The sequence below is a fragment of the Neovison vison genome, chromosome 4 (assembly GCF_020171115.1).
Source record: "Neovison vison isolate M4711 chromosome 4, ASM_NN_V1, whole genome shotgun sequence".
Classification (NCBI taxonomy): domain Eukaryota; kingdom Metazoa; phylum Chordata; class Mammalia; order Carnivora; family Mustelidae; genus Neogale; species Neogale vison.
The window spans coordinates 49428942-49501030 of record NC_058094.1 but is presented as its reverse complement, the minus strand read 5'-3'; the positions used below and the strand labels follow the sequence as shown (position 1 = coordinate 49501030).

The following is a 72089-nucleotide window of genomic DNA, read 5'->3' as shown; positions in this document are numbered from 1 at the left end:
ATGATGTGACAGCAAAATTCACACCAAGAAGGAGGTGTTGCCTTTGTGGTTAGGACTTATGGTCTTCTGTATGTAAAAATAGTTATGGGTTACTCCGAGGACTAATACAGTGTTTGTTGTTTAACTGGGTGCTAAGCTAATGATAAAAATAAGATTGATTACTTTTAGAGCAATGGGAGGTCCTAGAGCAGAGGGTTTTAAGTATTTGTTTGCCAAGGATTCTTTTGAGAATTTGAAGAAAGGAGACATGAATGATTCACAAAGAGGCTTGGGAAAAAACCTATACCCCTGAGATGTCAGGCTAGAAGATTCCAGAGCCTCCTTTCTCTCCTATGGTTTCATGATTTGTGTGTGCAATTAATTAATTCTGTGCTGTGCTTTTTCAAAATCAGGGCAGTCATTTGTGTGGTTCTCGAACAACTTCTTAAAATTCTGAACATTCAGGTAGGTCTCCAGAAGCATTTTGGTAGAAATATCAGTGGGCAAGAATCAAGCCAAACTTCCTGGAAGTTTTAGCAAAACTTTTTTTTTTTTTGCATAAGTAAACAAAATATCTTGAATAACATAGTTTATAAGTTCCAAAATATACATTTTCCTAATAAAATGAAGAATGCACAAATAAGGTTTTAATATATACTACAATTGCCAACTCTTCCCGTGTTAACCCTGGGCCCTTTTAAGTCACAAGTTTTCAATAAAACAATCACATAGATTTCTAATTATATGGCCAATATTGAAAGCTCATGGGGCTATTCCGATATATTTGAATCAGTATGTATTATTTGCTTTACTAAACCTAGACCACCAGAAAGAGTTATATGAATGATTCCATGTTATATTAAATTCTTCTATGCAATCATGTATTCACTTATTACTATATTTTCCTAAAAAAGGAAAGAAAACCCAGGCCACAAAATCAGCAAAAGGGTTAAGTTCTAAGAATTCAGCCGAGAGTAATATAAATAAGGAGGGAATAATTTTCAAAACTTGATCTTTGACCTCAAAAATAGACTGATAGATCTATAAAATCTAAAGCTTAGGTAAGGTTCTGATCATTCTTTTTTTCCTAGAGTAGACATTTTAAGTTATTAACTTTTAAATCATCCACTCCACTTTTTAAAAACTCAGTTTAGCATGTCCTTACAAAGCAAAGGAAATATTTCAGAATATTTCAGCCTGTCTCAACAAGATCTGATTTAGACAGCTACTCTAAGATATATAACTGACTTCTCCTAAAATTTAAAATACGGGGAAAATTGAACATCTTGTCCAATTTTCTGTTTTCATGTCTCTTCTGTGCTGCACCAAAAGCTTTATAAACACAAGGCTGGAGTGTGGTCAGCCAAGGTCTCAAAGGGCAGGGCATTTCTGATTCTGTTTTTTGTTGGGACTTTGAGCTTATCTCCTCTGCCTATCCCAAATCAAACTCATGTTGCCCCAACAGCTACTCCAGTTTGGGAACTGAGGAAAGCAGTAACAGTGTTTTGACCAGAGAGAGATCAGGCTTTGAGCAGGGGGACTGGAGAGAGGTTAAAATGCAGAAAGTAAGCCAAATGACAGTGGATGGGGGAGGCCACAGACATCCTGTCCCAGAGAACTTTGGGGACAGCCCTATGAACTCAGGGTTCAGTGGGAAACTGTATATTTAGCTACTGTTCCCAAGTAAGGATGTAAAAATTGAATGATAATGGCTAATATTTAATAAACCTATTTTATTAAAATGTCTTACATAGTAATGCCTCCTTAATCATTTAAATTGCCCAGAACTGGGGCGCCTGGGTGGCTGAGTGGGTTAAAGCCTCTGCCTTCAGCTCAGGTCATGATCCCAGGGTCCTGGGATTGAGCCCTGCATCAGGCTTTCTGCTCAGCAGGGAGCCTGCTTCCCTCTCTGCCTACTTGTGATCTCCATCAAATAAATAAATAAAATCTTCAAATAATAAAGTGCCCAGAACTAGAGGCGCAGACACACAGGTTTAGGAAACTTAACTCTAGCTACTGGATGGAAATAAGAAGATATATCTGGCTGGCTGTAATTCACAGGGGAAAACGATCCAAAGACAAACCTGTCTACACAGCTTGACCAAATCTAAGAAGTAAGCCTGTGATGCTTAGCTAGTCATGGCCCAACATTTCATGATTACGCAGTGAATACGGTGATGTGCCCTTATGGTAATGTTAACTCTCTCTCCCTCAATCTCCACATGCACTTGGTCACCAAGGTTTGCCCAGCTGGAATGACTCGTGAGTAATGCTCCCCTTCATCTTTCAAGTCACAGCTTTAGCTCTTCCAGGTGATCTACACAAGGCTACCCAGGCCACCATTCCAACAAGGACGTGGCAAATCCACTCTCTTTTGCACACAGGAGGAAGCCCAGCTCCTTGGCACTGTCTACAGGGCCCTGATTAGTCTGGCACCACTTTATCATCTCCTGACTTCATTGTCGCCAAGCCGGCTCTCTAACCTATGCACAGTGGATTCCTTGTGCTTTTTCCCATCCCTCTCAGGCTTCTAGCTTTTACATGGACTATTTCCTCTCCCCAGAAAGACATTTCTTTGGTCTTCCCCTGGTGAGCTCCTCTTAATCTTTCAACACCAATTCAAATGTCATCTTCTCTGTAAAACGTTGTTCGACCGACCCGCCCCAAACTAACTCCCACAGGGGAAGTAAGTGTGCTCCCTCACTGCGGAGGGTTTCCCGCAGCATTTTGCGCCTACCCCTATTAGGGCATTTATCACAGTCTCCTGTCATGGTAGTGCTCAAAGACCAACTTCAAAGTTGGCTCTGTCACAAATTGCTGTGTGACCTCAGTGAGACCACTGTACTTCCTTGTACTTCATTTCTTCATCTGTAAAATGGGAATAAACACAGCTACCAAACAGAGCTGTTGTAACAACTCAAGAATGCCTTAAAGCATCAACACAATTTTTGGCTGTGGTAAAAATTTAATAAATAGAGCTAAAATAACTATTATTAATAAGCTATTACTGCATTAATTATATATGTAAATATCTAAGGTTTATTAAAATTCTATGAGGGTAAGAACTGTGTCTTTTTTTACAATCTTCATCACACATCTACATAAATTCAGTTATTTCGTTTATCTCCTACATATCTGAATGGGTTTTCCTCTTTTCTGATGTGACCCCTGTTGTAAGACTCCCACTAGGTTCTTGTCTCTGGAAAAACCTGCCCAATCTGAAAGTGATACACCAAAGTCTTGCTAAACCATAAGACACAGGCCCTGGTGGGGAATATAGTTTTCAGTAACTACAGTGATTCAGTGATTATGTGCTGAGAATACCTACTCTAAATATTTATAGTTCCTTTCTAAAACAAAACAACAAAAAACCCTAAAGTATTTTTGAAGGAGATAGCAATAGGGAGGGGGAAGAGGAGGCTGAATGTTTGAATGTGTACGTGTACAGAATATATATTATCATGGAATAACCCAAATGCTTAAACAATGTTTGTATTGCTCCTTCCCAACACTTCCAGATGTCCTAAACCTTCCCTAATTTCCCTAAAGGGATTAAATTAGTACAGCTATGTTGCAGACTTGGCATGAACAGAATTTTCATCATAAACAATGCTTTTGTGTTGTATATTTTAGATCACATTCAGTACCCAGAAGAAATATGCCATTTCAGGAATTTTATTTCTAACCTCCTAACATGTCTCCAAATAGTGATTTGTATTTTATAAACAGATGAGTTCAGGTTAAAAATCACACTGATGAAAGCAGAACACAGGGTGTCTTACAGCTTTTTATTGATTTCTCTACTGGGGTAGGATTTATTGACATGAAAAGGTCCACTTCCTGCATCATCCAGAATTCTCCAGAAACTTTTAAATTATATATTTTTAATTATATTTAATTGTATCTACATTATATTACATGTTTAATTATATATACTTAAATAATATGTTCTATTTATATAATATGTGTATTTAAATTCTCCATATGTGTGTGTATACATGCACATATATATGCCAGTTAATACATATTTATATTATTATATATATTAATATATATGTATTAGCTATTATCACACATCCACTCTCCCTTCTTTCTGATCATACTTCGCTCATTCTTCCCAAGAACATCCTACCTACCAATCCTCATGTGGTCACTCTGTAGTTACAGTCTAGGCTATAACTAATGCTCTTAACAGTCTAATCCTGTTAGGTCAGATGTGCAGTATATCATTAATTCTAGGATGCACACTTTTTCCAAATTTTAACATCTCTCCAATCAGGATGCATTCAATCAATGACATACTGCCAATATGACTTGACTTGACTTTTCTTTTTTAGTGGTCCAGACAAGTAATAGTGTATATAATAATCTATAACATCTTACATTCAATGAAATTTAATCTTGCTGATATTTGAAATGCCATCATATTCAATGGCCGTATCCTGTCTGTATATTTTACTAACCCAACTTGTATATGGAGTATGTTTTTATATTATTGTACCCCTAACCACTAGAATGTTATTATGTTTTAGGAATTCATCAAGAATTTGATTAGCAATTAATGATGCAACGTGATCCAAGGAACCAAAAATAGTCCAGATTTCTGAGGAAACATTCAATTTTATTTAATTTACAATAGCATAATATACTTATTGAGGTGAACATATGGATATATTTTAAAATCATTTAATATATTTTAAAAGGTTTTCAGCAAGGATTAAGTTAAAACAATTCATTTTTTTAATCACTAAGATACAACCAGATGTTTTTCTTTTTCTTATACCTTCTCTGACATTCCCTGTATCTTAAAAATGATGGTAATCTCAAAGAGGGCTTTAACCATTCCATATTTTTGTGCAGGACTTTACCTAGACTGCTAAGGGAAAATAAGATAAACTTTTAAAAATGAGTCTTCTGTCTTCTCTGTAGTTCACATTTTAGTGTTTCTACTCATAGTGAGAATTCATTCCAAAGTAGAGGTATTGATGTTCACTGAGTTTACAGAACTGCCTAAACTACCTGACCCTTCACCAAATAAAGTCCACAATTAACCTACAAGACAGAGATAACATTAGACAGTCCTATTCCAAAGGTCTGAGCAATAGTGGCTCACCTTTTAAAAACCTCCACTTTATTGTGTGTCAAATAAATTATGGAACCAAGAATGAATTTTCAAAACTGCCCTGAGCTGTATTTCTCTTGTGCTCTCTCACGGCTGCCTCTCACCTGCCATCATAGGACACAGTGGGGGTCACCTCTCTTCTTGGCCAGATAAGGATTCATTGTATAAACAAGTGTTAACCACTGGCTACATGTGGATACTCTGCCAGGTCAGGGAAGATGCAAAAATAAATTACTTTCAAAGGACCTACAGGTTGATATAGATATATAAGACACGAGACCCACCTTGAGAAAACCTCTTGAGAACATCACACTGTTGGGGAGCAATCACACTGGAAGCTTTCCTCCTTATCCTGAAGCTGTGATGAAGCAGACATGGCAGAAAACAGTATTTCATCCCCCTTACCTTACCTGGATGTCAGAGCCTAGAAATAGCATAGGTATCTTTAAAGAAACTAGTACCAGAGAAAATAAACTTATTTTTAAAAAATCAATATCCAGTTGGCATAGAGAGAACAAGTTTCTACAGTTCAGAAATATGCATTTTCTGAACTCAGAAAAATGATGTTCCAGGAATTGAGATTCCAAGAAGAGCCCATTTTGGAACTCTGAGAAACGTGTTAGGAGAGGTTGCATAGGAGAGGTTGCACCTGCTCTCCCCATCGAGCCATCCGGGGCGGGGGGAGGGTGGGGGTGGCGGGAGGACACTCTGGGTTCTTTGGCCACAAGCGATACAAGGCCACATCACAGCCTCACCCTGGCTGGGCCGGCTCTAACTGCTCTCTCCGTGCAGATGTGAGACGGCCCAGACCCGTGACAACACAGACACCTTCTAGACAGCTGGGAGTGACAATGATACAAAGAGTCTGTGAAGACATCCGCACTGTGTGTGTGCGTGTGTGAGTGTAAATGTTTAGTTACAGTACAGTACTTTTTTTTTAACACAAAAAGGAAATACATGTTGGTGGTCATAAATCATTTTAGAATGAGAACTAATTATTCAAATAATCTTATTTTGCTTTGAAATGTACCTATGGAGGGATCAGGTCAAAAGAACATTAGCTACAAAATGTGCAGTCAAATAAATTTATCACAGAATTTGGAAAAATGGGTCCTGCAAAATTTGGACTGCCAAGATGTCCTTTTTTTTTTTTTTTTAAAGATTTTATTTATTTATTTGACAGACAGAGATCACAAGTAGGCAGAGAGGCAGGCAGAGAGAGAGGAAGGGAAGCAGGCTCCCTGATGAGCAGAGAGCCCGATTTGGGGCTCGATCCCAGAACCCTGGGATCATGACCTGAGCCGAAGGCAGAGACTTTAACCCACTGAGCCACCCAGGTGCCCCCAAGATGTCCTATTAAATGATAAAATAATGTTAAGAGAATGTTAGGTAAAAATAAGAGATGAATATACTGGTCATTTTAGGATTATGGTGAAGTTAAGTCAAGCCCATTTATCATTCAACATATATTACCTTGAGTGGTTCTACTGGGTAAAGAAAATAAATAAAACTGGGAGTGAACCACCAAAATTTATTATTTTTTAAAAATTCCTTTGATTAAAGAATTTCTGTAACTATCTACACAGCTACACTAATAAAATCATATAACTTCAGAGGTGCAAGCTTAGTTTAAATCTTATCAAACCGCATGTTTTAAACATGTGCATCTTATTATATATCAGCTATACCTCAATAAATTGGCAAAAAATCTATGTTGGTATTTATAAAGTTTATAAAGTCATACACAAGACAACATAGTAGGAACAAAGGATTATTTAAAGAACAAGTAGTATTTTGGAGAGAGATTGGTATTAGTGTTTTCATCAAATCTTTATTTTATTTATTTATTTTTTAAAGATTTTATTTATTTACTTTCAGAGACAGAGGGAGAGAGAGCGAGTGAGCACAGGCAGACAGAGAGGCAGGCAGAGGCAGAGGGAGAAGCAGGCTCCCCGCTGAGCAAGGAGCCCGATGTGGGACTCGATCCCAGAACCCTGGGATCATGACCCAAGCCGAAGGCAGCGGCTTAACCCACTGAGCCACCCAGGCATCCCTCATCAAATCTTTAAAACCATTTATTCAGATACCTTTTTGTTCAGAAGTAGAACTTATCAAAGCAGCTGTGATGAAAGGACCATAATACTAAATGATTAGTGTGTGCTCCCCAAGCTGTGTGTGAGGCACCATTACTGTGTGAGCTGTGCCGTTCACAGCAAGGCAGCCAGGAATCGATCTCCTGAGGCCTGGAGGACCCAACACCCCCACCCTTATTTAGACCCACAGGCGCTGCCCCACAACCTCCACCAAAGCCCATGTAAGGAGCTGAGTCCTTAAGGACTGAAGAAAACTGTGTCCTGAAAATATAAATAAATAAATAAAATAAAAATTATACTTCAGAAAAAACTTAGAGATAATTGTAAGGTTGACAAATAATGGCAATAAAATAAGGCTGCTATTTCTATAAATCTGAAAATATTTCAAAATATTGCTAAACTTGAATGGAAAATACTAGGCAGAAATCAAAGACTGTAGACTATAGAAGAAATCTTCCTGCAAAAAACAGATATAACAAAAATAAGCATGACAGTTTATTTAAACCTTACTGTACTTAATCCAAGCCTCCAAATATATTGTTTTATAGTTATAGGAGGAAATTTTTCTCTTAAATTATGGACATGTAATTTGTAACCTTCACTAACTTTCTGTTGAAGAGATTAAATGAATTTGTAGAATGCTTCTCTTCTGAATTAATCTCCGCAAGCTCTTTTAGATAATCTCAGGAAGAACAGACCAGGAAAAAGTATGTACAACTTAAGTGTCATTGTAACAGGAAAACATATTAGGTTTAAAAGAGACTTCCTTACTAGTGCTCTCCATCCTAGTGAAATTTTAAATATCATAAACCAAACACCAGATAGTCCAGTGTAACTAAGGGAGGGATATACATTTAATCAGTTAATAATTTTCTTGGAACTTTTGGATTGATTAGGAGATAAAAAATAAAGCATGATAAAGAATGAGAGTACCAAGAGAGAAAAAAAATCCTACTTATTTTTTATTTTATGCACATAAGCACATATAAAAATAAAAATTACAGCATATGATTTAAAATACACACCAAAAAAAGCATGAAAATGTGTATTTTTTTTTTCTAAAGAAGTTTGTGAAGACCTTCAAGACTACACTTTGTCAAACTGTGTGAAGGCAGAGTGAGACATGTTCATTGAGGATAGTTCAGGGGACCCTGAGTGATAAAGCAATTGGTCATGCCAGAACTTAATGGCCTTTAGTCTATGGCAAATTCACTGGTCTTCTGGCACATTTAGGGCTGTAAAGTTATATAAAGGGATAATCTTTCAGGAGGCAAAAAAATATAGATTGTTTCCTTAAATAGTCGTAGTCCAGGAAGATCAACATCACACAATTGAACTTTTAATTGCAAATTCTTTTAGTCTGTAAAAGTGGTTGGGAGTACAGATGGTTTGGTAAAAAATAAATATCACACTATTTAATCCTTGCATATGTATTGATGAAAGAATAAGAGTCTAAGACAGTATTATATGCCTTAAACATTAACTTAGAAATGTTATAGCTTGCTGTTTTCATGAAACGTGTTCCCTTCTTCCCCATCACCACCCAACTGCACTTTTCCTTGAGTAACGTGTCTGGCCAAAGTAGACATGGAAATGACACACATACAATACATGTCTAAATGATTTTGGATAATGACTACTCTTAGAAAAATAGAGCAATCATGTTCCTTGAAGAATCAGTTTTTTAACTTGGCTTCATCTTGGAGACAACTACTAATAAAATCATCCATCTCTATGCCATTCAGGGTGGTGGATTATCCTAGCTTTTGTTGTCTTTCCTCATAACCTTGGGAAGTTGATTCTTTCACAGGAGGAAATGTGAGATGGAATTCAAGCCAGGTGATTTTTCTTTTTTTTTCTTTTTTTTTTTTAAGATTTTATTTATTTTTATTTGACAGAGAGAAATCACAAGTAGATAGAGAGGCAGGCAGAGAGAGAGAGAGAGGGAAGCAGGCTCCCTGCTGAGCAGAGAGCCTGATGCGGGACTCGATCCCAGGACCCTGAGATCATGACCTGAGCCGAAGGCAGAGGCTTAACCCACTGAGCCACCCAGGCGCCCCAAGCCAGGTGATTTTTCAACCTAAGATGTAACTTGGTGGAAAACCAACACTGAAATTAATAAGAGTATCGATCAATTGTTATCTGTAGAATCAGTAAGTTGGAGAGAAACCAGGAGTGCCTCTGGGGAGCAGAACCTTACTGAATCCACATTTCCCCTTCCTTGCCTAGTAATTGAGCAACCTTGGCCAATTTGTTCAATTTTGCTAAATATCCTTTTTTTCCCCTTCTGTGTAATATGGAGAATAATGTTTATTACAGAATTTTTGTGAAATTAAGGTAGATAATACTTAAAGCACAATTGCTGGCACATACTAGAAACACAATAAATGAAAGGTATTACCGTCACTGTTGTTATTTCTTTCTTTTTTTTTTTTTTTTACTGTTGTTATTTCAATGCTTACTACGATATCCCCCTTTTTAGTTCTCCCTGGTCATTGAAAGCTGCTTCTTGAAGAAATCTATGCAGCACTCAGGGTTGGGTTTGTATGAGAAGCAAGTCAGTTTGCAAGTGCATGTAATGAGTAAAAGAATAAAGCTCTTTCCCAACATGTCCCAGAAGCAGAGCCAGATAATAAGCATGGACATCAACCTTGAGAAAGAATGACAACCCGAACGGTTGTACTGAAAGATTAGATTCTGTATGAGGTAGATAAAATGAAGAGGAATAGTCAAAGGTCTACCAATCTCCCCCCACCCATAACCATCGCCAACACCCATCCCTAGAAAAGAATACCAGGAACAATTCTTCTTAAAATGTGAATTCATTCAATATTACAGTCCAAGCTTTCAAGAGAGAAGTTCAAAACATACACCATCTGTCCTCCCACCTCCCTGCTGCCAGTCCGCAGGAAACAATAATCTACTTTCTGTCACTATAATTGAGTTTTCGTTTTCTGGAGTTTTATATAAATGGTGTTATAGTATGCACTTTTTGTGGCGACGGGGAGGGGGGCAGCTGTGAGGAGAGAGCTTATCCAGAGTCCTGCCCCAACTGCTGCTGGATGGTTGAAGTCCACTTTCAGTACATTGTCCCCTCACAGTGGTCCCCAACCTTGGCTATGACACAGTGCCCTGTGAGAACCTGATAGATTCTGGGAGACACTTTCTGAGAAAACACACACACACACACACACACACACACACTGGTATAACTCCAACAAAATGTTGCATAGAATTTCAGGGCATTCAGAGGAAAGAATTTGCTTTATCTTATAGCTTTTATAGACATCAAAAATGATCAAACTGAAAATCTCCATCTATTTATCATATCAAAGCGGTAAGACAAGAGGAACCGGAAGTTCCGCAGAGCTGTGCCTTCATATTTTCAGTGTCGACCAGAAGGGGTTTTATTTATTTGCTCAGAGGATATTTTTTCTCTTCTTTTTAAGGAAGCACAAGACATGACGGAATCAACCTTCTTTATTGTTTCATAGAAAGGTTGTCTTTTAAAAACAGTTTATAGTGTGTATTTTTGAAGGGGAAGGATACTATACCAATGTACTATGAACATATATATATTTATATTTATACATATATTTATTTATGTAAATATATTTATATATGAGTAATATATATATTTTTATATGTGTGATATATATTTATATATGTGTAATATATGTTTTATATAAATATATAAATTATAATTATGAATATAAAATATAAGGGTGAGCTTACTCAATCATTTGCACACATATATTCTCTTGGAAAATAATATCTAAATCTGTATGCAAAACCACCCATCAGATTAAAGCACTATTTGATATGTCTCAAAATATTTCATTTTGTGCCTACATGATAACTTTTTTTTCTCTCTTCCTTTCGGCAATAAGTGCTGCAACACTGTTTATCAAAGGAAAAAATATGAAAGAAAGACATTGCTTTGAAGTGAAGACAGATAGATCCCCTGGCAAACTACAGCTTGAGGTACAATTTCCTAATGTTCACATTCCTAAGAAAGGAAATGAAAGAGACTCAACTCTTGAGAAAGCTTTAATGCCAGCTTTGATCTCAATTATAAAAAGTTATTAACAGAAAGTGCATGTTTACATTTAGGATCCAAGTGGGGATATACTATGGAGTGTTTAATAAAAAGTTGAGGAAAGAGGAAAAGATGGCTTTTACTATTGATTTAAAAAACTTACCTCTTTTTTTAAAGCAATTGAAAAAGTTGTTAAGATTGATATGTCACAGGAGTTGAAACAAATGGTAACTAGTCCTGTAGGCCTGGGAAGTGAACAATATGGTGGAACCCTGCCCTGGGAAGCTGGACTCTGGGTTTCATCTTTAGCTCTGTGCAACCACTGATGATATAAGCTTAAGCGAATTCCTTTAATCTCTCTGAGACTCAACTTGCCTACTCATAAAATGCATGGAATGAGCTAGATTATCTCTGAGATACTTTCTGTCTACAACAACCTATTTCTTACTCCCTATTACCTAAGCCATACCCACACTTCAGGAAATGTAAGTAAAATCTTAGCCTTGGTAGAAATAGTTTTCTTTTTTTTTAAATATAAATGAGTAATAAGAATTAAATAGTAACCATAGGTCTGTTCATTTAATGAACATTATTGGGATTCAGCCTATAAAGGGCACACATATCAAAAAAAAAAAATCCTAGTCAGTTTTTGGTATTTGCATAAACACTATGTAATTGTAAATATCAAGAATAATTTTTGTCAGACTAAAATGTTCTAATTAACATGTTCATTGTCTTTTACCTGTCAAATGTTTTATTAAAGTCAGTAAAGAAATTATTTCATACTCTGCAGGCAAATATTTCTGAGGTAATGGAAAAACATCTCAGAACAGTCTAGAGCTGCAAAAAGAAGGGGGGAAGAGAGTAACGTGTTCATCGTCTTTACTTGTCAAATGTTTTATTGAAGTCAGTAAAGAAATTATTTCATACTCTGCAGGCAAATATTTCTGAGGTAATGGAAAAACTTCTCAGAATAATCTAGAGCAGCAAAAAGAAGGGAGGAAGAGAGGGATGGGAAGAGAGACAGAGAGAAATAATCCACAAAATGGAAAATGTTCTCCTCGGATACTGGAGAGAAGCTTATCTCAGGGAGGGGGAAAAAAAGGCAGCAAGACCATGAATAGGCCAATAGCTTCAGCAACTAAGATATTTTCATTGCTGGGTTAAAATGGTATGAGACTTCTGTTGAGACTAGAGCTGCCTTTCTTTTTCATGAGAAAGGGTCTTTCACTCACTCTTTCTTTAAGAAAATGTAGGCCATGCAGACAATCTGGAAATGAATATTCTTCTTATTCCTTCCCCAATTTCATTTTCTTTTCTACTTCCTTCCCTGCTCTTTGCAGCCCAAAAGGAAAAGGCAGGTGGAGTAGGAGGTAAGGGAAGAATATTCATCCAACATGACCTCTTGAGTCACTGCCTGTGTATCAGCTTCTCCAAGCACTAAAGGAGTGAGTCAGATCCTCAGTCCTCTGTTCAGAGTCCCCAAAGTCTGAAGGAAAAGTGGCAGGTCATCTAGTCTAGTGTTTTCCCAGTAGGGAGCTCTTAGAGTGCCATCATCCCACTTTTACCATATATGGGTATCAGTTGTGATATTCTTTGGTAAATATTTTTTAATGGCTCATCTTTTTATTCAAATATTTTTTTAAAAAATCAAATGGTATTTAACCAATCAGTTTAACAAAAATTGAAGTTAAATCCAAAAATATTTACAATACATACAAAATGTACAATGGAAGCAACACAGTATTATTATTTAATCCCCAACAACTACCATTGACCAATAAAACAGCAATCTGATGTCTGTCCTGTCTTTGATAATGAAGAAGATTACTAAAATGATAAAGTCTTAATTAAGTTGTTCAGAACTGAGATACTGTTTCTTAACATAATCAGAAGGCATGAAAGATAATTGAGAAGGAAGAATTTTCTCACTCTGTGATTCAAGGTTATTTAATGCTCTATGAATCATTGATAATCTTTCCATAAAAAGCAGGGGTAAAAACAAAATGGAAATAAAGTATCTTTTGTTGATATCATACAAATTAGAAAAACATTCATTTATTCTACAAGCCTAACAATTTTTTAGATTGATACCTATAAATGTAACCTAGTCTTCCTCTTTACTCTTGCTTCTGCATTAAATACCCCAAGAAGATTTAAAAATATAAAAACAGAAACAAAAATCTTTGTCTTTGGTGAAAGTCTAATGATCTGTTTTTGGAAAGAAAGCAACCACACAAAGAATAAAGAACAAAGCAATCATTTGTTCAAGTGTCGGATGACATAGGAATAGCTGCCCTTTGTCCTTTTATTTTTTTTTTTTAATTTTATTTTTAAGTAATTTCTACACCCAACGTGGGGATTACAACCCTAAGACTAAGAGTCACACCCTCCACCAACTGTGCCAGGCAGGTACCCTGTCCTTCTTTTAAGAATTATTTATTGGTGGAAAAAAAAAAAAAAAGAATTATTTATTGGTGGGACGCCTAGGTGGCTCAGTTGGTTAAGCAGCTGCCTTCAGTTCAGGTCATGATCCCAGTGTCCTGGGATTGAGTCCCACATCGGGCTCCTGGCTTGGCAGGAAGCCTGCTTCTCCCTCTGCCTCTGCCTGCAGCTCTGTCTGCCTGTGCTCACTCGCGCTGTCTGTCTCTCTCTCTCTCTCTCTTTCTCTCTGACAAGTAAATAAATAATAAAATCTTAAAAAAAAAAAAAAGAATTATCTATTGGGGCCCCTAGATGATGTTAGTTAAGCATCCAACTCTTTTTTTTTTTTTTAAGATTTATTTATTTGTTTGACTGAGAGAGATCACAAGTAGACAGAGAGGCAGGCAGAGAGAGAGAAACAGGCTCCCTGCTGAGCAGAGAGCCTAATGTGGGACTCGATCCCAGGACCCTGAGATCATGACCTGAGCTGAAGGCAGCAGCTTAAGCCACTGAGCCACCCAGGCACCCCAGCATCCAACTCTTGATCTCAGCTCAGGTCTTGATGTCAGGGTCTTGAGTTCAAGACCCATGTTGGGCTCCACACCCAGCCCAGAGCCTACTTAGAAAAAATAATTATTTACTGTGCATCTACTATGGGCCAGGGCCATGGTGTTCAGTGCTTTACAAACATTGTCTCATTTAACCTTCTTACCAATCCAGTAAGGTGAGGACATTGCTATTCTAAATGAGGAAGCTGAGGTTCAGAGAGGAAAATAAGCAAACACGCCCAGGACAGCACAACTGTAACGAAGGAGCAGGACTCACACTAAGCCCATCTCAATTCTGTGCATTCTTTATTGGATAAGGAATCAAGGAGTCTAAAAGGGAGAGCTGTTTCAGAATCCCCAGCATTTAGTGCAGTTTTAACCCCTGTCAGCTGCCAGGATCGTCAGAACTGCTTTGGAACTCAAATTCTGCAGGTGAATTTCCTGTGAGCATGGCCCAATGCAGGGTCCAGTGCTGGGACAGTTATGAGAGAGGATGGAGCAAAAATTCTCTAAGCTGCCTTATCTGGCTCACAGCTCACAGGCTACCCCAGGCGCTGAGTTTAAAACAAAAACAAAAACAAAAACAATGGCCTCGACCATCACCGTTCCTCAGCCTGCACGCAGGGGTCATCCCAAAGCATATTGCTTTTAGGCATTACCAGGGAAAGCAGAAGGGAAATTGTTTGTTTTTTCTAAACTTCAAGCTTGTACCAAAGTGTGACTCTGAATTGAAAGGCAAATTCAAGTTAAAATCATTGGACTAAAATATGATGAAAGGAATTTTATCAAAAAATCCACCAGGGGCGCCTGGGTGGCTCAGTGGGTTAAGCCACTGCCTTCGGCTCAGGTCATGATCTCAGGGTCCTGGGATCAAGTCCCGCATCTGGCTCTCTGCTCAGCAGGGAGCCTGCTTCCTCCTCTCTCTCTCTGCCTGCCTCTCTGCCTACTTGTGATCTCTCTCTGTCAAATAAATAAATAAAATCTTTAAAAAAAAAAAAATCCACCAGAACACCAGGGTTGAGAAAGTTCAAAGGGCTGCACAGGCAGCCACAGCTGGAGGGTATTATGTGAAGCTTAATCTCTGTCCCGGGGTGGCATATCCAGGCACCGCGCCGCCATGTTTTAGGAACTCCAGCAGACGTCGTCTGGAGTTTGACCAAAACAAGAGTGCCCCGCTGCCACAAACTGGATTACTCCCGAAACCATCCCAGGCATGAAAGACTGTTCTTTGTACTCTCTCCACCACCTCTCCTCCAATTTGATCCAAACTCCCAGGTTCATATCATCTAGAAATCCATGTATTTAACAGCACATAAAAGCAGTATCAAGATGGAATGCCAATAAACAGAGTGTTCATTCTGTTCAGGCAGCCTAACCTGTTCTGTAAGCTAATTTCTAACCAAGAAAGATATATTGCTTTTAGAAATTAAAGGGCAAACAAATTATAACTGTTTTCACAGTTCAAGGACATGTCTGTTATGATGAAGGTACCAAGAATACACAATGAGGAAAAGACAGTCTCTTCAGTAGATTGTGCTGCATTGTAGAAATTGTCACACAAACCAAACATTATATTAGTTAAGATACAGTAAAGTTTTCTATTAATCTAAAAAAAATAGAGAAAGAAATGGAACTACATCAAACTAAAAGCTTCCACACATGAAAAAAAAATCAACAAAATGAAAAGACAAGCTACTAAAAGGGAGAAGATATTTGCAAATGATATATCCAATAAGGAGTTTATATCCAAGATATATAAAGATCTCATACAACTGAGTAACAACAACAACAAAAAAAATCAAACAATCCTATTAGAAAATGGTCAGAGGAACTGTATGGACATTTTTCCAAAGAAGACATACAGATGGCTAATAGACATAGGAAAAGATGCTCAACAGCACTAATCATCGTGGAAATGCAAATCAAAATCACAATGAGATATCACCTCACACCTGTCAGAATGGCTATTACCAAAAAGACAAGAAATACCAAGTGTTGGTGAAGGTGTGAAAAACAAAGGGAATCCTTGTGCACGGTTCATGGGAATGTACATGGTTGCAGCCACTATGGAAAACCATATGGATGTTCCTCAAAAAATTAAAAATGGAATGGAACTACCATATGATCCAGCAACTCTACCTCTGTGTTATTTATCCAAAGGAAATGAAAACACTAACTTAAAATGATATATGCACCCCTATATTTATTGCAGCATTATTGACAAATCAAGACATAGAAGCAAACTAAGCATCCTTGAGTGGACCCTGTGATCTCATCTCCTGCTGATCTGCCCTTCCTCCACTTGTCCCACCCATCCACCTCCTCCTCTTCCTCCATCATTCCAGGCACACTTTCTACTTAAGCCCTTGGCACTGCTATTTCCTCTGCCTGGAGACGTAATGCTCTTCCCCCAGACACGTACAGTACTCAGCCTCTCACTTCCTTGGGTCTATCCTATAAAAGCCTTCTTCTCAGCGAGATCTTCCCTCACCACCTTATCTGTTATTTCAACTCCCTTCCTTCCCCCACACTTCACTTCCCTATTTTAGGCTTTATCGTTATATTACTCATCATTCTCTATATACAATGTACTTAAACTGTCTACTATCCTCCCCAACTAGCCAATAAGAATATAAACTTCAACACCAGAGTTTTTGGAGGGGGTTGTTTGTTTGTTTGTGCCTTTTTGTTCAGTGTAGAGGAATATCCCATGGCTTAAAACAGAGTCTGGCACATAGTAGATACTTAGTATCTATTACATTAACGAATATGCATATGCCTTATTTCCCTGGATTCAGTATTTCAGCCCAGCATAATAGAAGGATCTGACTATAAAAAGAGCTCAATAAACATCTGTTGTTGACTTTAATGATTGAATAAAACAGTTGCAGAAGGAAATATGGATAAAATTAAATATCCTGATAACCTGCAGCCCATCGACGAATGCTTGAGGCAGGCAGAGTATAATGTTCATCTAGGTAGTTCCCCACTGTCTTAACATTGATGGCTCCCTAGAGGGAAAAACAACCTTACTTTGCCAATAACAAGGCACCCAGTACCCTGTGAGTCTTCTTCAGCAAATCATAATCCTTGTGGAACTTCCCTTATCTTTACTTCCCCCCACCCCAAAGTACATACTCAGATGCTCCACACAACCCCAGGGAAGCAGTTCTTTCTGCTCCTGGGTCCTGTCTCTGTGATTTAATAAAGTCACATTTTGCACCAAAAACAAAACAAAAAAAAAACAGTTGTTTTCATTTCCTGAACTTCTGCAAAAAACTAACACTTCATAGCTTCAAGACTGTCTTTATTGGCCATGGTGGTCCACTGAAGTGAAAGGTACTTTAGGGAAAAAAGGATGGGTAGCAGACAAACCAGTGCAATTATTATTTTTTTTTCTTTTACATATCTGTGCAATTTTGCATGAATTTCCCCAGATTATTCTGACTCAATGGCAGCTGGTAATGACATAACTCATACCCATATACTCTCAAAACCTACCACTTCTAAGAGTATTTAAAATATTAGACGAGTACTCTTATGAAAAGGCTATTGAAGAAGTTCCAGGAATCTAAAATGCCATACCAAATATCAGGAAAGTATTTGCATCACTATCTGGTTCAAATAATCCTCCGGAAATTCAAAGTTCATGCTAAACTGATATTCCTGCTTTGGCTCCTATCACCAAATTCTTGACAATGCTTCTCAGAGACAGGAGCACCCAATTCACTTCATTGACAATTGCCAGAATTATTTTCTTTTAGTTTCTTTTTGCCCTTCAAGAAATCTTTAACTTTATAGACTTTTTACCTTTTTTTAATCATTTCCCCAGGGTTTCTCTTCCTTCCTTCCTAGATCATTATTTTATGGTACATTCCTATACATCAGCATGTTTATATATGAAAAGGAAAAAACCAGCACATTTATTTTTTCTTCTTATAAATATATGATGTGGATTTGGAAGCCACAGGAATAAGAAAGAAAAAAAAACCCTAGTAAATGTCAGTCAATATTAATACAGAAAGCAGCAAGATAAATACATGATAAAGAGATACGCTTTCTTTCCCTCGTGTCCTCAGAATTCTATTTTTGTTGATAACTCTCACAGGCTGAGAACAGCGGACCCACTGCTTCTTTACATTTGCTTCTAGCCATGAAATCATGCCTGGGCTACTCGGGAGGCTACCTGCTTTGGTCCAAAAGAAAAAAAGAAAAAGACTCTCATGAACCTATAATTACCAACAAATAAGGAGGAAATTGATTTGGTTGACATGTCTAGAGCCATTTACTAACTCTAACGAAACATTGTTTCCTGAGGCTTCCAAATTCCAGTCTTTCAGTCTTTCAGGGTCTTTCAGTCCTTCAAAATGTGCCAGGCTCTCCCAGTAACACTGAAGTATATATAAACATCTCCAGTTTTTATAATGAGGAGTCAAACCTGCAGATACAAGCTGCATGCAAGAAGGCTTTCTGACAACCAGGCCCACGTCCCTGACCATGTAGCTTTACTACATCCTCCACAATTATGTGCTGCTTACTCAAAGTTCCAATTTGCCCAGGGCTTAAGTTGCTGAAAATTTGGCGCTTCATTCTTACTGGTATTTCTAGCACAGCCTTTCTGAAGCTGGGATTACTAAAAATGTAATCAGTATTCTTGGGGCAATGATGCTCTGTTAAACGATGTCAAAGAGTCCAACTTAACTTACAATTTCTTAAAGGCTTCAATAAGCTTCACCACATTAGGAATCATCAAAAGAAGATTCCCAAACTTATTAACCCAAACTTATTTATTTACCACAAAACTCTTTAAGTGTGTGTGTGTTTGTGTGTGTGTGTACGCACGCGCGTGTGTGTGTCGAGGAGGGGGAAGGGATGGTAATTGAAGAGACAAAAATTTTTTTCTTACAATCTCAAGAAACATTGATGTTCCACAAAATTTTTAAAATACTGAGAATAGGGGCGCCTGGGTGGCTCAGTGGGTTGGGCCGCTGCCTTCGTCCTGGGATCGAGCCCCGCATCGGGCTCTCTGCTCAGCGGGGAGCCTGCTTCCTCCTCACTCTCTGCCTGCCTCTCTGCCTACTTGTGATCTCCGTCTGTCAAATAAATAAAATCTTTGAAAAATACTGAGAATAAATGTCACATTTATTTGTTTGTTTCAGTTCAGTTCAGTGAAGTTTTAGCTTGCATTTCACTTATTATGAAAAACCTTGAGCGTCCATTCAAATATATAGGGGCTTTTTGCATTTTTTCCCCTGTAAGCTTCCGTTCTTGTCTCTTCCTGTTTTCTGTTGAGTATCATCCATTTAATCTTAACTTTAATCCACATAACAACACACATTTCCGATGATCTCCGTGATCATTCTGGGCTCAGAGCCCAGTATTGTCCGCCCCTGAGCCTGCATGTGGAAGGGGGTTGCTTTATTAAGGAGTTGAGAAAATCGAGGTAATTCCAGGAAAAGTCTACCAAACTCAGGAACCTTAACGAAATCCACAATGCTAAATAAGAAAAAACAAGAAACCTTTGTTCCCAGCAGCACAGTTCCCTCACATTTATATTTTAATTTGAGAGAAATTTTTAGTGGCCTACGACTTTGCTTCCTTCACCTTCCGGCACTCATATTTTTTCACTTTAAAACAGTTTGACTAGTGTTAAATGAAATACTAAGCAGAGTAAGTGTTATTAAGAAGGAAAGAATTCTGCCATTTTGCTATTAAATTCTTTCTTTTCTTTGACTCTATTGCCCAGCCTGCTGGTAGGGGTGAGAGTGTGGGAGGAGATGGACAAAGAGCGAAAAGATAAAAATAAGTTGAAATGTGACATGTATAAATTCAAGAAATTATACCCAAGGAAAAGTGAGTTATTTCTTTCAGGTATGCTTCAAGACTCTGGGGATAACAAGCTGGCAAAATTCTAACACAATTTTCTTCTCTTATTTGACGTATGGTGCTCTATGCTTCATTGTGCGTTTCTATTTGCAAGAAACACCAGTGACTCCAGTGATTCCCACCCCCAATTTTTTTTATTCCAAAATATTCAAAAGGAAAATGTTGATTGCAGTCTACACACCTTCCTGCTGTAAGTCTGACAGGAAAAGGCTGCCTTCTAGCGATCCTATGTCCGGCTCTTGGAGGTAGAAGATAGAGAGAAGACTCAGACCTTGGACATTTTATGTCTTTTATCAACTATGCTCAGACTCTTCCACCAAAAAAATTCAGCTCTGTGGGGCGCCTGGGTGGCTCAGTGGGTTAAAGCCTCTGCCTTCAGCTCAGGTCATGATCTCAGGGTCCTGGGATCAAGCCCTCCCAACATTGGACTCTCTGCTCAGCAGGGAGCCTGCTTTCCTTCCTCTCTCTCTCTGCCTGCCTCTCTGCCTACTTGTGATCTCTGCCTGTCAAATAAATAAATAAAATCTTAAAAAAAAAAAAAATTCAGCTCTGTAAATTCCAAATGCTCAAGAAGACTCTAAATGCCAGTCATGGACGAAATTTTAAAGACATTAACACTTTGGATTTGATTTGGTTCCAAAAGCAGAGTTAAAGTTATAATTAGTCCTAACCTTTGACAAACACTGTGTAAAGAAACTAAAGCAAGCTTTTCATGGGCAGAGAGGTGTCAGGAGCTCAGAACATTCCATAGAGAAACTTCAAGTTTCAGAGTTAGTGAAGGGCAGGGCTTTATACTTATTTGTATTATGATAAAAGATGCTTTATCACACCTAGAGGAAGGTACTGCCAGCTTGCTGAGGAATTTTACTGACAAATCAAATATGGTTAAGACTGAATGCAACAGGAATCAAGTCTTCCTTGTTCTGTACTGCTCCCGTGGCAATCTTGTGTTCACACTGAATTGAAATTTGAATTTTAGTGAAGAATTGGTCACGATGCCAACATTACAGACTAGTCAATGATAAGATTAAGGGGCAAAATATGAAGAAGTTCACTTAACTTTTTTTTTTTTTTTAATTGGAGTTTGGCAATGCAAAGGTAGAAGTACACAGTGGAGGGACCTAATGAAAACCGATGTCACATCATGGACTGAAGCGTCAGTCAGAATGGTATGGAAGCCAGGAAGCTGTAGTTGACCCAAACCCTGGTGCTCACTGATAGTCTTCTTCTAAAGGGAGAAATTTTCGGGTATTCAAGATGAAACCTTTACAACAACCCAAAGCTATAACAGATGGTATGTCTGTGCCTTTTGCAGTGTCGTTTCAGGCACATTTGGAAATCGATTCTGCACTTTCCCCTCAAGCGCTGCAGGGAGAGTCATTTCCCAGTTCAGTGCTGTCAGGTTACGAGACTGAACATTGCACACACTCTGAACCAGCATGATGAGACCCGCTCTGATTGCCAAGAATCCAGAGCTGGCAGGAATTCTCTCAGTCCCCTAAGCCAACTTTGTTCAAGACCCAGTCCATCCTAAAAGAACCAACCATACAGAGCTTTGCTTCATTTGCTGTGTTTATGTGCATGAATTCTCTCCTAATAGGAAAGGAATGGGATTGTAAGTCAGAACTTTAAACTCCTCTGCCACTATAAACTGGGTGATCTTGGACATGATACATATCTTCCCTGGTCCTTCAATTTTTTTTTTTCTATAAAGTGGGGTTAGAATATTATAAATTGAAAGGATCTCAAGGAGGAATAAGTGAAAAACATATGTAAAATGCACCTAGTAGAACACCTAGTTTATAACAGATAGTCCCTCATTGTTAATTCAACTTTAAAAGGTTTCATTAAGGGAGTAAAAAAAAAACTAGCTTGCGATAATTCTTCTTATCCACAATTATTGACAAAAGTTGAAACATCTGAGGAATAATCAGGAACATTATTTTCCCTGGGATGCACTGATGAAGTCTTAGAAAGTACAATTGGAGAGTTATTAGAAGGTCTGGTTAATAGTTAAATTTGGGAGTAAATCTATTCAGGTTCAAATCCTCATTCTAATAGTTCTTAATTGGGTAATCTTTTACTTAGTCTCTCAGTCTCAGTTGTCTCATCTATAAAATAAAAATTATATTAACAATTACCTCATAGGGTAGTTTAAGTGTCTGATGTATGGTATCTACCAAGTCTATACCAGTTTATATTAGAATTTTTAGTAGTTGTTTTAACTATATTATTAATAGTAAGTGTTATTAATTGTTCTCCCTGTATTAATTAGAATAGCTTAGGTTATACTGTGCTAATTAACACTACCAAAATTTCAGAGGTTAAAACAGAAATATTTCTCTGTAACATATGCTAATGACCAGTGTAGGTTGGCAGGGGCTCTGCTCATTGCTCTGTTCATCATAGTGCCTCAAGGAGCCCAAACTAATGGCGGATTCATCTTTACACATGCCTCCATTGTTACTGTGGTAAGAGAAGAATCCTCTGGAGTGTCTAGCACGGGCAATTAAATGTTTGGCTATGGAACTGACTTACAGTTCACTGTCTGGAACCAGTCACATAACCTGTCAAATGGAAGGGGATAGCAATCCTCCCATATGCCTAGATGTATAGGGATATTGGATATTGGTGATTAATGGAACCTACCACATTTTTCAATTACATTTTTTTTTTTAAAGATTTTATTTATTTGAGAGAGAGAGAGAGAGAGCATAATGGGGTGAGGGGCAGAGGGAGAAGCCGGCTCCCTGATGAGCAGAGGGCCCAATGTGGGACTCGATCCCAGGACTCCAGGATCATGACCTGAGCCAAAGGCAGTTGCTTAACCAACTGAGCCACCCATGTGGCCTCAGTTACTTTCTTGAAGAGCTTTTCCCATTTATGCTGACAGGTAGAAACAATTATTTGAGGAGAGCAAAAGAGGATTATTTTCTCCCCAGAACTGAGCATGATAATTCTTAATAAGGAAAGCAGAAATGTATAAGAAAAGGGCATTTATTCATTTATTTATTTTCATATTACTTAAAGGAAAATGTAGTGTAATTGAACTATAGTTTCTCATGACTGATGTAAAAAAAGATGGAAAACTAAAATCATCTTGAAACAAATAATACATTATATGTTAATAAAAAATAAAAATCATCTTGGATAATGATCTCATGTAAATGAAATGGGAAAAATTACTCAAAAATTCATTCAAGAAATATCACTTACTTTAGTTATGACAGAAAATATAAATTCTTTATTAACTCCCATTTTACATTGTCAAAAAAAAAATTATCCTTCAAGATTAAACTGTTTATCATGGACAAATCAGAGTCCTCTCCAATAACTGTTTAGGAAATTAGCTCTTCAATAAACATTGTTATCCTAAAAGCCAGTCATTCTCACCTATCTTCACAAGAATAGGTATTCTCTTTCTGGAGTCTGACTAATATCATATGACTAACAAGGCAATAGTTTGCAAAATGAGAAATTCTAAATATATAATATTGACATATATATATATTACATACCCTCTGTGAGCTTAGTTTTCATTAGTAATCCATAAAAAAACAAAAAGCTTTCATCAAATTCACCTCAGAATTGTTAGTCCTTAGTTGATTAACCTCTGTGTAAAAAAGAATAATTTGGAAAATTTTAGTTAAAACCTCCATAGATTCTTCTTTTTCCTTTTAAAAGCAATGAAATCTAAACATTCTTTTTTATCCCCCCCCCTTTTTTTTTCCTGGCTCAATCATCAGAATCACTTGCAAAACTGAAAAAACAAAAAACAAACTTTAAAAGTCTCAGCTCAAAATCATTCAACTTCTTCATTTTTTTATTCTCCACTAACCCATGATTATGGACATGTTTAAAAGCTTAGTTTGTGGGTTTTTCATTTTGCCCACGCTTCTTTTCAACACTGAAGTTATTAAGCGGAAGGTGGCAATCATCCCCTGCTGACAGTTAGAACATACTTCTTTTTCTTGTTCAATAATTGCAATATTTCAGGCTATTCATGAAACCACTTTAGAGACTATGGCTTTTGAAAATACCTTTTATACATATTTTTTAAATCACATATAAAAGGAATCCTGTCCTACTGAATGACTGCCTCCCTATCCTATCTAATAGGAATAACAATTGAGATGACAGTGGGTGCCCACCATGGCAATGGCTTTAATCACTGCCCTTCCTCCACTGTGTCTGACCACCCCCAACCTTATCTGCCAGGTAACTACACCTTCACTTTAAGTCCACCAACTGCTTGAAATCAGATGCAAGATTTCACGTATATTTACAACCATTTTTTTCTGCAGAGGGGGCTTTCATCTGCTGTACAAAATGGATTCATGACCCTCCGAGTTATTAAAAGCTATTGCATTTGGAGGCATCTGGGTGGCTCATTTGGTTGACCATCTAACTCTTGATTTCAACTCAGGTGATGAACTCAGCATTGTGGGATTCATCCCTGCATTGAACTCCATGCTCGGCGTGGAGTTGGCTTGTCCCTCTTTCTTTCTCTGCTCTTCCCTGCCACCTCTCTAAAAAATATTTTTAAAAATCTTTAAAAAAAAAAGAAAACACTGCATTTGCTAGATTTCCATTACAGGGCATGCAGCCATTTAGAGCTCAGGATTTATCTCGGTGGGGTGTAGAAAGACAGTTTTAAGTATGAGAGCAGATCCAGATTGGCAGGTGGATGTGCTGTGCAGTTTAGAGGTCCACAACTACAGGTAATATCCGAAAGTTCAACATAAGCTATAGGCTGTCCTAGTGGCCCAGAAAACACAGAAACAAACAAGGAGCTGGTGTGTATGTGACAGATCTTGCAGAAAAGCCGCATTGGGCAGATCTGGCAGAAAGGCAACATCTACTCACCACTGATGGGAGAGCCCGGGCACTGGACACTGAGTCTCATGAAATAATGACAAGGACCTTGGGACAGAATAGTTAAAAAACATCGATTTTGCTCCCCCATCCCTCAACAAAAAAGTCATGCATAGAAATCAAAAGGAGGCCCTAGTCAACAAAATTAGAACACAAGATGGAAATTGTAACTGGGAACCAAGAGTAGCTGAGAAGCTAGCTAGCTGAACACTAAAAACCATTCTTTTCTTCTTCTAGAGTAATGGAATTATAGTTGAGTACATAAATATTTACTATAAAAAATGTGACATATTTATATGTATATGTGCTGTGTGTACACATATGTGTGTGTATTTATACGTATTTAAAAAGTATCAAATATTTACTGAGATCCTATCATAGTCCAGGCACCATGCTTAATTTAAGAGGCACAAAAGTGAAAAAAAAATGAGTTTTACACTCAATGTGTTCAAAATCTTTTAAGGCAAAGACACATGGCAAAAAAATTAGAATATGACAACTTATATTAGAGATACACATGTGCCATGGAGTTGAGAGAAAGCTATGCCTAATCTTTCCAGGATCTCAGGAGCAAATTCTCTTAAGAGGGAGGTTTACATGTCAGGCTTACAAATCTCTCCTCCCTGGGGCCATGCTATGCCTGCTGATGGACATCAAGTATTCCTGGCTAAGAGGAGAGGCCCACAGCAACTGGGCCCAGCCATGCATTGATGTCTTAGTCAATCTGGACTGCTATAACAGAATACCACAGATTGAGTGGCCTTTAAATCACAGTTTACGTCAGGTCACTGCAGATTTGGCATCTGGTGAGGGTCTGTTTTCCTGTTCATAGACAATTGTCTTTTCACTGTGTCCTCACATGGTGGAAGTGGGGAGAGAACTCTGAGGGTCTCTGTTATGATGATGCTAATTCCATAATAAATTTTGGCATGAATATGGAGAAACTGAAACTTTGTGCATTACTGGTGGAAATGCAAAATGGTGCAGCCATTGTGGAAAATAGTATGGTAGTTCCTCAACAGTAAATGAATGTAGAAATACCATTCGATCCAGCAATTCCACTTTCTAGGTATAAACATGAAAGAATTGAAAGCAGGGATCAAACAAATATTTGTAGGCCAACATCCGCAGTGGTATTATTCACAAAAGCCAAAAGGTGAAAACAGCCCAAACGTCCCTCTGTGGATAATGGATCAACAAAATGGGTATATACCTTTACTAGCATGCTATTCAGCCTTAAAAGAAAATTAAATGCTGATATAAGCTACAACATGGATGGAAGTTGACGATATTACGCTAAGTGAAGGAAGGCCAGAAACCAAAAGACAAATAATTGTATGATTCCACTCTACAAGGTCTCCAGAGTAGTCAGATTCATACAGACAAACATAGAATAGTGTTTACCAGGGGCTAGGGACAGGGAAGAGTGGAGAGTTACTGTTTAATTGGCACAAGTTTCAGTATGTGAAAAAGTTCTGGAGATGCACAGGGATGATGGTTGCACAACAACATTAATGTACCTAATGCCACCGAACTGTACACTTAGAACTGGTTAAAATGATAAAATTTGATGTTTATGTATATTTTACCACAAAACCCCACAATTTTTAAAAAAAATTTATTCAGTTATTTGACAGACAGAGATCGCAAGTAGGCAGAGAGGCAGGCGGGTGGGGGGAAGCAGGCTCCCTGCTGAGCAGAGAGCCCGATGTGGGGCTCGAACCCAGGACCCTGAGATCATGACCTGAGCAGAAGGCGGAGGCTTAACCCACTGAGCCACCCAGGTGCCCCCCAAAAACCAATTTTTTAGGAATTAATTAGATGGATATAAATAAGACTTAAGTCAAAATTTGCTGATCATTTTCTACATGGGTTTATCCAAAGAGTATTTTTTTAAAGATTTTATTTATTTGTCAGAGAGAGAGAGTACAAGCAAGGGGAGTAGCAGACAAAGGGAGAAGAAGGACTCCCTGCCAAGCAAGGAGCCCGATGCAGGACTCGATCTCAGGACCCCAGGATCATGACCTGAGCTGAAGGCAGATGTTTAACCGACTGAGCTACCCAGGTGTCCTCCAAGGAGTATTTTAGTATGGTTAGATTTGGGGGTCTTAATTTCTGCTATCACACTGTTTGAATGAGTAATGTATTAAGGATAGCTTTCTGAAATATGCAAAGGCACACAATTAAAGGGAGGAGAATATTCCTGTGAATGGATTTCTTAAAGAATTTATGGACTAGTTCCAGTGACAATCTTCCAAGGTAAAATAGGAAAACTATTTTCCAAGATGGTTTAGATTTAGTTTTATTAAAGACCAAAAGATAAGCTATCAAAATCTCCTTTATTCATCCACGTAATAATTGTGTTGATATGTTCAAAAATAAAAGAAACTGATTTTGGTTAAAAAAAAAAGGAATTAATTAGTTGGAGTCTGAAAAGTACTTTCTAGGTTCTTCAAACAACTACAGTATGATTTTATTACACAGGTTGCTAAATAGATAAGAGATACTGCCATGAAATCTGGGGCAAATATTACTTCAAAGATTCCTCTGCAAAAGGTACTGAATCTCCCTTCAATTTCCTCTGGAAAATGTATGAAAAGTATTAGTGCATAACTAGATGCTCATTGGGAATTACACAGCAGTACCATGCACGTGACCTGCATTGCAACTGACATGGGTCTACACATTTTACATGGGTTAGATCAATATTCATGGGGAATGTTTATTATTTCAATAGTTCCCTTTCTCCCTTTCAATTTTCCCCATGTATATAGGACACAAATATTTGATCACGACAAATAATTTTGAAGTTCCTCATGATGATTCGTTTCAAATTCATCAAAAGGATATAAGAAGATATAGATTTATTTAAGATTTATTTATTTATTTGAGAGAGAGTGTGGGGAGAGGGGCAGAGGGAAAGAGACAAAAAGACTCCCTGAACGTGGAGCCCTGTGTGGGGCTCAGTTCACGACCCCAAGATCATTACCTCAGCTGAATCAAGAGTCTGAGGCTTAACTGACTGAGTCACCCAGGTGCCCCAAGAAGAAATAAAATTTTGATAAATACATAAATACCTATCTAAACATATATTCATATGTACTATATGAATATAATATCAAATACATGAGTGAGACACACATAGACAAATGAACAGATGGAGAGATAGAGAAGCACGAATTTAACCTTCAATATGCAATAAACCTACTAATTTTGAGATCCTACTTCCTATTTAGTTTTTCCCTTACTTTTCATGTCATTGCCACAGTAGAGTCTTCAGTTAAAAATGAGGCGCCCAGATTTGTGGTTGTATCTCACTGATTCTGGACCTCTTCCTCTAGGGATCAGAGGACAGACCCTATCATGTCCAGAATCAATCATGTAGTTCAATATCGAAAAGGTCACTAGCTGGACTTTTGGTTTCTGGACAAAATTATTAAAGTAATTGATGAGGGCACAGAAGATAAGCTGAGGACAAAGCAGAAGCTGACACCCCGCAACCCCACACCCCAGGGGATATATGTGACATTCCTCAGGCACTCCTGGCTATCCTAAAGGGAAAACAAACAATTAACTTGTAGAGATCACAGTCCTGCAAAGCCTGAGTCTCGCTCAGGTAACAAATGTCCTAGTGATTTACAAGAAGCCTTTCTTATCAATAGCCTAACTTCCAAAGACCCATAACTCAGTTCCTGAAGCCCTAACATCATCCTCCCCTGCATAAAATTGAGGGAGTCTGAGGCAGAGGGAAATGTAAATAAAGTTACATTTCTCCCAACCTAAAGCTCCTTGATAAGGACGTGTGATAGCAGGAGTGTGACATTCCTCCCGGAAGCTCCCAACTATTTTACTGTTAATGCCTTACTGAAAGGAAAAACAACCTTAATTTGGCAACCCCAAGGCCTCTGGTATCTGATAGGTCCTCTTTAACATATGAAAGTTCTTTTAAACCCTCCCACCCTCCTTACTTCCCCCAACCTGGTAGTATATAGTTAGCCACCCCTCACAACCCTGGGGCAGCCCTCTTTCTGTCCCTGTGTGCTGTCCCCGCGCTTTAATAAAATCACCATTTTGCACCAAAGACATCTCAAGAATTCTTTCTTGGTCATCGGCTCAGGATCTCCCTCACTTATATTCTAGAACTTCATCATAATGATTAGGGAAAGCAGAATAAATTATGTCCTCAAATATTAAACTTAAACATTTTAGTGATTAATTTACATTTTGAATAGATTTTACCCTCCCCCCATCCCTCATTTAAACACTAGATAGGAAATCAGAGAACAATTGTGTCCTGGCTTTCCCACTTAACATCCAAGCGACTTCAGGCACCAATCAGAGGATTGTCAGTATCCTCATCTATAACCTTGGGTTAATAATAATTGCCCTGCTTCCTTCCAGAGCATTTGAGTGCCATAAATTAGATGTAAATACTTTCAAAATTATAAAATGCTTCTACAAATGTAAAGATTATTATCACTCTGTAATTCCCACAGATAACATATCACAAAAAAAGGGAAGAAAACAACGGCATAAAATGATTCAGCAAATATCGAAATGTAGTAATTCTACTTCACTGAAATTTGAAACAAGATATTTGAGATGCTCTTTTTACATCTTTAAGGATAAAATAGGAAAAGGAGGAGGCCCAACTGTTATAAGCTGTATGTATGAATTAAGAAACAATCCAAGTTAATCAGGTCTGTCTGGAGTTCTGCCTCCCCAGCCCTGCCTCCCATCTACAGATTCTCTGTCTCAGATTTAGTGACCACGGTTGACATTGGGCAGGTGGATTCATCTTTTCATAGGACTTTCTGTTACCTGCTGAGAGAGTGAGCAATAAGTCAGCCTCTCCACTAATTGAGTTCTGACCTCATAGACCTTTTCTAACAGCTGAATTTATTTTCCAAGTTCTGACCCTGCTTTGTAGACACCACTTATCACTGGATCCTTTATCTATTCTTGACAACCCTGTCCTCAGCCTTTTTCCCTTGTGTCCATCTTCTCTCAGGAAGTGTCACCCTTTGCCTAAAGCCCAGCTCTCATCTGAGATGAGTCTTCCTTGCTGCATGCAGATTGCTTGGATGGGAGAGCACTGCCTGCTGACACACTCCTGCTCATGATGCAGCTGCCTGCACCAGGCTCTTGACCTTAAAATTCCCTGACAGTCTTCCCTGGTGCTGCCTGATGCATGGGATGCCCCCTATGACCCACTGAATGTTCTCCATTCCTAAAATTCTGCTTGCTTAGATGAAGTTGTTCTTAGTACCTACTGGTGATTTATCCCTAAGGATCTATCTGCTTCCAGGGATTGTTACCCTACATAGTCTTCATTTGCCACATGCTTTCTCCGGGCCAAGCCTTGCCACGTCCTTTTTCCAGCTTTGAGCAAAAATGGCTTGACAGCTAATGAGCTGTCTGCTGATGCTTATAAGTTGCCCTTCAAAACTTATCAGCTTAAAACAACAAACTTTTATCATCTCACTATCCGAGAGTCAAAAATCTAGGATCAGCTTACCGGGCAGGTGCTTCTGACTTAGGTTCTTTCCATGAGGTTGCATCAAGATTTGGCCATGGCTGTAATCAGCTGATGGGGCTGGAGGATCCCTTTCCCAGATGACTCATTTACACAGTTTCTGGCTGGAACTCTCAGTCCCTCTCCACCTAGATTTCTCCATAGACCTACTTGAGAACCTTCCCATTGTGGCAGCTCGCTTTCATCAGAGTGAGTGAGCCAGAAGAGAGAACAAGGTAGAAGTCCAATGCCTTTTACAACCCAACATTGAAAGTTGCACACCGATTCTTCTGCCATATTATAATGGTAACACAGAGAAATCCTGATATGATATAGGAAAGACCTATACAAGGGTATGTGACTAGCAGGTGGGGAGTATTAAGGGCCATGACATGGCCTAAATGGAAACAAAAGTTCTGTAAAAAACAACAATAGAATACCCCCCAAAACAACAACAAAAACAACGAGCATTGCTCTTTAGTCTATCCTCCACCCCTTTATATCTAATTGGTCTGCTGAATTACCACACCCAATCCAGAATATAAGCCAACTAGGAGCTATAGTACTTAGACGATTCCAAGTAGACTCCTACCCATTGACTCTCCACTTTCTCATGCTTTGTGCTAATCTCTTTGTTCACAGATCTCAATGACAGTCTTGGATAGGAAGCTACTGGCTCCATTCCCAGGCCCAGAGAAATCTCCAGTTTCTCATTATTAATCAGATATCATTCTGAGTGTAGGGAAAATAGAGGAAAAAGTCATTGAAGGGTATGGAGAACTTGCCTGCTTATTGGAACCATCAGTATACCTCATAACAATGAGTTCAGTTCATGATGTCATGTCAACATCTTCTCAAGCACTTTCAAATGGTTCCCAGTGTCTATTAGTTTTTCTCCAATTTTATTTAAGAATTCCATACACCCCAGAAAAGATTCTCAGTGTCGTATTTGTATTCCTAATATTCAACAAATTAATAATAGTGGCAAAGACAATCTTCTTGATTTGATTATGAATTATACTTAACATATCAATCCAGTCAATAAACTATCTCTTAGCTGAAGTTCTCTATAGTACTATTCTCTCTTTTTTTCTCTCTCTCTCACTTTTTCTTCTGTGAAATGAGAATAAGAAAAAAATTTTTAAATCACATCTTCCTGAAAGCAAACAGGAAAGTAGAGCCCAGAGAGATGCTGTCCATAATTTCTTTTGATCTTTCTGACAATTTTTTGGACAATCCCTTTGCTCCACATAAGCATGTATCTTTCTGTCCTTCATCAGTAGAAGCCTAGATGCCACACACTCTCTATCCGATAACTCAAGCACATTCTGTGGGTTATCTCCTTCCGTCTTCGTTTTCTGTGGCTGTTAGTTTTTCCTCCTACATTTAACCTTTCAAAGCTGGTGTTTGTCATGCTTGGTCCTGAGCTCTTAAGTCTTCCTTTTATAATTCTCCTCCTACATTACCTCACTCTTCCCTGTGGCTTTAAGTTCCCCTCTATCTTAACAATGCTTACCTTTGTATTTCCAGGCCAACTGCCTCTCTTGAGCTCAAGTGTCATATGTGCAATGTCTATCCAGTAGCATCATTAACATATCCTATAGATTTCTCCAACTTAACAAGTCTAAAATCCAGTCTTGATCCTGGGCCCTGCTTTCCAACGTTGGTTTCTCTCTCTCAGTCTTTATATCTCTGTAAATGATATCATCTAGCTGCATAAACCGAACACCCCGGAAATTATCCTCGAATCCTTTTGCTCTCGCACATTCCCTGCCCCCAATCTATCACAAAAATCTGGTCATGTCTGCCCCTAAGAGATGGCATTTCTATTTTTCTCCATTCCATTGTTCATCTCCTCTGTCCAGGTGTCATCACTTTTCACCTAGTTTCCAACATTGCTCTTTTAACATCTTTCATCCTTATCAACCATTTCCTCCTGTAGCAACCAGAGTAATCAGTTGAAATTTTTAGTCAACTCTATCCAATGATGTTCTATTGTACATAGACACAAGTCTAGATTTCTAACCATAGTCTGTGATGCCTGCAGGTGACCCACACCTACGTAGTCATACCTTTCTCTTCCTCCTTCCCTGGCCTTCCAGTCACAGTGCCTTCTTTTTCTTCCTGAAACACAACAACACAAAAGATTCTTTTTTCCCTCAGAGCTTTCAGATATATTTCTTCCGTTTAGGATGTTCTCCCACTCCACCTGTAATACTCAGAGGGGGCAGTTAACACTCTGCAATCAGCCAAGTTAGGTTTCACAAGTGACTACCTGGAGGAACCTGGGTAGCTCTTTCTCCTCCCCCCAAAAGGCTGTAGCTGAGATTATAAAGGTAGCACCTTTGCAGGGCACCTAGGTGGCTCAGTCAGCTAAGGGACCAATTCTCAATCTCAGCTCACATCATGATCTCAGGGTCCTGGGATTGAGCCCTGTGTTGGGCTCCATTCTCATTGCGGAGTCTGCTTCAGATTATCTCTCCCTCTTCCACTGTCCCTCCCCATTCTCTCTGTCTAAAAATAAATAAATAAAATCTTAAAAAAAAATGCTACACCTTGGCTGCACAATATGTCATAAATGTAACCTTGTAATTACTTCATTAAATGTTACTGAGTCACATGTTTCTCATTACTCTTTCACAGCATTCCTGGGGTTACCTGTTATAAAGAGGGACTTAGACTTTTGCAAACTGATGGGCAGCAAAGTGCAGTGGTTAAGAGCCTGGTGGAGCGGTGGATAAGAAGGAGGCCTACAGCTGAATTAACCAGGGTCGGGCGATGCCAAGAACTCAATATACATGAGGACAAAGGGTTTGAATGAATACCTTAACCTTTTGGCTCTGGGAATTAATGTGGGTAAGTGATGGCATGAGGTAGGTAAAGGACATTGAGTCTTAGTGAGTCAATGGATTGTTGGATGAGGGACACTAAGTGAAGCCAGCCGGTAAGAGAGGAAGTGATGGCAGAGAACAAGGGGTTATAGTTGAGGTTGTAAAGTGACTGTCTGAGGACAGGTGGAGGGCAAGATTATTGCATGGAAGGAGTCAAGGAACCAAGAGATTAAGGTCTTTGATGGATCATCGCTGTGGCTATGGAGACACAATAATTGTGACAAGAGTAAGGTAGAACAGAGTGACCTGAAGCCTTAGACATTGGGAAGGGACCTGAGGCTCTGGCAGGTGCCTGCCGCAAAAAGAGGCCATGGGTCAACTGTAAACCATAACATTATGGGATGCCTGGGTGATTCAGTCAGTTAAGCCTCCAACTCTCAGCTCAGATCTTGATCTCCACTCGGGTCTTGACCTCAGAGTTGTGAGTTCAAGCCCTGCATTGGACATGGAGCTTATTTAAAAGAAAAATAAGTAAATAAATAAGTAAACCATGGTATTATTGTGAGAATATATATTTATATCATGCTTTCCTCTCTAGAAAACATTTAAATACAGATCATCTCTTTTAATGTTTTTCTTAAGTCTGTGAAGTAGGATTTTGTGGGGAAAGACAACTAACATCTGCTCCATCTATTCTCTGGAGCAGGAAATATGCTAAGTGTTTCTCATGTCGTATCTTTTATTTTCAAACCTACCCACTGCCTGTCAACTTTTGTTCTCCCAGGCATAGTCCTGGAATTAACAGTCGGCCTCACTAATCTATCAAGTTAATGAAAAGAGCTGTTCTTTCTTAAAGACTTTTCAACTGCCATTCCCAACTTTTCTAGATTGGGGGGATAGTAACTAAAACAGTGTTAATCCAATGGGAAGACCCTGTTTGGGAAACTCCAAGCAGAAGAGGTCAGACAGGTTGAACCGGTGAGAGAGGATAAAATGAGAACATCGAGTTATGTGGTCTATTCGAGAATAATTTAAAAGAGGAGGTGAGAAATTAGGTAAGAATTGAGAGCAAGGTCTCACTACCATGCTTCTTGAGTGCTGGATAAGAGAGAGTTTGTAATCTATGTGTTTGGGCTACCGTGTCTGAATCCTGAATCCTTCTGAATGCTCCCACCCCCACAGAACAGAACCATTCCATGCTCAAGAGAACGTTCACCAATTAACCAGCACTTATTATACACAGACACTGAGCCAAGCACGTTCACATTGTCTCTCAAGGATGGCTATTCTGATAAACAGCCATGATGGATGCTTTTATCGAATATATCCTCACCCCCTCTTTCCTCCGCCCTTCTCTAAAACCTGAAAATCCCTGCCTGTGTAGATATTAATTACTAGTCTCTTTCCTTACAGGAGATAGAGACCAGATATTGTCTCGGGGGATTTTATGAGCTTTATTTCACACAAGACGTATTTCTTTGTCCCTAAAAGATGACTGAGAAAACCTGCATGTGAAATCAGTGAGGTCAAGCGACAGTAATCCCTGAGGTCAGGGCTCACACTTTGTATTCAGTGGAGCAAGTATGGGGCCTCCTGAGGGATAAAGACCCATCCCTCCTTTGAGGTTGTGGAATGTCTGAGTGGAAAGAACAAAAACTTTGGGTTTAATTCCTTGTTTGCGTAGTTGCTAGCTGTTCCGTGTTAGTCAATTTCCCACATCTCTCTGTACCTTGATTCCCCACCCCTAAAATGAAGATGTGAGTAATAATATCTGCCTTAAAGAGTTGTTTTTAGACATGAGGAGTTCATATACACTTTGTACTAATACACAGTAGGTATTTGGTTAACATAACTATTATTTTAAAGTCAGGAGGATCAGTGAATGCACATATCATCTGAATTGTGTGTGCTTGTGGGATAAATAGGGATCATTATCCCTATTAAATGTTCCAAACTAGCCACAGCAAATGCTATTTTTAAACTACTTTGTATGCTTTAATGTTTCTTTTCTCTCCCTCTCTCTCCCTCTCTCTTTTAAACAGAAGAGACAAGGAGATTATCCTACTATTTTTGTTTAACCTTTGGTATGCAAGAAGCCTTTTGAAGCCAGCAAACAGTTCTTCCTCAAAGCCAAGCGAGAGTGAGGAAAAGGCAGCAGCGGTCTTTCCCCTTGGTTCAGTCAAGGAAGCATGAACTGGACTGAATGAAAGAAGCTCGGCGAGGTTAGACGCCTGGGCTACTGGGTCATCACAGACTCAAGCCGGAGCTGTCCAAAGAAGGACGAGCTGTAGGTACCACTCCACCGTGACAATCCATCTCAAAATGGAGAAGACAAGATGCTGGCTAAGCTTGGCTTGATGTCTCTTTCTCTGAACGCAAATGCGCTCTGATTTACAGTCAAGTTCCTTGAAAGAATGAGAGAGAATACAATGGAAATTAGAAAAGTTTAAGTCAGATATTTGTTTCCTAAAAATGTTTTTCAAAAAAATTTTTTTTTCTATTTCCAAGGACCCTTGTGTATTTGGCTTGTCTTTTTTGGAACAAAGATGGACTCTGGTCTATGCATTGTGTTTCCTTGTTCCCTGAGGGCCTTACAGGGGTGTTATTCCTGCAAAGATTACCTGATTTGACCACTTTGAGGCTGGGGAGATGGACCTCCCACTCTTGCAGCAACATCCTGGTGTCAGGCAGTTATGTCTAGGAGCAAAAAGATAGGACTGGAGCCATGGCACCTTTTTTTTTTTTTTTTTTAATTTATGTATCTAAAATCTAAGCTAGTTTCTCTACCCTAATGACTAAGCACAATAAATATTTTCTGAAGCAATGAAACAGGGACAAAGTCTTCTCTCCGTGCATTCCAGCAACATTTCTGAACTGTCGATTTCTTTCAAGTGAGAGCACTTAAGAGTCCGTCCTCTCTAGAGGGGTAAGAGAGCATCACTCTCAGAGGGAGGGGGAGCACTGCCCGCCAGGGAAAGCAGCAGACCCTGCTCACAGACTCTGGTTCTACTGGGAAACTAATGCAAGCAATCGTATTATTTGCTTGACGTGGGGAAACCAGAGCGGGAATTCAGCTCAGGCTTTGGGGAGTTCATTTCTTTACATGGAGTTAATTTGGATATAGATATTGTAAATGGAGCAACAGCACGAACATGTGTTTAATGGGCAAGTGATGGCATGCATTACAGATGCACATAAATACCTCGCATGTATTATTAAAGCCTTGTTTTGTGTACATGTCACATAAATATTCAAGTGTTTTGCAAACTGATGGCCTCATAGCAGAAACTGGCACTTTTGAAAATATGCCTTGGCCATTTTAAATTTGGCTTTGACCCCTTTTAGATGATGCTACAGATCTAATTCCTCACAGCCCTCCCCCTTCCTCATTGTCTTATAGCTCTGCTCCACCTGCTGGAGTCACTTTTCTGACTCCTGATATAATCCATGCTTGTGAAACCTTAGAAATGTTTGTTTGTTTGTTTGTTTTTAAGATTTTATTTATTTATTTAGTCAGAGAGAGAGAAAGAGAGTGCAAGCACAAGCAGGCAAAGTGGCAGGCAGAGGCGGAGAGAGAAGCAGACTCCCTGCTGAGCAAAGATTTCCCCATTCAGGACTCCATCCCAGGACCCTGGGACCTGAGCTGAAGGCAGTGGCTTAACAGACTGAGCCACCCAGGAGTCCCGAAATGGTTTATTTTTGCCCTTAGCATCACAAATTAGGGGAAAACAAACAAACAAAAAAACAACAACAAAAACCCAAAAAAACCTTAGTGTGGCCTTGTATTGTTTCATGGATAAACTTTTAAAATAGGCATGGCTCTACAAGCACACAGGTTCGGGGTTCATGAAGGTTGTAAAATGAATGAAACAGCCAGCATCGGGGAGGAAAGCTGAATGACCTGCTCTGTCCTTTCCAAAGCAGTCCTACTGTATTGCTGCCGGCAATACAGATACCGGCAACTCTACAGATGGACGTCTGCGAAGTTCAGCCACACAGAGAGAGAATGCAAAGACAGTGGGGCTGCAGACAGAGGAAGCACAAGAAGGACTGGGCCTGAGTAGGCAGCAAGTTCAAGGCAAGAATAACTTGTTCTTCTCCAGAGTGAGGCAAAAACAAATTCTTTGGGTAATAATGAACTTTGTTTTATTGATGAACATTTATGAGTGTTAGGAGACAGAGTGTGTGGGCTGTCACCGGGGTAACGAGTGGGCAGTAGTTCAACAGTCTGGTAAATTTATGGTAAAATTTAGAGAGGATTCATCAGTACGCTTCAGTCTCCTCCATTCAGAGCAACATTGGGGGAGGCTGGGATGGTGAGCTCCACCGAGGGTCAAGGAGGGGAGGGTTGGGGGCAGCTGAAGAATCCAGCCTGAACCATCACCAGTTCATCAGGAAAGGGGAAATGAAGAGTGAACGGAAAGAAAATACAGGAAAAGTAAAGTAGGACATGATAAAAAAAAAAAATTAAGGCTATTTTTACACAGACAAGTACAATGTACGTAATAAGAATATCTGCATGACAATGACCAGATACTCTTAAGACATGTTTGAGAATAACTCTCCAGTCCTTTGTAACCCTGACCCATACTTACGCAGGAAAGCACAGCTTCTTGAGGCTGTCATCTGATGTCTCAATCAACTAACCATTGGTTGATGGGTATGTAAAAGGAAAAGTCCTTTATTAAATATGCTCAGCAAATTTCTCATTAAGAAATATAATTAGCTAATTATATCAGATTAGTACAGCATAGGAAGCCAGATTTGTAAGATCCTGAGTATGGAGTTACTAAATTATAATCTATTCTATCAGGAATTTCTGTGGAAAGAATTAAGACATGTTATAATTAAATATATTCCTAAATTTTCATTGATCAACAAAGAGAAGGCTGCTGCATTAGCAATATGTTCAAATTAACCAACTCTTCTGGTTTGTCAGTCTTCTAGAAGAGTCATAATTGAATGGTGTGTCTATGACTCATTCACAGTTTGTCATTTATTTTATATTTTAAAGATTTATTTATTGATTTATTTTAGATGGGGAAAGGCAGGGGAGAGGGAGAGAGAAACTGAGGCAGACATGGGTCTCAATCTCATGTCCCCAAGATCATGACCTGAGCAGAAACCAAGAGTAAGATGCTTAACCAACTGAGGCACCCAGGTTCCCCACAATTTCCCATTTATTTTAATTTTGTAATGAGTTAATGTTTTATTTTTTCAAGATTTTATTTACTTATTTGACACAAAAAGAGAAAGAGAGCAAGAGAAAGAACAACAAGCAACAGGAGTGGGAGAGGGAAAGCGCCTTCCCTCAAAACAGAAGCCCAGTATGGGGCTTGATCCCAGGATCCTGAGATAATGACCTTAGCCAAAGGCAGAAGCTTAATGACTGAGCCACCCAGGCACCCCATGAGTTAATGTTTTAAAGTTAGAACTCCAACATATGTCAGGGACTCTTGCAAATTATTTCCCTAAGATTAATCTAGTTAATGCTAATAAATGGTTGGTGTTTGAAAAATAATAGTTTTTCATCAACCTGTGGGCCTCATGATTCACAATTTTGTGTTGACATATTGACTTTTACGTCTTAGTGGAACTACAAATGCCAGTAAATGTGGCTGCTGAAATGCATGGAAGATTCTGTTGGCATCCTTGGAAAGAATTATAAAACAAATAAACAAAAATGACAAAGTCAGAAGTGACAGGAAGATCTTAAAAGTGGATCATTTGAAACAGGTGACTTTCATATTATCTTCTCTCTCTTCACTGATAACGATGGCTTCAAAGCTCGTCTTTTCCAGGAAATAGATGCTGAGCTTTACTAACAGGGCGTAGTAAGTTTCAGTGTTTTCACCACTCATTATAAACCAAGATTCTCTCACAGAAGTGAGAATGCAAATTTGAACTTTTGTTTCCAGACCTCACATTCATGATGAAAAAGTGAAAGCTTTATTTCTCATAATGTTTATTTTATTCACATCTCAGGGAACATATTGGTCTTTAAGTCTGTCTACCACCTGTTGATAAATTGTAGTGGATGAGACCCCGCTAACTGATAGATAATTCTATCAGTAGAAGGGAATGGGAGTTGAAGATCAACTCTCTTTCTTCTCTGCAGCCTCTATTTAACTATCTATTACCTATTAAATACTTTTGTGGCCTGCAGCAGCATTCAGGCTGAGGCAACACCCTCCCCAGATTGCTCCCACCAATGCGTGAGTATCATAGGAGTATTAGAATGGGGCCATCTCCACACAACACAGGATTCCTCTAATGGTCAATCTTTTTATTCCAGGGCTTCACCATTGGTAAGCGAAGGTCTTCTCAGAGCTATGCTGTACTTGAGGCTCTTCCTCCCTAGTCCTCCTTCAACTTCTCTTTCCCTTCCATGGATCAGAGCCTCAGTGGTGTTTGAAGGTGCTCCTTGACTACTTCCGTCCTGTCTACTTTACTTTTCCCTAATAAATCTCTAACACATCCAATTCCGTCTTAGCATCTGCCTAGCGTCTTAGAAGATCAAAACTTACTAATGAATTCAGAATGGTGGTTTTAATTAGCAAGAACTATAAAAATTTTTAAAAATCAAAAGAATAAGAAATTGTGTTTACAGACACTGAGATTTCTGACTTGTAAACAAACAGCCTTATACAAATGATGCAAACCAATTTTTAATTTCTGTTTGATCCAGGAGCCATCAAAAAAGTGAAATCTTGTCATTTGCAACGACGTGAATAGGACTAGAGGGTATTATGCGAAGCAAAATAAGTCAATCAGAGAAAGACAATTATCATAGGTTCTCACTGATACGTGGGATTTAAGAAACAAAGCAGAGGATCATAGGTGAAAAGAGGAAAAAATGAAACCAGACGAAACCAGAGAGGGAGACAAACCATAAGAAACAATCTCAGGAAACAAACTGAGGGTTCCTAGAGTGGAGGGGGGTAGGGAATGGGGTGGCTGGTGATGGACATTGGGGAGGGCATGTGTTATGTTGAGCATTGCGTGTTGTGTAAGACTGATGAATCACAGACCTGCACCCCTGAAAAAAAGTATAAATTATATGTTAATAATTTAAAAAAATAAAACCTATTTCATATAAAAATTTTCTATTTGATCCAGTTGTCCCATGTAAACACAACCAATGATATAAGGGATTAATATTTCTATCCAAAAAATTCATGAATAGAATAAGTGAGTCTTCAAAATTTTGCTTATTTTGCATACTAAACTACATTTATCTCTCTCCTTTACTCACTTCTACATTAGATCCAGATTCTTTTTAAAATAAATTTATTAAAAACCCAATGAATCTGGATTTGCTAAAGTCTCTCAAAATAAAGTCACCTAAATAAAGGCTCTGTGACAATTTGAAAACGTTACTAAACTGTAGAATTCAAATGATATAGAGAATTTAAGGATTTCAGTAAGCAGAGAATGTTAAAAAAATCTTTGTACCCATATTCTGCATTTATGTTCCAAATATTTACCAAGTCAGCAGCCAAATGAAAATGATTTTTACATAAACTGTGAATTGAAAAATTTCAAGTAACAAGGGAACTGCATTTAAATTTATTTCATTTAAAAATAGTTATAGTTTTTACAAAATTTATCATCTTATAATTTTATTTATTTTTAAAATTAACATATAGTGTATTATCTATTTCAGGGCTACAGGTCTGTGAATCATCAGGCTTACACAATTCACAGCACTCACCAGAGCACATACTCTCCCCAAGTCCATAACCCAGCCACCATATCCCTCCCTCCAACTTTGTTTCCTGAGATTAAGAGTCTCTTATGGTTTTTCTCCCTTCCTGGTCCCATCTTGTTTCATTTTTCTCTTCCTTCCCCCTATGACCCCCCACCCTGCCTCTCAAATTCCTCATGTCAGAGAGATCATATGATAATTGTCTACCTCTGGCTTAGTATAATGCGCTTAGTATAATGCACATCGTTGCAAATGGCAAGATTTCGGTTTTTTGATGGCTGCATATTCCAGTGTGTGTGTGTGTGTGTGTGTGTGTGTGTGTGTGTACACTGCATCTTCTTTATTCATTCATCTGTTAAGGGAAATCTAGGTTCTTTCCATAGTTTGGCTATTGTGGACATTGCTGCTACAAACATTTCGGTGCACATGCCCCTTCCAATCACTACATTTGTTCTTTACGGTGAATACCCAATAGTGCAATTGCCTGGTCATAGGGTAGTTCTATTTTCAACTTTTTGAGGAACCTCCATACTGTTTTCCAGAGCGGCTGAATCAGCTTGTATTCTCACCAACAGTGTAGAAATGTTCCCCTTTCTCTACATCCTTGCCAAGACCTGTCATTTCCTGATTGGTTAATTTAGCCATTCTGAGTGATCTTATAATTTTAAAGGAAACAATAGGACATATCCTTTGAAAATGGCTGATTTTAAATGAATGGATTTTTCTAAAATTAAACATGATGTCTTTTATTTACCTCTAACATCACTACTCTAAGAACTATCCAATTCAAATCTAAAATCATGCTTAATTTCATTATTTGGGTGCTAAAAACCCCATTAAAAAGTCAACACATAAAATCAATCCATTTGATCATATGAAAGGAAGGAACTGAATATCTGCACTTCTTAAAGTCATTTTTGGAACACTTTGGAACATTTTTGGAAAGTCATTTTGGAACATTTTTGGAACAAAATCATTTTAGAACACAGTGTACTGTTAATCATTAAACCTGGGTAAGAGGTTCTATCACTGATTCAGTGCTGCTGGTAATGTCACCACTGTTATTTATGCAAGATTCCATCTTGTTACTCTGCTACCAACTTTCTCCCCTTCTAAATCTCACCTAATTCTTTACTTATTTCTTCGATTTGCCAGCTCTCCTTTCTCCCGTGTATCTGCTCATTTGTTTCCCTCACTGTTTATCTACCTCCTTTTTGATCCAGAGATCAAATAGATTCTTTTTTTAAAATTTTTTTTTTGTGTTCCAAGATTCATTGTTTATGCACCGCACCCAGTACTCCATGCAATACATGCCCTTCTTAATACCCACAACCAGGCTCACCCAACCCCCCACCCCCTCCCTTCTAAAACCCTCAGTTTGTTTCTCAGAATCCACGGTCTCTTATGGTTCATCTTCCCCTCCGATTTCCCCCCAATTCACTTCTCCTCTCCAACTCCCAGTGTCCTCTCTTATTCTTTATGCTCCACAAATAAGCAAAGCCATATGATAATTGACTCTCTCTGCTTGACTTATTTCACTCAGCATAATCTCTTCCAGTCCCATCCATGTTGATACAAAAGTTGGGCATTCATCCTTTCTGATGGAGGCATAATATTCCACCATATATATAGACAATATCTTCTTTATCTATTCATCTGTTGAAGGGCATCTTGGCTCTTTCCACAGTTTGGCAACTGTGGCCATTGCTGCTATGAACACTGGGGTACAGATGGCCCTTTTTTTCACTACATTTTTATCTTTGTGGTAAATACCCAGTAGTGCAATTGCAGGGTCTTAGGGTAGCTCTATTTTTAATTTCTTAAGGAATCTCCACACTGTTTTCCAAACTTGCATTCCCACCAATGGTGTAAGAGGGTTCCCCTTTCTCCACCTTCTCTCCAACAAAGACAAAGGGCTGATATCAAAGATCTATGAAGAACTCCTCAAACTCAACACACAAAAACAGATGATCACATCAAAAAATGTGCAGAAGACATGAACAGACACTTCTCCAAAGAGGACATACAAATGGCTAACAAAATCATGAAAAAATGTTCATCATCATTAGCCATCAGGGAAATTCAAATCAAAACTACACTGAGATACCACCTTACACCAGTTAGAATGGCCAAAATCAACAAGAGATCAAATAGATTCTTAAGGCCAATATCTATTTCTCAATCTTCTCCTCCCTCTGTCAATCCAACTATAAATCAATACAACTTCTTTTCTATCTTCAGGGAATTCTTTCAAATGCTCCCTTTGGAGCTTTCCTCCAACTTTCTAGATTTCCTTCTGCACAAGCACCCTGAAATATATCCCTTATTCTGCTGCCATCTTCTAGATCTTAGCCATCATTCATAACAGTTTGAGGACATATCAAGAACATTGCATCCTAAAACGATCTAATGAGCAAGTTTACTACAATCAAAGATATTTTAATGACTTCAAACAGAAATAGTTCTTTGATTTGATTTTTTTCTTTTTTTTTTTTTTAAGATTTTATTTATTTATTTGTCAGAGACAGAGGGAGAGAGAGCGAGTGAGCACAGGCAGACAGAGAGGCAGGCAGAGTCAGAGGGAGAAGCAGGCTCCCTGCCGAGCAAGGAGCCCGATGTGGGACTCAATCCCAGGACCCTGGGATCATGACCTGAGCCGAAGGCAGCTGCTCAACCAACTGAGCCACCCAGGCGTCCCGATTTGATTTTTTTTTCTAAGAACAAAATATTTAAATGTCTCTTTTGCCTATACCTAACTACTCTTTAAGCTAACTCATTGTTTTCTGGATCAGCTTCATTGGTAGAAGGAGGGCAAAGTTATCATAATGAACTCAGGTGTTTACACTCAAAGCCTCCACTTGGGGCACAGCTAAACCTGGGAAGCCTTCCCCTGGCCCTGGATTTTGTTTCTATTGCAGCAGGAAAGAAATAGAAAAATATGGGGAGGAGGAGTTCCTTAAGTAGAACAAGTCAAACCTCAAAATAATCTGTTCTTTCATTCAAAATTGCAGAGGCAGTTTTGTCTTCTATTCTGAAATATTTCATGGATACACAAAGCCATATCCTGAATCTCAGAGCTCTTTGTTCATTCATTGATTCGTGTACTTTTTAAATGCTTACTAGATAGCAAAAGCTGTGCTAGCCCTTGTTCTAATCTCAAGGAGTGACTGCTAAAATACATTTAACTCTATCTTCTTGAGTCATCAGTCATAATACTTTTCAGTATAGTATCTATATCTAGCCTATTGTTAGGATCAAGTGAGTTCCCTGGAATGTTAACTAATTAGCCCAGATGGATCTTAAGTAGATAAAGTCCAAGAGGACTGAGAACCCATTCCTATCACCTGGAACATGGAGACTCCTTCTAAATTAGAGTAGATAAAATTCTAGGTCCTGCTCCCACACCAGTTGCTATAAAAATTGAGACCAAATATGTAACATTCTGCTAAAATTTCAGGCCAAGATGATATAAATCAACCAACACAGACATGTTATCACTACTCTTCCTTGCACTGGCATGAGATCTATCTTCTCACTGGCCAGAAATCCAGACTAGGGTTAGTCATCACACCTGCTGCTCTCAGTGCACATCTAGAGAAACAAAATAAAACAAAGCAAAACACCACATTCAGCCAAGGCACCATCGTGCCATCTTAATCATCCTTTTTGTTTGGTTCTCACACTTTCATACGAATTCTTCTTTCCTTCCACTCTCTTCAACAGATTACTTCTCTTTTAGTTCACAAAGCCTTGAGTTCTCCCAGTCAACTTGCTATTTTGCTTTTTCTGTCAGAAGAGCATGTCAGTCAACTTCTTAATTAAATGAGACAAGCTGGGACGCCTGGGTGGCTCAGTGGGTTAAGCAGCTGCCTTCGGCTCAGGTCATGATCCCAGCGTCCTGGGATTGAGTCCCGCATCGGGCTCCTTGCTCGGCAGGGAGCCTGCTTCTCCCTCTGCCTCTGCCTGCCTCTCTGTCTGCCTGTGCTTGCTCTCCCCCCCCCTCTCTGATAAATAAATAAAATCTTTAAAAAAAAAAATGAGACAAGCTAGTCAAAGGTCTTTATTAAATATAAAGGAAAAACAAGGTGTCAACTATTGCTTCTATCAGAGATGACTGACCCTGGAGTAACTTAGTAAGGCAAAGACCACCTTCCTATGCGTCTCTAAATCAGTTTGTGACTTTGCCAGCTCTGACAGTGGCTACTGGATGGCTTCTCAGCTACGGTAAAATGAACCACTTAGTATTAGCTTATCACATACTTTTTTTAAAAACTTTAAAAAACATATTTTTTAAATTCACAAGCTGTGTATGAAAACATTCTGATTGTGAAAATATAGACAAAACCAAATCTCCTCAGTTTTCATCAGTGTCCCTCCCTTTTCATTACCTGCTACAGAAAAACTGCCATTGGCAATTTGACTCAGATCTTCTCAGATCATTTTCTATATGTTTAGATACGTATATGTATACACAAGAGATAGAGTTTTGTCTTGTAAAATTTTGTTTTGTCTTGATTACAAAAATGGGGTCATACTCTTCATTTAGTTTAGCAATATTTTTAAGTTATTAGGTCTTGAAACTATTTTATCATTTTCAAATAGATCATTCTCATTCTTTTAACTGCTACATAGTTATTTTATATGAATATACAATCATCAGTCCCCTTAGGTGCTCAGTAGTTTTCACTTGTCCCAATAATGCTGGGGAATATTTTTATAACTATAATTATTTTCCTAGCATAGATAATTATTTTAATAAAAACTGCCAAATTTCTTTAAGAGTACTTGACTAATATGCATATCCTTCATCTTTCCATATCCTTGTATAACACTTACATAATCTCCAATTTTTTTGTTTGTTTTTTTTTAAATGTGTGTTACAAATATTTCCTCCTCGTCCATTTCTTGGCCATTAGCTTTGTTAGGGTTCAGGAACTTTGTCATTTGTATAGTTAAATTATGAATATTTTTCTTTATGACATTTGCATTTTGCACCTTGATTAGTAGACTTTGCCCTTTCTAGATATATAAATGTATCTCCTCATGTTTTTTCCTAATTTTTTAACAGTTTTGAATTTTTTTTAATTTTTATTTAACTCTTTAATCAACCCAGAGTTCACTTTTGTGTAGATTGTAATTTAATGAGTTTCCTTTTTTTCCCTAAATGAATAGCCATAGACACAAAATCATTTACCAAATACTTAATGCTTTTTCTCTCTGATGTGAAGTGTTACCTTTATCATTTACTAAGCTTCAGTGTTTATATTGTTCTATTTCTGAGCTCTATTAGGTTCAGTAACTCAATTGTTCCATTTTTGTGTAAATACCAGACTGTTTTAATCACTATAACTTAAGAATATGATTTACTACCTGGAGATAATGTTCCCCTTATTTTTTTTTTTAAATAACTTCTTCATTATTCCTGTGTGCTTTAATATCCAGATTCACTTTATATTTAGTTTGTTGAATTCTATAACTTTCTTGCTGAAATTCTTATTTATATTACTTTGAGTTTATAACTACTTATCACATTTTTATGATATATAATTCTTTTAAAAAAGGTAAAAAGCAACAATCTAGAAATGCTTTTTCAAGGAAAGAAAAATTTTTTTTGCCGTCTTGAAAACCAGATAGTATAGTTTTGATTTAATGTATGAAGCCATGAGGAATCTTAATGAATGGAAGGATGAGAAGAAAGACTTGCAGTTAAAAAGAGTTTGCTAATTGCTTGAGAAATTTCCTAAAAGCAAAGGTTAGGTTAGGATTAGGGGTGTGAAAGAAATAGTCTCACATATGGTAAACAGTTAAATGATGATGGGAATCTGGCAACGAGAGGGTGAGAATCTGGCTAGGGTAGCGCCAAGGCATATGGAACTTCCAAAAAGGACAAATGTGAACTACTTCCAAGGAAGAGATGGGCTATAACCACACCCTTATTTGATGATTAGGGCTCTGAGGAATTACTGTGAATTTTCTTGGCTTTATCCTGGGGTCTCCACTCAAGACAGAAGGCCTTCAAGACCAGGAAAGCTTATTCCTATGCTTTCCATCATTTGTGTATCTTTGAAATGACTGATTTGTGTTCAGGAACATTGCAGGATTACAGTCCTTTTTTTTTTTTTTTTTTTTAAAGATAGAGAGCACACAAGCAGGGGGAGGAACAGAGGGAAAGGGAGAGAGAAAATCTAAAGCAGACTTCACGCACAACACAGACCCCCACATGGGGCTCGATCTTACAACCCTGAGATCATGACCTAAACTGAAGTCAAGAGTCAGACACATAATGAACTAAGCCACTCAAGTGCCCCCAGCCCAATATTTTCTGCTAGTCACTTTGAGCTGTTGCCTGGGGTTTTATGTATGGTTAATCTTTTGACTGACTTTAATATATTTACCAAACAGCCTGATTAATTTAAAAAACAAAACCAGTCTGTATAGTCCCTACCACTGTATTAAAGGCAGGAAAACATTGGGGTGCCTAGGTGGCTCAATGGGTTAAAGCCTCTGCCTTCGGCTCTGGTCATGATCCCAGAGTCCTGGGATCGAGCCCCGCATCCGGCTTTCTGCTCAGTGGGAAGCCTGCATCACCCTCTCTCTCTGCCTGCCTCTCTGCCTGCTTGTGATCTCTGTCAGTCAAATGAATAAATAAATAAAAAAAAAGAAGAAGAATCTTTAAAGTCACAAAAACATCAAAATTAAATCTGTAAATTTTATTTCACAGAATAATTGGAATCTTCCAGGGTTATACCGGAATCTTAAGAACATTTATTTCCTAAATGATGCTTATGAATATTTTCAACATCATCGTAGCTCTTAGCTTTTCTTGAGGAGTAAACATGACCCAGGCTCTTTGTTAAGTGCTGTGTACCCATTATCTTTGTTAATCCGCTCTTTCAAGGAATATCTTCCCAGGAGATAGATACTACTAATATTCCCACTTTATAGATAAAGGAACTGAGATAAACAAAAATTAAATGGCCTGTTCAAGGGCAGGCCTACTGCTAAGTGAGCGTGTTGAGCACATCAAAGTCTTGAAGCTAAACTTCAGCTATTATCCTAAATGGCTTAACCACCAGCATCCTTGCGTAGACATGAAGATCTTTAAGACGTTGCTATTTACCACTCACCTTTTTCTGGTTACATATTTGAGAACCTATTTTCTTTCCCAAGTCATATATTTCTATGTATTGAGGTCACATATTTGTGTTCAGAGCTTTTATTTAAATGAAAGAGAAAGTGAGTCATCGGATTTCAGATGCTTCTTTGACTTGAGTGTTCTAATTTTGCTTGTTCTCCCTGGAACTATGCAAACATCCTGAACGTCTGTGTGACCGAAACTTCTGAAGTTAGACAGAAACATCCCTAACATCACTTCCCCTTGTTCACTATAAGGCCGGTCACTTGACGCAGCTGCAAACTCCACTCGCCGCCACCCTACGTTAGCACCTAACAGCTGGTCACCAAAGATAAAATTTGTCTTTCTTCCACTGTTCTTAAGCTAGCTTATCTTTCGTGCATTTGAGGTTTGAGCAACAGTTGCTGAAAGCCAGTTTCTTTCCTGAATACAGGAAGATGGCGGTATCTGGAGGAACGGGATCCCTAGTGAGTGATTTCTGGTTTTGAGTTGGTGGTACTGCATGAAACATAATCCTCAAGCTCAAGCTGAAAAGAGGTGCGACACGTCAGACCAACCCACAATGGTGTGACCCCGAGATGCCCCTGATGTTCAATGTACTTGATAATGACTGAGAGCTGTCTCAGGGGTTCGGCTGCATTTATCTACCTAGCTTGTGACAAAAGAACAAACTGTTTCCCAATCTGCCTTGATACTCTAACTGTAACTGTAGGCAGATTTGGGGGAAAAAAAAAAAAAAAAAGGTGGGGGGGGGCCTGGGCTTACATACAAGTTAGTTTAAGTAAGATAAAATGAAGACATTACTGCTGTTGATATTCTCACTTTCTTTTGGAGAAAATTGCTGACCGTATTGGCTTCAGGAAAAAAGCTCCCACAAACCATCTGTGCTCAGAGCCCATTCAGACTCTTGGAGTGGAATTCCAAGCAGCCACGCTCCCAGGCAGAACTACCGCAGAAAAACCCCGAGGTTCTCTGTTTACAAGAGGGTGGGAAATTTGTGAAGTGTTCTGCTAATTGGATGCATGGTCCTGGTTTGATGAGCTCTCCTGTATGCTTTTTCCCTCCGGGGTTATTTGCTGCAGGAGCAGGGAGACTCTGGGGACCATCACACTACCCAGGCGGTGTTTGCTTCCCAAGGCATTTCTCCCACAGGTAAGGACGGACTTATTTCCCTCATTCGGAGAGTAGCCTTCCTTTGGATCGGCCTCCAGGAGTCTTTCTAAAGATGCAAAGCAGAAGGGCTAGAAGTTCAGCAAGTAGAATGAAAAATTAGCAACAACTCCTTCCACAAATTTTTGCACCCACTTGAGATATTTTCCTCCTTTCAACAGGAGAGAGAGATTTTAAAGCCATATTGGAAACATGGTTTGTGAAAATTTGAAGTAAATACCATGCTAACATTGGAAGCAAATTGGGGCCAGAGACAAATCTAAGTAAGTGGACCATTTGTTGTGGAAGAATATGCCTTCTCCTGAGTACACATGAAAGAGTGCTCACGTTCAAAATCATAATGGGATGAAACAGATGACAAATACTGATTCCTCACAAGTCAAGTTCAAAAGGATATTAGTAGCTGTCTATTAATAGAGCTGAATTCCACCACATCATATGCTCTAAGTGGTCCTGAATACAATTACTAGGAGAGGCTAAAATCCTTACATAGAATGAAAAAGAAATGCATAATTTTTTTTAAAGATTTTATTTATTTATTTGACAGAGAGAGATCACAAGTAAGCAGAGAGGCAGGCAGAGAGAGAGAGAGGAGGAAGCAGGCTCCCTGCAGAGCAAAGAGCCTGATGCGGGGCTCGATCCCAGGACCTTGAGATCATGACCTGAGCCGAAGGCAGAGGCTTTGACCCACTGAGCCACGCAGGTACCCCAGAAATGCATAATTCTCAATTATAATTCATTTTTCAGCTAACAGAGTCCTACACCTGAAAGTTGATTTATATTAATTCATTATTCAGGAATGTGTGGTTTCCATATTTCCAATCAGCCCCACCAGAACAAAACCATTTTGAAAATAACAAAACACAAAACACAAACCAGGGACTCAAGCCCCAGTGTAGCCCTCTATGGTCTCCCATAATGTATGCACAGTTTTCTCATTTTCCTCCTGTAACTGTGAGATAAGATGTCTCCATTTTTTGCTTTTTTGCATCTTCTTTCAGACAGGAGGATAAAACTTCTCAGAATCAACTTTTTCATTTTCTTTCTTTTTTTTTTTTTTTAGGTCTATTGTCAGTGTTTAAAATGGTGACATTATTATAAAAATCTGGGATCATTATTTTTTGTTACAGAATAAAACATGGCAGTAGTAAAGAAAAAAAAAAAGCAGAATAAAGGTTGTTTTCCCCTTTAGTGTTTTGTGACCTGGTACCTAGGCCTTCTTGACTACTTATTTTTAGTTTCCAAGTACAAATGCTACAAGGCACATTTCCATTTCTTCAGGAAGTTGGCAGTCTCCTAGGCCAAGCCTGCTCCTGCAACCTGCTCTTAGGAAGCTGGGGAAGCTTGTATTCTCCAAGGACAACCCCAACATTATCTCCCAGTGCAAGTGCTCCTCAAGGACCTTGAGCGCCCCCTTCAATCCTGAGCACGGGCAGGCTGGTGACATACTTGTAAGCACTAGAAGGAAACAGAATTGATGCTGTGTGACTTCCCAACCCATGTCACCCGGTGAGCTGGAATATTCATGCCAGAGCCCTGAGCTGCTCTTTAAGCAGCCAACCTCCCCAGGGCAGTCATGCTATGAGGAAGCCCAATGTAACCCCCATGGGAAGACCACCCACCCTGTCCTGGGATAGCACAAAGACAACTGGGGGCTCCAGTCCCTCCTTGTCCTGTCCTCCACACCTGCATGAGCACACAGAGACAGAAATACTCAGCCAAGCCCTTCTTAACCTTGGCCCACAGAAGTCAGTCATAGAGATGAAAAATATTTCTGTTGTAAGCTACCAAGTTTTGGGGTGATTTGTTACATAGAAAGAATAACTAAAACAGGGACTGAGAAGAAAGTAAAATTACAAATCAAAGTAGTACTTCGGCTTCAGAAATTCATCAACAGGATTTCCGGAGCAGGTCTATGAATCTAGCCACTCTGTCTGGTAAGTTCCACCATTTCTCATTAATATGTTGAAAACTCTGGATCCCTGCTGGCACAGAGATTGAAATATTTGAATCACAAACCTTGTTGTTGTTGTTTTTTCTGTCTGCGACAAACTATCCCAATTGAAATTGCAAAGGAATCAAACCCAAAAAGAAAGTGGTTATATGACAAGTAGGTTAGAGTCACTTTGAATCAACCAACATTGTCCTTGAGTACTTTTCTCTTGTCTAGTTCTCTCTACCATTTTTTTCTTTTACTTTCTTTCTTTCTTTTTTTTTTTTCTTTTTTTTTGGGGGGGAGGGGGAGCAGAAGGAGAGGAATAGAGAGAATCTTAAGCAGCCTCCACCCCAGCACAGAGCCTGATTTCACAACCCTGAGATCATGACCTGAGCCAGATTCAAGAGTCAAATGCTTAACCCACTGAACCACCCAGCCCCCTCTCTTCACCATTTTCAAAGTGGTAAATAACAGAATGACCTCCTACTACGTTTCCAAGATTTGACGCTTCTCCATGGGAAGGAGAGCTATGATTAAGAGATAAATGGTCTAGTAAACAGCATCCTTCTAAAGAATGAATGGGTCAACCGGGAAATTAAAGAAGAATTGAAAAAAATCATGGAAACAAATGATAATGAAAATACAACGGTTCAAAATCTGTGGGACACAACAAAGGCAGTCCTGAGAGGAAAATATATAGCGGTACAAGCTTTTCTCAAGAAACAAGAAAGGTCTCAGGTACACAACCTAACCCTACACCTAAAGGAGCTGGAGAAAGAACAAGAAAGAAACCCTAAGCCCAGCAGGAGAAGAGAAATCATAAAGATCAGAGCAGAAATCAATGAAATAGAAACCAAAAAAACAATAGAACAAATCAACCAAACTAGGAGCTGGTTCTTTGAAAGAATTAATAAAATTGATAAACGCTTGGCCAGACTTATCAAAAAGAAAAGAGAAAGGACCCAAATAAATAAAATCATGAATGAAAGAGGAGAGATCACAACTAACACCAAAGAAATACAAACTATTATAAGAACATACTATGAGCAACTCTACGCCAACAAATTTGACAATCTGGAAGAAATGGATGCATTCCTAGAAACATATAAACTACCAAAATTGAACCAGGAAGAAATAGAAAGCCTGAACAGACCCATAACCAGTAAGGAGATTGAAACAGTCATTAAAAATCTCCAAACAAACAAAAGCCCAGGGCCAGATGGCTTCCCGGGGGAATTCTACCAAACATTTAAAGAGGAACTAATTCCTATTCTCCTGAAACTGTTCCAAAAAATAGAAATGGAAGGAAAACTCCCAAACTCATTTTATGAGGCCAGCATCACCTTGATCCCAAAACCAGACAAGGATCCCATCAAAAAAGAGAGCTATAGACCAATATCCTTGATGAACACAGATGCAAAAATTCTCACCAAAATACTAGCCAATAGGATTCAACAGTACATTAAAAGGATTATTCACCACGACCAAGTGGGATTTATTCCAGGGCTGCAAGGTTGGTTCAACATCCACAAATCAGTCAATGTGATACAACACATCAATAAAAGAAAGAACAAGAACCATATGATACTCTCAATAGATGCTGAAAAAGCATTTGACAAAGTACAGCATCCCTTCCTGATCAAAACCCTTCAAAGTGTAGCGATAGAGGGCACATACCTCAATATCATCAAAGCCATCTATGAAAAACCCACTGCAAATATCATTCTCAATGGAGAAAAACTGAAAGCTTTTCCACTAAGGTCAGGAACACGGCAGGGATGTCCATTATCACCACTGCTATTCAACATAGTACTAGAAGTCCTAGCCTCAGCAATCAGACAACAAAAGGAAATTAAAGGCATCCAAATCGGCAAAGAAGAAGTCAAATTATCACTCTTCGCAGATGATATGATACTCTATGTGGAAAACCCAAAAGACTCCACTCCAAAACTGCTAGAACTTATACAGGAATTCAGTAAAGTGTCAGGATATAAGATCAATGCACAGAAATCAGTTGCATTTCTCTACACCAACAACAAGACAGAAGAAAGAGAAATTAAGGAGTCAATCCCATTTACAATTGCACCCCAAACCATAAGATACCTAGGAATAAACCTAACCAAAGAGGCTAAGAATCTATACTCAGAAAACTATAAAGTACTCATGAAAGAAATTGAGGAAGACACAAAGAAATGGAAAAATGTTCCATGCTCCTGGATTGGAAGAATAAATATTGTGAAAATGTCTATGCTACCTAAAGCAATCTACACATTTAATGCAATTCCTATCAAAGTACCATCCATCTTTTTCAAAGAAATGGAACAAATAATTTTAAAATTTATATGGAACCAGAAAAGACCTCGAATAGCCAAAGGGATATTGAAAAACAAAGCCAAAGTTGGTGGCATCACAATTCCGGACTTCAAGCTTTATTACAAAGCTGTCATCATCAAGACAGCATGGTACTGGCACAAAAACAGACACATAGGGCGCCTGGGTGGCTCAGTGGGTTAAGCCTCTGCCTTCGGCTCAGGTCATGATCTCAGGGTCCTGGGATCGAGCCCCACATCGGGCTCTCTGCTCAGCAGGGAGCCTGCTTCCCCTTCCTCCTCTGTCTGCCTCTCTGTCTACTTGTGATCTCTGTCTGTCAAATAAATAAATAAAATCTTTAAAAAAAAAAAAAAAAAAAAAAAAAAAAACCAGACACATAGACCAATGGAACAGAATAGAGAGCCCAGAAATAGACCCTCAACTCTATGGTCAACTAATCTTCGACAAAGCAGGAAAGAATGTCCAATGGAAAAAAGACAGCCTCTTCAATAAATGGTGTTGGGAAAATTGGACAGCCACGTGCAGAAAAATGAAATTGGACCATTTCCTTACACCACACACAAAAATAGATTCAAAATGGATTAAGGACCTCAATGTGAGAAAGGAGTCCATCAAAATCTTTGAGGAGAACACAGGCAGCAACCTCTTCGACCTCAGCCGCAGCAACATCTTCCTAGGAACATCGCCAAAGGCAAGGGAAGCAAGGGCAAAAATGAACTTTTGGGATTTCATCAAGATCAAAAGCTTTTGCACAGCAAAGGAAACAGTTAACAAAATCAAAAGACAACTGACAGAATGGGAGAAGATATTTGCAAACGACATATCAGATAAAGGACTAGTGTCCAAAATCTATAAAGAACTTAACAAACTCAACACCCAAAGAACAAATAATCCAATCAAGAAATGGGCAGAGGACATGAACAGACGTTTCTGCCAAGAAGACATCCAGATGGCCAACAGACACATGAAAAAGTGCTCCATATCACTCGGCATCAGGGAAATACAAATCAAAACCACAATGAGATATCACCTCACACCAGTCAGAATGGCTAAAATCAACAAGTCAGGAAATGACAGATGCTGGCGAGGATGCGGAGAAAGGGGAACCCTCCTACACTGTTGGTGGGAATGCAAGCTGGTGCAACCACTCTGGAAAACAGCATGGAGATTCCTCAAAATGTTGAAAATAGAACTGCCCTATGACCCAGCAATTGCACTACTGGGAATTTACCCTAAAGATACAAACGTAGTGATCCAAAGGGGCACGTGCACCCGAATGTTTATAGCAGCAATGTCCACAATAGCCAAACTATGGAAAGAACCTAGATGTCCATCAACAGATGAATGGATCAAGATGATGTGGTATATATACACAATGGAATACTATGCAGCCATCAAAAGAAACGAAATCTTGCCATTTGCGACAACATGGATGGAACTAGAGTGTATCATGCTTAGCGAAATAAGTCAAGCGGAGAAAGACAACTATCATATGATCTCCCTGATATGAGGAAGTGGTGATGCAACATGGGGGCTTAAGTGGGTAGGAGAAGAATCCATGAAACAAGATGGGATAGGGAGGAAGACAAACCATAAGTGACTCTTAATCTCACGAAACAAACTATGGGTTGCCGGGGGGAGGGGGGTTGGGAGAAGGGGGGTAGGGTTATGGACATTGGGTAGGGTATGTGCTTTGGGGTAAATTGGAAGGGGAGATGAACCATGAGAGACTATGGACTCTGAAAAACAATCTGAGGGGTTTGAAGTGGCGGGGGGGTGGGAGGTTGCGGTACCAGGTGGTGGGTATTATAGAGGGCACAGCTTGCATGGAGCACTGGGTGTGGTGAAAAAATAATGAATACTGTTTTTCTGAAAATAAATAAATTGGAAAAAAAAAAAAAAAGAGATAAATGGTCTAGGAGGTGACGGTTTAATCATCCTCCCCTAAAGAGTTGTGTTTCTCATTTGGATGTAGTCATTGGTGTTCCCAATTAGGCTGCTTTGTAAACAGAATTGTTCTTTCCATTTGTCTTATACTGGTGGTTCCTGCTTTGTCTCATAAGCAGTGAAGAGAGAGGAGCTCTTTCTTCTCCAGTACCCTGTTGCTCCCCACAACACCTACCGCAGCTCTGTACCCAGGAAACACTTAGAAAATGTGATGCCTAAATGGGAGTATTTCAGAGAATTTTATCCAGCAAGAGCTATATATCCAGTCTATCAGATAATAATAAAAGCCTTGATTATCATCATCATAATAATATCTAATTTTTAATGAGTACTGACTAGGTATCAAGCACTGCACAAAATATTTTAAAGCATCATCTCATTTAATCTTCATGATATTCACTTAACTGGCTAAAAACACCTCTGGAGAGTGTGTGTATGTGTGTGTGTGTATGTGTGTATGTGTGTGTGTGTGTGTGTGTGTTGGGACCCTCAGACCCTTGGCTATTGCTATTTGATTTTCTTGTGGCCTCATGAAATACTGAAAGCATGGAAAGAAAATTGTTTTTTTTCCTCTAGATATGAATGGCAGCCATGGGAGGATAAGGAAAGCAGAAAATGATACAGCAGGAATTGCTGTGAGCATCAGATTCATCTAAGCTAGAGTCTGTGTCAGTCACATGGATACAAGCTAGAAAAGGGATAAAATGAGGGAACATGTTACTTCCTTAGAAAACCTTTCCTGACAATCCAGTCTAAACAATTCTTGTTCCTCCAGCCCCATAGCCCCTGCCTCCTGCCCCTCGTAAGACTCATATGCACACACACACACATACAACACACTCCAGTACAGAATGTACTAATTCTTTATCATTGGTCTTGCAGGACTGGATCCTCATGATTCCTTGAGGTCAGAAATAGCAGGGAACCTTCTGTGTCCCCAGAACACAGAACAGAAGCTGGCGTAGAGTAGGGGTTCAATGAATATTTGTTGAATAAATTAAATGAATAATAACAGACATTACAAGAATTGTAAAGGACTAGTTGGATGAGGGAAAGATCTTGGTGAAAGAAAAGGAGAAAACCATCTGCTTCCAGTACTGAAAAAGACAGGCTCTTGGTTGAATGCACGAGATGAAACTTCCAGTGTTTTCCCACCCCCTGTCCCAAAGTTAATAAGATGGAGCAAAGCAGCAGACACATGATAGGACATGATGTTTCCAACCACACAAGAAGTCTCATTTTCAAAACACCTTTGGCCAGATTCATTTTCCTTCTCATGCTTATAGTATTGGTAGACATTATACGTTTTTGTATAGTAACCACTTAATTTCTTTTGTTTTGCTTTGTTTTTAGTGACAAGCTCCCACTAACATTTGTATCACGTAGGTGCCAAAATCCAGAGACTAAAACAACATCTAATACTCTTTAGATTACTTATCCAATGCCTCTAAGATAACAGATCTGATTATTGCTTTCCTCCTTCATTTCACAAACACCTACTACATGCACAGCCTATGTTAGGCACAATCAGGAAAGCAAAGATGACTCAGATATAGACCCAGTCCTCAGAAACCAATATGGACCCCTCTCAAGCTGCACCAGTTTCCGTGAACACTTGTACCATGTTTCTTTTCTGTAGAAGCAAGTGGCAGTTTACATTAAATCACTGAGTTTATTTTTCACTGATCTCACCAGCTGCAGAGCGGCTTTCGTGATCTTCTTTAATGTCATGGAGAATTTCCTGTGGGTTGTGTCGTCCTGTCTCTTTCTTCCTTGACACAGAAAGTAAGAGGGGGGGAAAAAAGTGTTAGGACATCTGGTTTATGCGCCTCTGGGAAAGGACTGAATTTTTGATACCTTTTGTTCCTTTTATTGCTGTCTTTACCACCATGACATGGAATATTAATCATTTCAACAAATATCCATTACAAGGATTTTTATTTTTCTTTTTGAAGTTCTGACTTGATAAAGACAGTTTTCCGGTCCCATCTGTCAAATGCATTCACTCTTCATGTAGTCGTTCATTCAACCCATGTGTCTTGAGTTACTAATACGGGCCAATTACCCTACTCTCAAGGAGCCCATGGCCTTGAAGGAAGATAGACCAGCAAACCCACAATCTAAGTACAATCAGAAATTTGATTTAATAAAGATATGTATAAGCCTGGGGCCAGCAGGAGTCCTAGGGGGAGCAAAGCAAAGGAGCCTAAGTCTGCTGTGAGAATCAGGGAAAGATTCCTAAGAGATTATAAGTACTGGGCTGCGGACTGAAAAACAGGCAAGAAGCTGCAAGGCTAGAAAAGCAAGGTGTGTGTTGCGGGTCAGAGAGATATTCCAGGCAGTCAAAAAAGTTCAGAGAAATGGAAATATAACACAGATGTCATATAGTTGGAGTATAAAGTAAAAGAGGTAAGTGGCGGAAGAAATTGGAGGGGAAAATAAAAGTCTATTCATGGAAAGTCTTTGCATTTCATGAAAAGAAGCTGAGAATTTAACCCGGAGGGGATGTGAAAGCATGAGAAATTTCTGAGCAAGAGAATGACAGAATCAGATTTTGTTTTGGAAAGACAGCATCGTGAGAAATGAATTTCTGATAACGGAGGAGCAGTGTGGGGAAGCCAAAGAGAGCCAAAGAGATAAGGTAGGTAGGCTGTGAAGGTAACAAATGTGGGGGATGGTGCTGTTCTTACCTAAACAGATTCAATTTTGACTCTTGATTAGTTGAAACCAGATGGTCAATATGAAATAATGAATAGAGAAAAACTGGAATCAACAAATTTAAGAAATACTTATTTAGAAGGTATTACCTTCTGAATGATGTGAGAGGTACTGGGGGAAGAGAGATGAGTAATACGTGGTCCTCTTCTTAAGAAAACTCCAAGCCTCGGGTGCCTGGGTGGCTCAGTCTGTTGAGCGTCTGGCTCTTGATTTTAGCACGGGTTACCATCTCAGGGCAGTGAGGTAGAGCCCTGCACTGGGCTCCACACAGAGCATGGAGCCTGCTTAGGATTCTCTCTCCTCTCCCCCCTTTCATATCCACATAGTCCCATTCTCTCTCTCTCAAAAGAAAGAAAGCTCCAAGTCTGAGAACTGAGACAAATCAAGTCAGCCTTAGCATACAATGAGATATGAGCCCCAGTGAAACGTGAAAGGCTCTGGGAACAGAGAAGCTTCAGTAAGCCAATGATAGAGGATTTATATTCTCTGGTTGTCACAAACACTAACTTCCTAAAAGCTAGCATTTTTTTTTTTAATATACCTACTCCATGCCAGATTCTGTGGGTATGCTTTATGTATCCAGTCTCCATAAAGGGCAAAATATTAAAAATTATTTTTGAATTGTCTCTTTTCCCTCCAAAAGATCTTAACTACTCCAACAATATTCTAATTAATTACGTGTTGGCTTACTTGGAGTACATCCACTTCTGTTTGACTAAGCAATCGTACTTTTGCAGTTCCCAGGTCTTCCCCTGGGCTATGATTATCCAAAACACACAATTACGTTAATGAAAAAAAAAAAAGACATTAAAGATAACCTTTTACAAAGGTATGCATTTGGACTGCTAATTACAGCACCTAATTTATTACTACTTCCACTAATGATGGATTTAGCTTTTATTTAACAAGATCTTAAGAAAACATTAACAGATTGCAAATCTTATCCCTACTTTTGTGTTCCACCTAATAGCTCAGCTGAATATTAACCACCAACTGGTGGTGTTACAGAGGAAGGGAGCCTGAGGTCACTTGGAGTAGCATGTGCGATCAATTTACCTGACATACATCATGCTATTGGTCCTTCCACAGGCCCAGTTAATAGAGAAAACTGGATGCATTTCTCAAGGACACGCCTTGGCTTCCTCTGTGTAGTGTGCTACGTGGTTGTTGGGAAGACACATGGTAATTTGGGTGCTGTATGTTTGGGTGGATGTAAATCTAGATTCACAGACTATCTCAAAGGTCTCGAGATCCTTAGACAACAGATGTCTGTGACAGCAACTTTTATCAGTGAAAAGGTATTTTTTGTCTTATAGTTTACATGCAACTTTATTCGATTCAAAGAAACAGGTTTCTATGAGCTTCAAAGGCTATGTGGTCTGAGGACCATCCTCTATCTACTATCTGCACAAGCTGTTTTCATGACATCAGTCATTTTCCCAACTAAACTGCAAGTTCCTTCCAGGGGTGGCTGAGTGGCTCAGTTGGTTTGGTGGCTGCCTGTGGCTCAGGTCAGGACCCTGGAGTCACAGGACCCTGGAGTCACAGGACCCTGGAGTCACAGGATGGAGTTTCACATCCGGCTTCCTGCTCTGCAGGGAGTCTGCTCCTCCCTCTGACCCTCCCTGCTGCTTGTGCTCTCTCTCTCTCTCTCTCTCAAATGAATAATTTAAAAAATAAATAAATAAACTACAACTTCCTTAAAGGCAGAAACTATGTCTTATAGTTATTCTGCAAATCCCAAGATGCTGTACATGAAATGTGGACAAAATAACTCTACATCGGGCTCCGCGACTTGCCATCTATGTATCTTAAGTAAGCTTCCTTTGCAGCTCCAAGCTTCAGTTTGCTCATGTATAAAAGAAGGAATAATATCTTTGACCATTAATTAAATAATAAATTTAAACAATGTTCTGTAAGTCTATATAAATTACTAAATATAATCCAAAGTATATTAATAATATGTATGTTACCAAGCATATGAAAATAATCTTGCCACTGATGATTACAAAGAACAACCCCATGTCTTATATGGAAAATATCTTAGAGAAGGACATTCTGAAAGGGGGAAAAATTCATTTACATGATTTGTATGATGCTTTCATATGTGACAAAGATCCTACATGTTCTTTTTTTTAAATTTTTATTTTTTATTTTTTATAAACATATATTGTATTTTTATCCCCAACTACATGTTCTTTTATAATGATCATGGCAATGCTACCAATATCCCCAGAGATTATAGTGCTGAGGAAATCTACGATGCTTATCAAGAAAATATGCTACAACTCAAATACAATCCATTTAAGATATCTTGATTCCAATTAGAAAGCAAAGTGCAAGAAGTATTTATATGCACTGACAAAAATATAAAAGAAAAGAGATTTAAAGAGTGAAGAAACTATGAAATTAATATATTCATAGCAGTGTTCATCTACAAAAATAAATTCCTGCTTTTCAAATCACATCAGTGGAAGGGCGTCTGGGTGGCTCAGTTAGTTAAGTATCTGCCTTTAGTTTAGACCATGATCCCAGGATCCTGGGGTTGAGTCCCTGTTGGACTGCTTGCTGGGGCTGGGGGAACTGCTTCTCCCTCTGCCTGCCGCTCCCCTTGCTTATGCTCTCTCGCTTTCTTATTCTCTCTCCCTCTGACAAATAAATAAATTAAATATTTTTTAAAAATCGTATCACTGGAGTGAAAAAGAATTGTAAACCCTGTGGTCCCTCTGGTACATTCATTTGGTTTCTGTGGATTTTAGTGGTACATTTCTTTTGTGTTTTTTTTTAAACCTGGGTGAATCTAAAAATCTATTAAAAACAAGTGATGTTTTTGAGAGAACTCAGATCACGTTGGAAATACTAAGTCCAAAACCCCACATTAGATTGTGTGAAGTACCTTCTTTGTAGGCCTCATCTCACTCTTTTCACATAGGAAGTCAATAAAATATGCAGTAGAAATTAAGTCATCCAAACCTTAGAAGGTAAGGCATCAGTAGGTTTATTCCCACCAATAAATCATCTATTTCCTTTAGGATCAGACATTCCACAGTGGCATGTCTTCTACTTACCAACTCTAAGCAAGAGAGCTCACTATCTCATCTCATTTAGTATTCAACTGGGGCTGACCACTCCCCACCCCCAACCCCAAATAAGAGCATGCCACAGCAGGGAGTGAGGTGGGTGGGAGGAAATGACCCTATATGGGCACACCCTAAAGAACGTTTTGCAAAATGCTCACAAGGCTTTCCTCAGTCCTTTATGGACCCTTCCCAGACTTGGTAAGTAGAGGATTTTTTTTTTTTAATTCAACAAATTAACATGTAATATATTATTTGTTTCTGGAGTACAGGTCTGTGATTCATCAGTCTAGTATAATGCCTAGTGCTCATTATATAACAAATACCCTCCCCAATGTTCATCGCCCAGCTACCCCAATCCCTCCTTCCGCCCCCCCTCTGACAACCCTCAGTTCGTTTCCTATGATTAAGAGTACTAGAGGAATTTCTTAAGGATTTGTCTGCTAGGTGTTTCCTTGACTAGCCACTGTTTGTGTTGATTGGTTTGTTTATTTTCTTAGTAATGTTTTCCTTATACAAATAATTTTAAATTGTCATTTTTTTTTATAACCTTAATCAATGGTATTATGAAAGTTTGATAATGGCCATAATGTGCCTATCATCTGACTTACTACCCAGAAGACTGTAGAGGTCAGTCTTCCCATTTTGGAGGTCCTGAGTGACCCACTTGGTGAACGGCCACTAATGTTATAGCGTCTGGTCCCAAGAGATTGTAAGTAAAAGATAGTCCTGCTGTTTTTACTAGGGTTCAGCACTTATTTTTCCTCAGAAAAGAGGGCATTTTCAACACAGCCAGATTATGCTAAGTGATGTACATAGGTTCTTGGAACACTAGTTTTCATTTAGAAACTAAAGTTAATCAGTTAATCCTTCAAGGATTTGAGATACCAAGGTGGCTCTAAAAGGCATTTAAAAGCCTTTTTAATCCTGGGTGCCTGGGTGGCTCAGTCTTAAGCGTCCTCTGCCTTCAGTTCAGGTAGAGATCCCGGGATCCTGGGATGGAGCCTCCAGGATCCTTGCTCAGTGGGAAGCCTGCTTCTCCCACTCCCCATGCTTGTGTTCCTGCTCTTGCTGTCTCTCTCTGTCCAATAAATAAATAAAACCTTTTTAAAAAGTCCTTTTTGGGGAGGGTATGTGCTACGGTGAGTGCTGTGAAGTGTGTAAATCTGGCGATTCACAGACCTATATCCCTGAGGATAAAAAATATATGTTTATTAAAAAAAATAAAAAATTATTTTAAAAAGTCTTTTTTTCCTTATCTTCTATCTATAACACATAGGTACCTGATTCTAAACTGTTGCCAACTCTGAAACCATATATTAATCCTTGTTTTCTGAAAAATTAGTTTTCCTCAAGTTTTAAAGAGAACTATAAGCCTTAATATTGATCACTTTTGCTGAAAATAAAGTTTCATATTCTGATATAAAATGACCAACAACAATACAAACAAATGTTCTTTATATTTTTGATTAAGGATTGATTCCTTTTAGGAGTAAACTCTTGTCAAATAAATGAATAACCATTTATGTACCTATTAATACATCCTAAAAACTTTACTGGATACTACCCATGTTCTGTACTAAACAAGTTATCCAGCAAAACTTCAACTGGTGCATGTCTTGACCCATTTCTCAATAAATTGAAGTAAGACTGATGATTAAGCAGGTAGAGTTTGATGCCACCAGACCTTTAGAGATACTGAATGCAAAAAGGGTTGACTATAAATATCAGAAGTCTTCAGAGAGAAGAAACACAGGTGGTTCTTTGATCTCCAATCTCTTTTTAAAACTCATCTACTATGTTCCACATCCCTCCCCTAGTCTATATTGCTTTGAAAGGCACTTTTAAAAGAAGAAAAGAGGGGCGCCAGGGTGGCTCAGTGGGTTAAAGCCTCTGCCTTTGGCTCGGGTCATGGTCCCAGGGTCCTGGGATTGAGCCCCCGCATCCATCCATCCGGCTTTCTGCTCAGCAGGGAGCCTGCTTCCCTTCCTCTCTCTCTGCCTGCCTCTCTGCCTACTTGTGATCTGTTAAAAAAATAAATAAAATCTTAAAAAAAAAAGAAAAGAAAAGAAAGCAAGGAAGCAAAAGGCACGCTAGGTAACCACTGAGTGCCTGTATTTAGCAATTGGTTGATAATCTTAAGGATATAAGACCAAGGTTAAAATAAAATAGTGAAAGCAACAGTTGCCTGTAAAACTCAGCGGAGTGCATGCAATTAACACAAAGCCAAATTTGGTTTCGTAGGTTACCAAAAAAAATGGTGTGTCTTTACAGAGGATCAATACCACGAGGAGAGGATGTGCCTTTCCCACAGCGACCATGCTGGTTTTTTTCCTCTGTGCAGTGTTGGTGCCCCCATCCAGCTCAAGACGGAGAACAGCAGCCCGGTGAAGAAGTGAGGAAACCAAGCAAGTACTCCGCCTTCATCTATGTGTGGAATTAAGTATCATGGATAACGGGACTCTTTCAGGGACGTTATTTATTTCCTCCTTGTGTTTATCATTATTCGATCATTTTCAATTTTGATTTTAATCCAAAACCCTAGACCTAGTCCAAAATCAAAGTGACAACTGGGTATTGTTAGGGTTTAACAGCTAAGAGTTGATCAAATATATTTACTCAAGGAAAAAAATTAGAGAGATAACTCTTCATGTGGTGAAACGTAATCAGTTAACCTAGAATTATACGTTACTACCTACAGTCTCATCAGCATCATTTCCTCACCAACAGATCTGCAACGACTTATGAAAAATGGGTCATTAATAGTACTCCCTTGCACAATACCAAATTCTAAGTACCACCACACCTACATAAATGAGGCTTCATTCTCTTTACTCCTTTAGCAAATATAATATTGTCATATACCCTCAATGTGGAAACAGAACATCAAACTAGTTTAGAACTAAAAAACGGGGTGTATCTGTACGTATGTGTGTTTGTGAGCACCAGGGCCCATACTGTTCTTTTCTTCTTTAGATGTCATAGAGCTACCTGCAAAGAGCTTTGGGGACTTACTTTTTCATTTTGTGGAAGTGTAAGTTCAAAAAGAATAAGTGACTTCCCTTTAGTTTTAAAAATTTATTCTCAAGAAATTCCCAGGAATTTTCTGGTCCTGTTCATTAAACAACCCTGAATTTTACAACATCATCGTTTTGGTTGGTCATATGGTTGCGAGGAGGTGGTTAACTGGCTATTCGTGACCTTTTATTACAGACTCATTGAAGAAAATTAGGAAAAAATAACTATTTTCAGATCATAGTAGGTTCCAGAAAACCCATATTACAATTAGAGGAAGCAGTTGTTGGCTGTATTAGAATTTGTTCCTCATGGGCGCCTGGGTGGTTTAGCTCAGTAGGGAGCCTGCTTCCCTTCCTCACTCTCTGCCTGCCTCTCTGTCTACTTGTGATCTCTCTCGGTCAAATAAATAAATAAAATCTTGAAAAAAAAAAAAAAAAGAATTTGTTCCTCAGTATCTCTTTTAAAATGCTAATCCTGGCTATGATTACGGGCAGTAAAAAGTTTCCTGAGAAAACAAACTCTCAGGCAGCTTTTGACTATTATTCAAATCTTCTCTGACTTGGTTGAGTGACTACTAATGCTTATTCTGAAAGGAAACCAGGCTCCCACAATTAGAAGGCCACTGTGTCAGGCATGACCATCTTCCCCTGCGTCCAAATTCCACATTTATGTTTCTCTGCTGAATTTTTCTTCTTTTTGCTTTGGGCTAATTTCTCTCAAGTCATTTGGGGTGTTTGCATAATCCACACACCATCTAGTGGTAATAGATGGAAAAATCCACCCAGAAAAATAACCTGAGAGCCCTCTAGAAAGTGAACTATTAACAAAATATGGTACTTCCTCTTTGAAATTATACTTCATAAGATATGCCATTTCTCATAAATAATTAAGCAATTCTTGGAGGATAATTTTTTTAACTTTTCAGCTGTGCTTATCAAATGGATGAACTACGGTGAGGAGAAGGAGTGTTTCTGGAGAAATTCTTTAGAGACAATTCCTATTGTATTTTTGGTCTGCTAGAATCATTTCTCATTCACACCCTTGTCAGAGCAAGAGTCGTTCAGGGATTAAGGGCTCAGACTATGGGATCAAATGAGCTGGGATCAAATTTCTGGCTGTGCTTTCTATTATCTGAATGACCTTTGCCAAAATTACCTAACCTTTCCATTAAAACAGAGATAAAATTTAAATAATACATGCTAAGCACTTACAAAAATGCTCAAAGCACTCAATAAATGTTCGATATTATTATTAAACAAATCAGAAAAATGTGTAACACTTTCATATTTACTCCGTTCTTCAATCAAGCCAACAAAAAATGCTAAAGCTCCTCCCCTTCCCCCCCCCCGCCCGCCAACTAATGCCATAGTCCTATTGTTAGCTATGATTGGCTGCTCTCACAGGAATTTCAAAGGCCCAAGAATCACTCCAGCTCACTTAGTAACTCAATAGCAATGCATCCTTCAGAAAACAGATGTGGAGAGCGTTGGCAAATGGAATTTCCCTCTCAGTGGAGATGGGCCCAAAACATGCTCCCCTTTCAATATTTTAAGGGATGGTGTCCCGTTCTTGAGTTATTTATTTACTAAACTGTTTTTCTGCTCTCTGTTGGTTGTTCTTGAGCCCCTCTACTGCTTATCACTGGACAATAAACAAGGGAGTGATATTAAAATACGTTCTAATTTATTTTATTATCCTGGCTGCATGAGACTTCAGAGAGGGTAACTATTCATCACCGTTCAACGCACTGTATGTTGAACAAGGTTCTGTGGGAAAGAAACATATGATGGATGAGTTTTGATCAATGGAAGGAAAGAAGAGAATGGAGGTGTTGCTAAAAACAAATTTGAGCCCATGACAGGTGTCTCAAGGGAAGGGGCCCAGGTAATGATGAGGCCACATGTGAGTACTGACTCCTTGAGTATGAAAGACCTAGACATCCTTCTGTTACTGTATTCTGCCTCAGCCTGAGGCTGACCATTGATAAATTGTTTCTTAAACACATTCTCCGTGTCTATGACTCTACCATCTACTGCAGATGAAACTGGCAACTTGTCCTTTCTTTGACAAATATTTACTGAGTATCTGCTTCACAATCATCCGTAACTGGTCTCTTCATACATAGAGTGGTGAATTATTATGAAGTTAATGACTGCCTCTCTGTGCTTGGCTTTCTTAGTGTTAAGGTCTGCCCATTTAAACATTTATTCAACAAATATTTTTGAATATCTGCGATGTAGCAAATACATGTATGTATGACTTGTTGGGATTCAGTGACCGAGACGGGCAAGGAGCCAGCTCTTAAGAAGCTTACATTCTGTGGGGAGACAGATGCATTAAGACATAAAATAAATAAACAAGAACAAAAGATTGTGATTTGGGATACTTTGAGTTGAGTGATCAGGAACTAACACTTTCTGAGAAATTTAAATTTAATCTAAGATCAGAACGACAGAGGCCAGTCATATAAACATCTTTCCAGCAGAAGGAAGGGCCAGTGAAAAAGATAGAAACAAGCTTGGCATGCTCAAGAGACAGCTTTCTTCAAAATTTTCTCTTTTCCTCTTTGCAGATTTTCTACTTGTTTTCATGAGAAGAGATTATTTGCAGCTAGTAGTCTCTGGCAACTTGGATAATTTCCTGCTATATTCTAAAATGCCAGTAAAAAGAGTTGAAGTAGGTCTTTCTCAATATTGCTCCATACCTAGAAAAATAACCCTAGAGAAAAAAAAGAGAGAAAAGAGAAAAAAATAGCTAAATTCAAAAAGATGGCCATAGTAAGTGGTAGAAAAATAAATTGGTAAACCCCCTTGCAAAAGTGTTGGGCAGTTTCTTTAAAACCTAAACATAGGGGCACCTGGGTGGCTCAGTCCGTTAAGCATTTGCTTTTGGCTCAGATTATGATCCCAGAGTCCTGGGATCCAGCCCTGCATGAGTGGGAGCCCACTTCTCCCTCTGCCTGCTATTCCCCCTACATGTGCTTATGCTCTCTTTCTCTCTCTCTCTCTTTCTCTCTCTCTGACAAATAAATAAATAAAATCTTAAAAATTTTTTTAAAAACCTAATCATTAAGGAAAAAAAGAAAAAAGAAAAAGCATACGATGTCTTTACTCAACTGTTAGGGGTTTAGTAATTTCCAGTTGCTATGCTAAACACTTTATACACATGACTTCATTGGTCCTCACACCCCTCTCCTGATAAAAGAAGAAATACTATCTCTACTTTATAGATGAGTAAACTAAGACACACAGCTGTTAAGTGGCAAAGCTTAGATTCAAATTCAGATTTCCCTGGGGCCTCTTTAAAATATATAGAAGCAGAGAAGCCATGGGTCCTGTCTCTGGATACAATACAGTTGAGAGATCAGTGGGGATCTCCAGCTGTGCACCAGTGACCAGCACACACACACACACACACACACACAACTCCAGCAACCTAAACTGTCCCTGTTTTCTTTCAATTTAAATTCAATTAGCCCCATTTTTGGTAGGTGCTATTCCAACATGATGGCAAAGAATGCTAGCCTTGCTATATAGACAACAATTGCTTTGTCTAGAAAATTGGGGGCTCAGCAGTTGAGGAAAATGTATTTTAAAAAGGTTTTAGGATGTTAAAAATAAGCAAAGACAATTATCACTTACACTTGGTATTTACTAGGAGTAAATTAAGTATAAGGAACTGTTTTTGTTCATGTAAGGAATTGTCTGAGAATGAGGATTTACATGTTGGAAGAGGTACCTGAGAAAACAGAGTATAACAAGATACTGAACGATGCCCGTGAATAGAGACAGTTATTTTATCAGTACAGAATGGTTCATTTGCTAAACTGTGCTGAAATTTTTAAAACTAATGTGCCATTTTGTATGCAGCTAGATCTTGAATACAAGTACATTATGGACACGAGAGTAGTTAAGTAAAGGAAACATCCAAATGTCCTAGAAGACTGAAATAGGAGCAATATAAAAGAAAAAAAAATCATACCATGGAAAACGGTTTCTTTTATTTGTTAAATATAAATTGATAGAAATTTTTAAATTATCATAAGCATCACCTTCTCTTTGATGTGAATCCCTTGATAAATTTACAGAGAGCTGGAAAACTGTATTGTATCACCAATCTCCAGATTAAAGCCTGTCAGTAACAATACTTACTAATTCACTGCAGGGCTTCACCATCCCTGTGTCATCAAGCAGGCAACCCATGGATCACTGCCCTAGGTTATGCATCAGCCACATCTTCTTCAAAGGAGAAATTATAATGGGACATGGCATTACCACTTTTATAATTGCTCCTTTGAACCATGACTTTCTAAAACCACAAAGCTTCTTCCATAGATAGCAAATCCCTCCCTATATAAACTACTAAGATAGCAAATCCCTCCCTATATAAACTACCAATTTCATTAGCTTTGGAAGAGTTCTCTTTCTCCAAATTAAAAATGCCTGATAATATTGACTTAAATATCATTAACACTTGAATAATTTTGTTTACACTCTGTTCATCAGACATATACTGCATGATTATATACAGAAACCATGCAAATGATAAAGTATTCATTTCTATTTTTTTAAAAAAGAATGCTACAAGTAGATGTTCTTAGAAAATAAAAAGTATATATATATTATAGCAGAAGAATAGTCAATGAAAGGACTTAAAGATAAGCCTGAAGAACTCCAATAGAGAAGTCAAATATCTAATAATTGAAGTTCCCAAAAGAAGAAAGAGGCAGATGAGAAGAAATCATAAAAGGCATAAGTTAAGAATGCTTCCCAGAACTGAAGAACTTGAAATCCCAATTTAAAGACTTACTGATTACCCAATGTAATGATCAATCCCCAAAAATGATGTCCACAGGGATCATTGTCATGAAATTTCACAACACCAGGAATGAAGAGAGGATCTCAAAACTTTTGGAGAAAACAAAAAAGTCATGTATCAAGGATCAGGTATAAGAATAATATTATATCCTAAGACAACCGTAGAAACTAAGGAGCAATGGAGCAACATCATCGTGCTCTTTTTTTTTTTTTTTTAAGTAAAAGGAAGTAAAGGGAACTTTCCTAGTAAATGAACTTCACTACTATTGAATCTTTTACAATAAAAATGTAAATGTATGTATTCCTCATGTAATTTTTAATCAATTTTAATTTCAGATTGAAATTTAGAAAGAACAATCATATAAACATAGTACTTAGCAGTGTGGAGTTAAATATCATTAAGACTAATAAAGGTTGAAAATGTTGGCCAATGGGAAGTACATCTAAGGTATGCAGGGGGGTGAGAAGGAAATTGTTGTTTTGTTAAATAACAAAAGCTTTGGTATTATTTAGCTCTTATATACATATTGTACTTCAATAAAAACAAGCTTTAATTTAAAAATACTGTTATTTTTTAAAATTATGGGCTTTAGGTCATAAAGACCTCTTTTTTTTTTTATTCTTTATTCTGAACTTTCACACACACATGCAATTAATTCGTGTCAGACTAAATATCTATCTGAAAGTTTTCCCATCTTTCCTAGAAAATCAACTGCATTTTGATGGGCTGTGATGAATCCAGTTAACTGACTTCATCCTCTTTTCTTTGGCCACCTTCACTACAGAGGCTGCAAGAGACCACTTTAACAGAATTTTTTACAGTTAGAATAGTCATGTGACTCATTTCTGACCAATGAAATTATAATGTGGTAAGAGAATGTTAGCTTTTAATAAGCTTTTTACTCTCCTCTCTTCCCACCTTCAGTGAAAATGGGGGCCTCTACAGGAATAGACATCTTGAGACCACTGAGTCATGCTAACAGTGGAATGAAAAGGAGAAAAAGTGAACCTAGGTCTTTGATGACAGAGTTGAGGAGACAAACACAATAGAGATGATACTCTATTTTTTACACATACCAAGAAAATGTGAAGATAACAAATCTTTTATCATTTTTTTTTAAAAATTGGGGCACCTGGATGGCTCAGTTGGTCGAGTGGCAGATTCTTGATTTTAGCTCAGGTCATGATCTCAGGGTCCTGGAACTGAGCCCCTCCTCAGGCTCCCTACTCAGTGGGGAGGCTGCTTGAGGATTCTCTCTCTTCTTCTACATCTGTCTCTACCCCCCAAAAAAATAAATGAATAAATTTCTTTAAAAATTTAAAAAGAATGCCAACTAGATACTTACAAAACACCCCCTTTTAAAAAATAATGCTGGGGCACCTGGGTGGCTCAGTGGGTTAAAGCCTCTGCCTTCGGTTCAGGTCATGATCCCAGGGTCCTGGGATCAAGCCCCGCATCGGGTTCTCTGCTCTGCAGAGAGTCTGATTCCTCCTCTCTTTCTCTCTCTCTCTGCCTGTCTCTCTGCCTACTTGTGATCTCTGTCTATCAAATAAATAAATAAAATCATTTAAAAAATAAATAAAATAAAAAATAATGCCACCTTTCCCCCAAAGATGTTAAGTGTGTTAAAGGGTGTGTCATAATCTAACTTCTCCTCACTAAAAAGAAGAACACAGGAAAGAGAGCAGAGACTGGTTATATAAATTATGTATGTATTAACCGAATTTTTGGTTGAAATAAGGTATATCTGAACCAACAGAGGGGTTTTTTTCTCAGTTATATATACTGCATCCTATATTCATAAAACTGTTTATTATTGGCTTACCTTTATTTTTACTCACCATAAATTACACCATAAGCCAAGTGAGAGCACAGGCTCTTTAGATGCAGCTGGTGTAGGTTCCAGATGGTTTCTGACTCACTTATATCTCTGTGACTGATCTCAGCTACCTGATCACCTCAACCCTCAGTTTCACACCTATGAAGTGGAGATAATGATGATATCGGCTTCATCGGGTTGTGGTGAGGGTAAAGGAGCTAATAAACACAAGTGCCTCGTGTAAAATATGGGTTGGACCAACGTTAGCTATTATTGTCTTCACCACAACTTTACTTAACAAGCACATAGCACTTACTGTATGCCAGGCACTATTCTAGTGCTTGGCAAATATTAACTTACTCTTTGCTCCTAAAACATGGTGGTTAATTATTGTTTTTATTATTACTGTTGTCTCAATTTTATATCTGAGAAATTTAGGAACTATTACAGGAGCACACAGCTCAAAGATGGCAGAACGAGAATCTGGACAACAAAAGCCCAGCCCCAGTGTGGGCGCCATGAGCCTCCGTTCTGCTTGCCCCACCCCTCCTCTCTCCCTTCCCTCCTCTCTGTTCTTCTCAAACAGTTCCTGGCAAATGATCCTGGCATTCAAGAAATACTTGTTAAATTACATCTGCACGGAAAAGAAGCAGACAGGACTGGAAAGTTTCTAGTAACAGATACTGAGGTAATTGTAAAAGACCTTGAAGGCTTTTTCACTACCCTTACCTTAAATATGAATTTTGACTTAAAACAATATTTCTGTTTATTTAACTGAATATCGGTTGTCTATATTATAAGGGAAAGTTGAGCTTGAATAAACTATAAAATACTAACTTACAGTGAGTGTTTTCAGTCATTGCCTCTTCACAGCAAACAAACAAGTCTCTAAATATTTAAACCAGGGAGACTCGCAAATTGTCTTCATTTGTAGGAATGAGGAAGATACACATTTTGTAGGCTGAGGTACGAAATAGAAGAAAGCATCTTGAGGTAATTAGTTTTCACTGGGGTTTGAAATTTAACACATCAACTCAGAATTTATTTGCAACTATTTAATCACCTCTGACCAATGACCTGTTAAAGATAGAGGTTGATTC

At 38.6% G+C, this 72089-nt stretch overlaps 1 long non-coding RNA gene across 1 annotated transcript; it reads right to left on the bottom strand.

Annotated features, from left to right (window-relative positions):
- Positions 1 to 32439: 32439 nt before the first annotated feature.
- Positions 32440 to 71268, bottom strand: LOC122905560. Its single transcript, XR_006384357.1, has 3 exons — positions 71012 to 71268; positions 57232 to 57311; positions 32440 to 32605 (listed from the first exon to the last, which is right to left on the bottom strand). It is a non-coding gene; the product is annotated as an uncharacterized LOC122905560 (long non-coding RNA).
- Positions 71269 to 72089: the final 821 nt, after the last annotated feature.